The sequence below is a fragment of the Megalobrama amblycephala genome, linkage group LG2 (assembly GCF_018812025.1).
Source record: "Megalobrama amblycephala isolate DHTTF-2021 linkage group LG2, ASM1881202v1, whole genome shotgun sequence".
In the NCBI taxonomy this organism is placed as follows: domain Eukaryota; kingdom Metazoa; phylum Chordata; class Actinopteri; order Cypriniformes; family Xenocyprididae; genus Megalobrama; species Megalobrama amblycephala.
The window spans coordinates 58,611,535-58,683,623 of NC_063045.1; the positions used below are offsets into that span (position 1 = coordinate 58,611,535).

General features: G+C 36.8%; 2 protein-coding genes and 1 long non-coding RNA gene across 8 annotated transcripts; 2 read left to right on the forward strand and 1 right to left on the reverse strand.

Annotated features, from left to right (window-relative positions):
• Window positions 1-5,484: 5,484 nt before the first annotated feature.
• tdgf1 (teratocarcinoma-derived growth factor 1) lies at window positions 5,485-8,220 on the reverse strand. The gene is made up of 6 exons (XM_048181828.1): window positions 7,968-8,220; window positions 7,827-7,876; window positions 7,575-7,730; window positions 6,713-6,827; window positions 6,517-6,626; window positions 5,485-6,267 (listed from the first exon to the last, which is right to left on the reverse strand). Exons 1-6 carry the CDS (start codon window positions 8,012-8,014, stop codon window positions 6,167-6,169), a joined length of 579 nt encoding a protein of 192 aa, XP_048037785.1. The 5' UTR covers window positions 8,015-8,220; the 3' UTR covers window positions 5,485-6,166.
• A 10,096-nt stretch (window positions 8,221-18,316) lies between these two features.
• On the forward strand, window positions 18,317-23,390 carry LOC125262461. Its single transcript, XM_048181242.1, has 3 exons — window positions 18,317-18,399; window positions 18,865-19,027; window positions 20,763-23,390. Exons 2-3 carry the CDS (start codon window positions 18,900-18,902, stop codon window positions 23,290-23,292), a joined length of 2,658 nt encoding a protein of 885 aa, XP_048037199.1. The 5' UTR covers window positions 18,317-18,399; window positions 18,865-18,899; the 3' UTR covers window positions 23,293-23,390.
• A 10,887-nt stretch (window positions 23,391-34,277) lies between these two features.
• LOC125262462 lies at window positions 34,278-49,803 on the forward strand. Of its 6 annotated transcripts, none has more exons than XR_007183567.1 (5): window positions 34,663-34,982; window positions 43,456-43,678; window positions 48,760-48,808; window positions 48,885-49,031; window positions 49,128-49,803. It is a non-coding gene; the product is annotated as an uncharacterized LOC125262462 (long non-coding RNA). The 6 variants fall into 6 exon arrangements; XR_007183568.1 differs by having other exon boundaries at window positions 48,888-49,031; XR_007183570.1 differs by lacking the exons at window positions 34,663-34,982; window positions 43,456-43,678 and adding an exon at window positions 34,278-34,338 and having other exon boundaries at window positions 49,128-49,802.
• The last annotated feature ends 22,286 nt before the right edge of the window (window positions 49,804-72,089 follow it).

Sequence of the window (72,089 nt, forward strand, 5' to 3'; positions counted from 1 at the left end):
CACTGGAGCCACATAAACTAAACTATGTTTGGCCCTGTTTATGCCTGGTATTAAGATGTGTTTTGGTCGATCCGATCACAAGTAGACGAGGGAGAGATATTCCCGTTTACACCTGGTGTTTTAATCCGTCTCTTTTGTCCACTTTCGACCACTTCTGTCCTGATTTCTTCAAGGGAAGGGTTTATGGGTGGGTAAAGGTATGGGTTTTTTCAGACCTTTATCTAATGGATGAAATAAGCTTGTGAAATGAGTACAATTTACATGTGAATTTTGTATTTATTTTTATGTTATTTTCGGAGCTACTGCGGAAAAGGTAAATAGCATACAGAGAGCATCAGCTTTCGGACAGCTGCAGTCCACGCCGAACGCTGTGAGTTGTGTTAGAAATCAGGACTGCTCACTGTTCTGCTGAAATATAGAAGAATATAAATATTGAATTGGGATAAGGGATTATGAATTCATCTCTAAAAGGAGATCAGTCTTCAGGAAGATTTCGATGGCTGTTTTATTTTCCTCTTACTCCGAATAAAGTAGCTAATTATTAGCGCATTTCAGCTTTGTTTACAGCGGTAACCAAGGAAACGCGGTATCACTACTGCTCCATAAGCGCCAAGAGAGTGAATCTGTCTCATTCGTGCTTTTTTGTTTCATGTTTTTTTTGTGTGTGTTTAGATAAAGTCAGACCGTTCTGTTTTTGCTTGAAATTAAATCTAATTCAAATAAAAAACAACTGCTCATGTAACGTGCGTAGCATCTTTGTTTGGATTGTGATTAAAAAGCGTCTTCAAACCAAACTTGGGTCTTCAGCCGACAAAGTTTAAATCCTGTCTGGCTAGAGCTCTTCCCATAATGTTTACGAGTTAGGTCAGTAGGTGGAGAGTAGGCAGTGATTTGTGGCTGTTCGAACACATTCGACCACATGAGCGTTTACACTATGAAAGCAATCTGGTGGAATGCGTTTTTGGAAGTGGTCGAAAGTGGACAAACTCAAAATGTTTTAGACCCTGTTTACACCTTTATTTAGCGTTGTCCGCTGGTGATCCAGGGCCTAAAAGGATCTCAAGGTTCAATGTAGGCAAGACAATCTGACTGTGTGTGCAAAGAGTCACATGATTATTGGAACTCATTTACTTACATTTGATTAAAAACCTAAATTTTCATAGAAATAGTGCACATCTTAATATTTCTTTTTCATTTTATGTCAACACTTTTATTCATTTGAAGAAAAAATAGTTTATTTTTGGGTTTAGATAGATAGATAGATAGATAGATAGATAGATAGATAGATAGATAGATAGATAGATAGATAGATAGATTTTTTTTTGTGTTCCCATGCAGTGCATTTGATATAATTTGCATGGATATGATTATAATATATACATTTTAGAGAAGCAAACTTTAGACATTATTTTGCATAATTTACATGATAAATTACACTTATTTACTGATATTTGATTAAACCTTACATTTTCTTATTAAATTCTTTTTTCTTTTAATGCAAATCTTTTCTTCATTTGAACATTTTCACAACCTTGTTTATTTCCAGGTTTAAATGAAATAAATAAATAAATCCTAGATTTTTTTATGTGGTCCCTTGTGCATTTGAAATATTTGCATGATTACGATTATAATATACCAACAATTTTTTAGAGAAACAAAAACTGTAGAGATGAAATTGCATTATTTAAAAGTCACACCTGAAAAAGAATTTACATCATGCTATGCAAATTTATAAAACCTTATCCAAGATTAAAGTCATTATTCATGGAGTTAAAGATCCAACAGGATCAGAAATGACTCGCTGAGCTGGTTTAGCACCGAGATTGTTTAGTCCTGCTGTTCTCAGTATAGACTCCAAATTTTTTTTTTTAAATATTTTATCCACTTACACCAAAAAGCTGACACCTGAAGAAATAACCTGTTTAAAATGATGCACATGAGATGATCCAATCATAACAGTGATCTATAGAAAATGATCAGATCACATGACTGAGATTCCTCAGAGGTGGCTCTTCCATAGCTTATTTCAAGGTTAAAATAAAATAAAATAAATAAAATAAAAATTATTTATTAAAAGCAGGATAAATGCATATTACTTTTGACAAATGTTTAAAATGATGCACATGATATGAATATCTCAGAGTTTTTAGTTATGTTTCATTTGACTACCAAACTTTGTCTCTGAGAAAGAAATAAAGATGAGTCAGAAAGTCTTTGTTTGCTCTCCATTTAACCTCATGACTGTCTTAGAGAAACCTTACGAACAAAAGTGATCTTTTCTATATTTTGAGAGATTTGTGTGCGTCTCACGAGCTTTTCCTTGAGCTATAAGCTTTAGCTAAGTTTCAGTCTAAGTTCAATAAACTTCTGTCTAAAACTTTAAGAGGGAGCCCGAGCAAACCTTTGGGCTACATTCAATTGGAAAAGAAAATGTTGATTTTGAAGATTTTGATTGGCGCATACTCACACGTTCGGTTTTTCATATGAAACGTTCCGCAGTCAAATATGCGGGTCCGGCACCATGCATTAATAATGCCATCTTTTTATCAATAGTATATGACTCCCGGCCTGGATTGAGCTGATCCATGCATATCCAAGACAATGAACCAATATGAGCATTAAAGTTGAATCAAACGCTTTGAAAAGAAAAAGAGCACCTGCTGAGAGAGGAAGAGTGCCTTTTGAAGTGCCTGGGCTTGCTGTATCTCATCAAATGGATATAACCTTTAAAAAGATGAAGATAAACTCTCTTATGTCTCAGGAACTGAAACCAACCCTTGTTTTTTCCGTAAGTGATGCAATGACTTAAATGTGTACCTGCAATTGCTACAAAAGCATCCCCCGTTCAATCAGCCAACAATCCGAGACAGATTTCCTGCATGTAATCCCATACATTCAGTCTTTTCAGCAAGGAGATTCCTGCGGAGCCCCTTCAGCCCAATTAAACCCGCATGCCAGGCCTCCGTCAAAGGAACGGAGCAGTTTGTGCATATGAAGCGCTATCGTCGAAACAATCGTATTTGTATCAGCGGGGCGCAAGAGGAAGGGAATACTAGTCTCCCAGCAGGGCGAAGGGATGTATTATAGTCAGAGTGAGTTTCTCTTAGGAGTCACTTTCTAAACGCTCCCATTAATCCCCTTTCCGGAATGTCTGAATGTCATGACTCTGGAAAATGTGGGACTTCCTGAAGCTCAAAGAATGGAAACACAGTAAAAAAGTCTCTCTATGTGATGAGCTTTGTCGCTACTGGATTAATCTCTGGAGGTTAGAAGAAAGAGCAGCTTATTTTAAGGGGATCAATGAAACTTAAAGAAAGTCTAATGCCACTTTAGAGTTCGAGGCCTCGGGGCGCCTGAGTCCAACGAATTCAACGGGGATGGTGCGTCGCAAGGGCGTTGAGGAAAAACGCAAGGGGTTTGTGACAGTGACACAAGTTGAGAAAATTTGAACTTTTGCTGAAACACTCTGATGAGGGCGATAAGAAATACAGACTGCAAAATCAAAAGAAAAACATAAGAAATCACATTTTGCATAAAGAAAATGAAGTCCATGGTGTTTACATTAATCACAATTTTAGCGTATTTTCCTACAACAGTTTCTGGGGAGGTTGTATTTTCTCATTATTATCAATAGGGATTACATTTTCTGTAATACAATGCTTTTCTATTTAAATCAATATAAATTAAATGATAAATTGTATATACACTACTGTCCATAGGTTTGGGGTCAGTAAGATTTTTTTTGAAAGAAATTAATACTTTTATTTACACATTAAATTACGGAAGAGGATCAGGGCCAAGAAATAATACAAAAATAAAACCATCTCAAGATTAAAGTCATTATAATGCGAGACTAAACTCTTAAATTTTGAGAAAAAGAGTCAAAATACAACATTGAGAATAAAATCATTACATTTCGAGAATAAAATCGTGTTTCGAGAAAAAAAAAAATTGTTAAATTTCGAAAAAACGTATTCAATTTTGAGAATAAAGTTGTAGTGTTTCGAGAAAATGTTAAATTTCAAGAAAAAAGTAGAAATAAAATGTTGAGAATAAACTCATTAATTTTTGAGAATAAAGTCGTGTTTTGAAAAAAACTTAAAAATTAAAATCAAAAATTAAATTAAGAAATTAAAATTTGAGAAAAAAGTCAATTTCTCAAAAGTTTTCTCTTGAAACACGACGACTTTATTCTCAAAATGTAATGATTTTATTCTCGACATTATATTGTATTGTATTTTTTCTAGAAATTTAACAAGATTAATCTCACATTATAATGACTTTTATCTCAAGATGGTTTTATTTTTTTGTTATTACATATTAAATTGATTAAAGTGACAGTATATACATTTATAATGTTAAAAATGTTAAAAATGCATCACCGTTTCAACAAAAATATGAAGCAGCACAACTGTTTTCAACATTGATAAAATCAGCATATTAGCATATTAGAAATCATCACATTAGAATGATTTCTGAAGGATCATGTGACACTGAAGACTGGAGTAATGATGCTGAAAATTCAGCTTTGATCACAGGAATAAATTACATTTTAAAATATATTCACATAGAAAACAGCTATTTTAAATTGTAATACTATTTCACAATATTACAGTTTTACTGTATTTTTGATCAAATAAATGCAGTCTTGATGAGTATAACAGACTTCTTTCAAAAACATTTTAAAAATCTGACCAAAGACTATAAATATAATAAATAATTTTAGTTAATATGTTGTATTGCCTTTCATTTAAAAAGGATTCTATTACAATAATGAGAATCCCCACTGGGAATATTGAAAATGCATATAATGAAAATATAATTTGTGACTTTCTCCTTACGCAAAAATAAATGTCAAAATTAGTTTAACTGGACTAAACTTTCTAATCCTAAATCCTGAATAGCAGGCTGGGCCATATCCTGCTCATTTATCTCACAAGACACCCCTATAAGCATCCCTTTGACTAACCATTGAACTCATGCGAACCCTTTTTGCATGTAAGAGTACATTCTTCATGCAGAATGAGGCCGTTATCACGCTTGACAATGGAGAAGATGCAGGGCTTAGGATGGTCTGCCCAACCCCACCCAGCTATTAATACCAAAGAGATTCAAGCATTGTAGTGTAAAAGAGGCCCAGGAATCTCTGTTTATTCAGCCTGTTTCTGAGAGCCCAACAGGAAGAGAGCTTTGCAGCTTTCTACATTTAGCTAGAAGAAGGCAGGCAACTGGGGTCTTTAGTAGAAAATGTACTGGAAGTTGAAAAATGAGCTTAAATATTACCACCAGCATAGGAATATAACATTACAATGACCTTTTATTTTCTTCCCCCTAAAAGAACTGAAACTTTCTAGAACACGTTTTGCCCCTGAAAGTCTTGTTTGGATGTCATGGTTATTCATAGCCTCGGTTTGTTGGGATCCAATCTAATTTTCACCATCCGTGATAAATTGCTTAATTGAAGTCAGTAAACAGTCAGCCATCTCGGTTATTGATGCAAGTTTTAATTGGATGAGACAAATTCATTCGCTCAATCATACAGAGTGTTACAGTACATCACCGGCCAACTCAAGAAGGTCAAGAAAGTCATTCCAGCCACTGAGATTGATTGGCCGGACGACTTGTTTATATAAGATAAGAGAAAATAGCCGAAAGGTCAACAATCACAGGCTATCTGAGCATTATCTGACTCGCTCTCTCTCTCAAGCACAGCAAACAAAAGTTGAGCACAAATAAGGACGAGACCATTTGAACAGCGAGAACTTGACTTTAAATCAAGAAGCGTGGCTCATTGTTAAGATGACACGTATATTCGAAAAGTAAAACACGGGTGTATTTGCAGATACAGAATATAAAAAAGCTTTTCTTTCAGCCAGTGCACTCTCTGGTACAATAAATTCACACAGAGACACAGAAAAAGACAGAATCCATTTGGTTCGGCTGCGCACTGACACACACACAATATATTTTCAATATAAATCCTATATACACATGTTCCTTCACTAAACAGTTGCTTTTAACACAGCTAGTTACACTTCCACTGGAAGCAAAATGCATTTCAGTGCCACCAATAAATGCTGCCCAGAAAGAAAACTTAAAATAAACATCTTTTGTTTGTACTTCATCTCTGCTGTGTTATATTCCAATGCCAGTTAAGAAAACTAATTTACAGTAGAAAGGGTAAAATAAAGGCGACAAACATGACAAGTGAAGACGACAGCGTTCTGAGAGAGCTTGAGCGGTACCACTGAACTTCCTGAGAATCGTCTGAAAGAAAAACAAAAAACAAAATGTACATGAAAAAGAAACTCATACAAGAAACAGACGGCCTGAATAATCACTTGCCATCAGTTTGAATCAAGCCCTATCAGGGAAGCGTTGGAGGTGAGAACTTCTGTCTGAGGTCTATTGTTGTTTATCTCTAAGCAACCTGAGGGATATTAAGTGTGCGTCTGGCCTTACTGTAATATAATGAAGCTAGCCACTAAAACAGCCTTTATGCATCTATAAACTCACCACAGTCTTTGCTGAAAACATGCGGGAAGCAGTGCAGAAGTCCATATCCACATCTGCAATAGGAACATCCTTTCTGAACCCATTCTCCATGTGGAATAACACCACAATCCCTGTAAGAGTAAAAACACAAACATTTAAAAACCTTGTGCGATTACAACACTGCTGTACGGCTCAAATCTCGATGTTATTTCGCTACCTGAGGCGTTCGTCGTATTCGCAGCTCCGACCGGTGAAGTACTTCGGACAGGCGCAGAAGCTCCCCAAAATGCACGTTCCACCATTCTTGCAGCAGGTACGACTTTGTTTAGCAACTGAAATGAGAAACGGCAAAATAAAGTTATCAAATACAAGCAAGCAAACACAAAACAGCAGCCCCATCCCGCTAAAATTTATGACGTGTAATCTAAACAGCTGCTACCAACATCTGTTTCCCAACACAACATGAACCATCTCAGACGCTGTGCAGGCCGTTACGCTCGACAACACTGGAATTCTCATTAATAAATGGATAAATCCATTCAACTCCAGCCTAAAAGCTCAAAACAGTTTTCTATTTCAGGCACATTATTTAATCTGGTTCATGTTTGTGTTTTTATAATGGTGTGCAATTAAAGTGCAACAGATACTGTAATTGTAAAGTTTTTTAGACTACACTGAATAAAAAAAAAAAAAAACTGACGTAGAAACAATTTTCACTCAGAAATTGCTAGTAAATTTCACAAACAACTACAAGGAATTGGCATCACATTGAGTTAAAAGAAGTAGGTAACTAAAAATATATATATTCGTATCAATCAAACTCCAATAATCTTATTTACAACAACTTTTACAGTGTTTTCAGGAACATAACCTCACTGTATTTAGTAATTTCTAGAAGTTATCATGACTTAAAGATCTTAATAGAAATAGGGTGAATTCAGGGTGATTCAGGGTCATCTAAATGGCAAAAAGTGTCTCATTCACCCCGAATTCATCCCTTTATACACATAAATACACGACACATCCATCCAAATCCATGCATCCATCCATCCATCCCGTTCTGGTTATAACGAGCTCACCTCCAGTCAGTCCTATGAACGGTAACACGGCCTCTGCGTTGCGGTGTTGACGTTGCGGCGTTTGCGTGTTCATTTCATTGAACTTATTCAAAAATTCCGCCTGTTGTTTTGGCTTTCCAGAAACTCCAGCTTTCCCACATTCTGACCCCTCACAACCTGAGAGAAAAACGCGTAATGCGTGTTAGAAAGAAGCTGTGAATCAATCGGCCGCATACAAAATTAAACATCGTCCGTCAAAGATTCGACTTTTACCTGCTTCAGTCGAAACAGCCTGACACACCACCACAGCAGACAGCAGAAACCTGGAGAGGAGAATAACAAATGTGTGAGGCCTGAGGAGAAATACAAACGGACAGATTATTATCCCAAATGAATCATGAATCATTTGCTCACCTGAACAGTTGATTCGTCATTCCGCTCGCTTGTAAACTCCACAACATCCAGAGCGCGCGTGATCTTCTCAGCACTGATGCAACACCATCAAAACATCCCCAGAGTGACCATCACACCAGACCACCCTCTATCTGTGCCTCTCCGGGGTCTGTTATTTATCTTTAGTGCTTCAGACTCCCTCATGACGCGCCATTAACACCTGTAAACCCCTCCCATAGTCAAACATGAGATCGCGCGCGCACACCCACAAATGCAAATGAGCGTCCATTCACATTAGTTCCGTCAGTCAAACCGGTTTGAAATGAATCGATTCTCTTCAGTATCACAGAGAAGCGATTAGAGGCTCGCGATGGCCGTCAGAGCGCTTTGATGCTCTATAATGCGGGATTTTACCAAGGATCTTTGTTTCTTAAGTGAAAAACAGCCATTTAGATTATTTAGATCATGCACTCATTATTTATTCAGACACATATTTGAATAATAGTAAAGTTCAGCTCTGCTCACACAAAGGTTTTTAAAATCATGGAAATAAAAATTAAGTCAAACTTTTATTTGCTATTGCATATATTTTCCCCTTTACAGCTCTATTAAGTCACCTTTATTTATATAGCGATTTTTACAATGTAGATTGTGTCAAAGCAGCTTTACATTGATAACTGGTACATTATTTTGGCTGCACAGTAATGTATATTTCCATATATTTCCAGTAATGTATATTTACATAGTTTAATTCATCATTCACCTACTTGCACAATCCAGTGCATATCTGCTTTTGCACAAAGCTGCACATTATAGCATATATTTACATTTTTCATTTATTTGTGTGTAGATGTAAGGCATATCTCTTAATCTAAATATCAAATGATATTTGTTTAGAAGTAGTTGGTGTTTTCGAGGCACAATGGTGATTCCTTTCTTATTTGTTTATAACATTTATGCATGAAAATCAAATAAATTCCTTGGTGATTTTGTTCTCACAGGCTGACATTTCCAAAAGAACGGCAGTATATATATAACCTCTGAAAGCTAAAGTAATTAGAGTAAGTTTTCTTTGAGGAATTTCTCGTGTTTGATACGGTTCACTTCTCTAAAGAGGTGCGTAAAGCACAAGCAGACTCTTCCGGCTCTATTTCTGTCCTTATTCTTTGTTATTGGTTTCTAATTAACCGATTTCACTGAGCCTGTGAGCCGGTGAACAACTTTCTAACATTTTATTTTCCATTCAGTCTTTTCAATTATACAACCAGAAACGTCAAAATATACTTCAGTAGCTATATATATGTATGCCCTGGTTTCTCTTTTCACAAACTCTCCCTTCGTAAACCTCAACTCCATTTTAAAGTCTAAATGAATATATTTACACAGAACAAGCATAGCATTATCCAAATGCAAGCTTTAGTGATGGACTTGTCCCATTTTACATTTCACATTAAATATATGTCTGTATTCTGCATAATAAAAAAAAAAAAAAAAAAAAAGTACATTTTATCCGGTGGGAAAAATCATCCTTTTTAAAAAGAAATTACATGCAAATTACATAGCTCAGGTTGATGCATTTTTCATTTCAAAGCACAATGCATCACCGCTGGGAAAGCTTTCCTTGTAGTGCCATTAATGTTTTTTTTGACATTCATGCCAACATTTCCACTAATTGTTGCAGGGAATTGTTTCACATTAGAACACCCGCTCTGTCCGTCTAGAGGAAAGATCTTCAGCGTGAACAAGACCCGTTGCTAAATAAAGTTGGTGGACCATGTGACGCAGGCCAACCCTAAAAGGCTAAAGGTCAGACCGAATGCTTGACATTATAGATGCTGGTATATTACACGACAGGCACCTTTCACCCATGAGCAATACCTAATGACATTTTGGCTTTGTGTTTAATAATATTATTGGAATGATTAAATCAACATTCATGTAAAAGATTTGAGTACTGTATTTATTAGTGTTGTTTGCTACACTCTTTAAAGGGTTAGTTCACCCAAAAATGAAACTTCCCTCATTAATTACTCACCCTCATGTCGTTCCAAAGTCCTTCATTCATCTTCTTAATACAAATTAAGATATTTTTGATGAAATCCAAGAGGTATATGACTCGTTCATAGACAGTCGACTGTTTTAACAATGTCTTTAGTACCTTTCCTGACCCTGAAAGTGTATATATATATATATATATATATATATATATATATATATATATATATATATATATATATATATAATATTGCTGTCTATGGATGAGTCATATATCTCTCAGATTTCATCTAAAAATATCTTAATTTGTGTTTTGAAGAAGAACGAAGGTCTTACAGCTGTGGAACGACATGAGGGTGAGTAATTAATGACAGAAATTTCATTTTTGGGTGAACTAACCCTTTAAAATAAAGGTTCCAAAATGCCATAGAAGAACCTTTTTTTTTGTTCCCCAAAAAACCTTTCAGTGAACAGTTCTTAAAATAACAATTTTCTCTTAGCGTGGTGAACATTTTAATAATCGAAAGAACTTTTTCCACTACAAAGAACCATTTGTCGAAAGGCTCCAAAGATATTAAAGGTTCAGCATGGAAGAACCTTTATGTTTAAAAGTAAAAAAGTAAAGCCCTGGGTGTACTTCGTTTTTTTACGCGTTGAACGCACAGCCTTGCAAAGTAAACTTCACTTGACTCGTACGCACACACAGGCGTTCGACGCATGCGCAGTTTTGAGCATTCTCTCAAATGCTCCCATGAGTTACAACCGTGTAAACATCTTTGTATTTTTTCATGCTAGAGTTGTACAAATGAGGGTACTTTCTCTTCGCATAATCTCTCATCTATGTAAGCCTCGATTGTCACTGTAGCTTGCATGCGTTCCATCCTGTTCTGTTTATGCAGTTTTTCTTCGACTACCTTGTGAATCGATGCCCCCAGGGCATAGTTGTCCACCTTGTGGATAAACTAATTACTGCAAAAAAATTAAATGTGCATGTGTGACCTGCATGCACAAAGTATGCACGGTTACAAAAATCCGCCGTTGCACATACTAGTATACGTGTACTCTTCTGATGACAAAATGTCATGTCTCACACACTTATACGCTGACCCTCGCATACACGTAAAAACTGAAGTATACTTTGGGCTTAAAGGTGCCCTAGAATCACAAATTGAATTTTTCCTTGGCATAGTTGAATAACAAGAGTTCAGTACATGGAAAAGACATACATTGAGTTTCAAACACCATTGCTTCCTCCTTCTTATGTAAATCTCATTTGTTTAAAAGACCTCCAGAAAACAGGCGAATCTCAACATAACACCGACTCTTATGTAACAGTTGGGGTCATTAATATGTACGCCCCAAATATTTGCATATGCCAGCTCATGTTCAAGGCATTAGACAAGGGCAGCCAGTTTTAACGTCTGGATCTGTGCACAGCTGAATCATCAGACTAGGTAAGCAAGCAAGAACAATAGCGAAAAATGGCAGAAGGAGCAATAATAACTGACATGATCCATGATATTTTTAGTGATATTTGTAAATTGTCTTTCTAAATGTTTCGTTAGCATGTTGCTAATGTACTGTTAAATGTGGTTAAAGTTACCATCGTTTCTTACTGTATTCACGGAGACAAGAGAGCCGTCACTATTTTCATTTTTAAACACTTGCAGTCTGTATAATGCACAACTTCATTTTTTATAAATCTCTCCAACAGTGTGTAATGTTAGCTTTAGCCATGGAGCACAGCCTCAAACTCATTCAGAATCAAATGTAAACATCCAAATAAATACTATACTCACATGATCCGACGCATGCACGCAGTATGCATGACTAACATCTTGTAAAGATCCATTTGAGGGTTATATTAGCTGTGTGAACTTTGTTTATGCATTGTATAACTGCACTTATAGTCGAGAACTCGGGAGGGCAGGGAGCGAGAGATTTAAAGGGGCCGCAGCCTGAATCAGCGCATAGTTAATGATGCCCCAAAATAGGCAGTTAAAAAAATTAATAAAAAAAAACATATGGGGTATTTTGAGCTGAAACTTCACAGACACATTCAGGGGACACCTTAGACTTATATTACATTTTTTGAAAAGACGTTCTACGGCACCTTTAAGTCATGCATCACTGTCAGTGTTGTACAATTAAAAATCTTTTTCGGTGATTGAAATAAATACCAAATGTACAGCAATGTCCTTGCAACCAACACAACATAGCAGCAAGTTTTAAACAAATAATCACCAGAAAATAGAGTTTATTTCACATGCAATTTAATTTGGACTTAAGTATTTAATGCAAAGCAGAAATACATGCATTTTGTTTTTGCTAATGAGGTTTAATTAGATAATTCATTCACATAAAGAAAGATTAAATCATGTCCGCTAATGAGCAGCAAGTGAGCAGCCAAGGTCATGATCTTTACGCTGCTCTGCTGTCTTCAGGTTGGATGCGGAGCTATGTGTGCTTTTGTTATAGACACAGAAGAAGTCAAAAGGTGATTTATTCTCCCTGCTCACAGGTGCATTTCTGTCTCTTACGGCTGACAGCCTGTCATGTTGCTGCCAGGGGAATATGTGAGGTAATTAGAGTAGCAGAGGTGGGCAGCGAAACGCAGATTCGAGGGGACAAATCCAGATTAAATGTGTCTGCTTGTATGATTCACTTGTTTTTTAAAATTAGATAACAATTCAAATGAGACATTTTATGAAGAGATTCTAAGTGATGTTTGCCCATGTGATATGACATTGATGCTGGTCCCTCCTTCAGTGTGCTTATGGGATCTTTTTTATGGTAACACTTTAGAATACTGATCCTTTATTAATGAATAACTACACAGGAACGAATGAATAATGCATTATTAACACTCTAGTAACTACTATTAACTAACAATAAACACAGATTAATGAATTAGTAAGTAATATTGCTCACTTGAAGGTAGTAGTTCATTATTAGCTACTCAGTAACTACTGTTTTTTCATACCTCCCAGAAAACTACTAATAACTACAGGTTCATAATTAACATGAATGATGCATAATGTATAATTAATTCTAAAGTAAAGGTCATGGTAACGCATAGTGATGACTGAATTATTAGCAAATCCTTCAGAAGGAATTACTAATATTTGGATCAGTATTCTAAAGTGAAAAACATGATAACTCTCTAGTAACTACTGAAGTCATTGTAAACTTTTGAGGTTTTTGTAGTTTTGTACAGTAATTCCTTCTGATGTATTTGGTAACACTTAAGTAATTCACTTTAGAATACTGATTCAAATAAGTAGTAGTTACTTTAGAGTTATATAGTAACACTTGAGTTATTACTATCCAATACTTTACGAAAACCTCAAAAGTTTTCAATGACTTCAGTAGTTACTAGAGAGTTATCATGTTTCTCTCTTTAGAATACTGATCTAAATAATTAGTAATTCCTTCTGAAGAATTTGGTAATAATTCAGTCATTACTAGTGGGTTACCAAGGCCTTTACTTTAGAATTAATTATACATTATGCATCATTCATGTTAATTATGAACCTGTATATAGTAGCTCTTAATAGTTCTCTGGGAGGAATGAAAAAAATAGTAGTTACCAATTAGCTAATAGTAAACTGCCACCTTCAACTGAGCACTATTACTTACTAATTCATTAATCAGAGTTTCTTGTTAGTTAATAGTGGTTACTAGAGTGTTAATAATACATTATTCATCTGTTCCTGTGTAGTTATTCATTACTGAAGAATCAGTATTCTAAAGTGTTACCTTTCACACTCTCTTAAAAAAAAGGCTCGATGAGATCTTAAATAGAACCCTAGGGTTCTTGACTCAATTTTAAAGAACCCTTTATGCTACAAATGTTCTATATAAGGAGAAATGTCTTAAAGGGGACCTATTATGCAAAATATAATGATAATTGTAATGATATAATGATAAAAATCCACCCACTGCTTTTTTAATCCCATAAAACCTCTCATAGACAAGCCGTTTTCATTTTCTGAGCAATGTTACTTGATGGAAACACACCTAATTCACATTTGTTTGTTTTTGTTTTTTGTGAACTTTGAAAAGATTCACTTCACGTTTGGATGGAAAACCAGCTAGTGTAAAAGCACACCTCTACTCAACAAGATGTGATTTGACTCTAATTTTTACTCCTTTTATGCAGCCATTCATTTTCCACCTGTGCAAAGTAAATGAAAGGATTAAAGTTCCTTCAAACACGAGCAGCAGTGAACTCCAACCATGTAAATACCAGACCTTAAATATTTCACATGTCAGAGCTGATTAAATCCATGGAACTTCATCACTGTATCACATGGGTTTTGATCCCCAGCCAAAGTATGTTCTATAAAAGTGCAATCAGTGCTGTGTGACAAGGAAACGAGACACCGCCGGGTTCATTATGCTGAGTGAAGCTCTCATCTCGCTCAACCCCTGGTGCACTGATTCATATGAGCCCCCTGCTGGCTCATAATTAATTTACCTATCTTTGTGTTTCATTCCCATAATTAACAAGCCTCTGGATAATGCCAATGCAGGCCCATTAGGTGTTTCAGCATGTTTACAGGGTTATAATGACATCAACACCAGTAGAAAAAAGGGATGTTTCTTATATATATATATATATATATATATATATATATATATATATATATATATATATATATATATATATATATATATATATATATATATACAATAGTAGTTCCTATTTGATTCCATACATAGTTGAAATTGGAATAAACTTCCTTATTGTGCAAAAATGAAAACTGTAATTTCATGTTTTTCCAAACCCAAAAGCTGTTATTTTGTGCCAATGGTCTTAAATTTGGACCTTTTTCTCATTAAATAACTTAAGAAGACTTTGAAATATAAGGCACACATCCACTTTCAATGTGATTTTATATTACTTTTATTGTTTTTTTTGTCCTTTATGGAGCTTGACAGACATGGTCACTATGAACTGTCACAGTATGCAAAAGAGTTGTCAAAAAAATAACAGCATACAAGTTTTGAATGACATGAATTTTGGTTTTTAGGTTATTTATTCATTTAAATATTGCTCCAAAACACTTAACACGCTTTCCTTTGGATTGCTGTAATGAAATATGTTAATTAGGATACATTCGACAAGGCATTATTGATTGAATATCCATGTCATTCTTGGCTGTGACAGCAAGTGTAAGTTTCTGCTTCTCATGGGGAACATTTGACAGACCTGATTATTGTGATTTCTATTCTGAAAACTGACACAGTAATGACAGCTGAATCATTATCAGCCATGCAAAGGTTGACGCTCTCTCTCCTAATGAGCTGTCTGCCTTCTGAATGGCACCGCACGGTTTCTTCGCTCTGTTTGAAAGGTTAAGATTCAGGATGTCAGCAACTTCTGTGAGAAACAAGGACAAATGTGGTGCAAAATGAAAAGTTTTCATGCAAGCATTGTAGAGAGACACAGCATTGAGACTAAAAGAGAAAAACAATATTGGTGCAAACTTGATAACAAGAGATATTGAATTGAAAAAGTTGTCACATGTACACCAACAAAAATGCATTATATTTTAACCCATTCTTTCCATATATATATATATAGAAAGAATGGGTTCTAGAATGCCCCTATTATGCTATTTTAAAGGTGCCCTAGATTCAAAAATTGAATTTATCTTGGCATAGTTGAATAACAAGAGTTCAGTACATGGAAATGACATACACTGAGATTCAAACTCCATTGTTTCCTCCTTCTTATATAAATCTCATTTGTTTAAAAGACCTCCGAAGAACAGGCAAATCTCAACATAACACCAGCTGTTACGTAACTGTCGGGGTGTACGCCCCCAATATTTGCATATGCCAGCCCATGATCCCAACATTATGAAAGGCATTAGACAAGGGCAGGACGTCTGGATGTGCACAGCTGAATCATCAGACTAGGTAAGCAAGCAATAACAACAGCGAAAATGGCAGATGGAGCAATAATAACTGACATGATCCATGATATCATGATATTTTTAGTGATATTTGTAAATTGTCTTTCTAAATGTTTCGTTAGCATGTTGCTAATGTAGGCTACTGTTGGTTAAAGTTACCATTGTTTATTACTGTATTCACGGAGACAAGAGGCGTCGCTATTTTCATTTTTAAACACTTGCAGTCTGTATAATGCATAAACACATCTTTTTTCTTTATAAATCTCTCCAACAGTGTGTAATGTTAGCTTTAGCCACGGAGCACTATCAAACTTGTTCAGAATCAAATATAAACATCCAAATAAATACTATACTCACATTACCCCGAAGCATGCATGCAGCATACATGACAAACATCTTGTAAAGATCCATTTGAGGGTTATATTAGCTGTGTGAACTTTGTAAATGCACTGTATTATAGAGTCGCGAGCTCAATGGGCAGGGAGCATGAGATTTAAAGGGCCAGCAGCCCTGAATCAGTGCATAGTTAATGATGCCCCAAAATAGGCAGTTAAAAAAATGTATTTAAAAAAATCTATGGGGTATTTTGAGCTGAAACTTCACAGACACATTCAAGGGACACCTTAGACTTATATTACATCTTGTACAAAAACGTTCGATGGCACCTTTAAAGGTTCCCCTTTTTGTTTTGGATTCTCCTACAATAGGTTTACATGCATCCAAGGTCAAAAACACTTACATTTTCTCATATGTATGTATACAGTGAAGCATCACTGAAAACGAATATTACATTTATTCGAAGATTCAGTCTGCCCAGTCTGTTGTGATTGGTCGACCACTTGCGTGTGTCGGAAACGAAATGGCTCTTTCTTACCATATATGACTTTCAGCTCCGGACCTTCCTCAGCTCTTGATACACAGTGACAGGAACGATGGTATCCGTTTTTCCATATAAATTGGAGCCCGAGTCCTCATACGTTTACACTGCGTGCAAAGTGGATTTGCCAGATAGAAAACAGCGTCAAACAAAACTCTTCCAGGCCTCAGCTGCATCTACAGTGTTTGAGGGTGGGGCAAAGTAGGCTGGTATTATGCAAATTTGTTACATTGAGACTGTAATTACTGATGACTTGTTGCAGCATTTAAGAATCAAGTCTTTCTTAACAAAGGAAATGAGATGGAGTTTTTCGCCCTACCGCGGTACTTCCACCCATGTCAAGCGTGACCTTTTCAACGTGATTATGTAATGAGTGGGCATCGCAGAGCAGTGCAAGATGAGCATTTTTTTTTTTTTTTTTTTTTTTTTTAAATTACCAATCGTTTCTCTAGATAAGACCCTTATTCTTTGTCTGGGATCATGTAGAGCTCTTTGAAGCTGCACTGGAACTGACATTTGGACCTTCAACCCGTTGAACCCCAGTGAAGTCCACTATATGGAGAAAAATCCTGGAATGTTTTCCTCAAAAACCTTCATTTCTTTTTGACTGAAAAAAGAAAGACATAAATATCTTGGGTGACATGGTGGTGAGTAAATTATCAGGACATTTGAATTCTGAAGTGAACTAATACTTTAAGATATTTTTGATGAAATCCGTGAGCTCTGGCCTCCGATAGACAGCAACACAACAACCACTTTCAAGGCCCAGAAGGTAGAAAAGACAGTTAAAATAGTCCTACAGTGGATCAACCTTAGTAATTAATGACATAATTTTAATTTTTGGGTGAACATGCTATGCTGTGCTCATGCAGTCAGAATTACTGTAATTATTAGTTTCCAACTTATAAAAAAACAGCACTGAGAATAAAAAAGCAAAACAATATCGGTGCAAACCTGAAAACAAGATACTGAATTCAAAAGTTTGTCACATGTTCAACAACAACACAATAAAAATGATTTATATGAACATTTGATTATATGCATGCAGTGTATGCAAGAGTCACCCGATGAATGAACGACTTCATGGTTCATGGCTATTTTTACTCAGTACTGTATGTCCAGTCATTTCCATATGGAGACTGTACATTCATAACATATTTCAACCTATAACCGTTGCAAACATCATGTTCCAGTGGCACAGTGGCTATATTGAGCGTAACGCCCTGAAACACTGTACTTGATCCTTCCATCCTAATTCAAAGGAATAAAATATCTTTCTATTAATTATCATCTATCATGTACCATCTAACAGTGGATTAATTAGCAGATCCATCATTTTCAACTCATTTTCATTCTGAAATCTGACACCTCCATCCCTCGACTTTAATCGTTATCCACAAGGATGAGAACATCCTCGTAGCGACTCATGTCCCAGGTTTGCAGGTGAATCTAGTCGAGTACAGTATGCTTTGAAACACAAAGAATATTTTTAAATTAATGCAGACAAACATTTCTCTAACGAGTTACAGACCAACATGGCAACTGGCCCACAGCGTGTTATAAATAGCCAGGTCAAGAGCCCAGTTTAGTTACAGTCGACACTTAAATGAGCTGCTTCTGAAGCCAGATGCTTATTTGACAGAGAACAGTCAGACGGGCAAGTATTTATTTATTTTTATTTCATTTTTGCAGAGAAATACTCTTTTATGTTGACAAGAGAGCAGTACTGGATGCTGTGCACTTTTGAAATTGCAATTAATATTGCTAGCAATAAACACGATTTTATTGCTTTTAAATATAGCATGAAAGAGCAAATCCAGTAATGCTATTTTAGAATTAATCACGGAAGCAATTTCATGTGGTATTGTTTGTGCCTGATAAGTGATGATTCCCTGCTAAATGTATTATATAATATGTGCAAATGTTCCAAATAGTATTCTTTTTTTGTCTGCATTTGTTTTGTGCTGTGCTTATATTTAATTGCCTGTCCTGGTTAAATGAATAGCTTAATCAAATGCACGCTATTAGATGAGCTATTGTAAACAAATGCAGATTTTATGGTTAGTTTATACAAGGGAACATTGCAATCTTGTAAAATCCACTCTCCTTCTTCCACTGACAGCTTCATCTCCGCTTACAGCTAGAGTCTCTACAATAATGGACAAAAACGCAGAAGTGATAGTATGTGGCTCCTTTATGAAGGATGTCTGGGAATGCAGACTGAGGGAGTATCGACAGAAACGACAGCTGGAAGACGAGCGGATACAGAAGAGTGCTCTGGAAAGGTGAGGACCTGCCGAACCTCTCATTTTCCTGCAGTTGTCAATCAGAAAAATTCAATATTTATAAGTGTTTTTGAGGCAGTTTGTTGATGAAAATCTTTTTAACCCATTGCATTCCATTTATTTTTCTAATATTTATACTCTAAAAAATGCTGGGTTAAAAACAACCCAATTTGGGTTATTTGCCAACCCAGCTCTGGGTCAAAATTGGACAAACCCATGCATTGGGTTATTTTATCCAAGATGGTTGGGTTAAATGTTTGACCCAACATGCTGGGTTTTTTTTATTTTTATTTTTTTTATTAAACTCAACTATTGAATTGAAAAATTACTATATATTTCTGTTTTAAAATGAACCCAAAATATGCTGAAAATTAAAATCACACAAAGAATTACTAAACAGCATAGTAATGATTAAAAAGTGAACATTTAATGCACAAAAATATAGACAAGCGTTAAAACAGTGTGTACATGTGAGTGCAAAGTGCAGAAAGAATGTTTTAAAGTTAAATATTTAATAACTTATGTTTGAAAACAAATTTGACCATATTTCGCTTATTTTTACCTCAAATCAACGAACAGACTAAAAACACTATGGTCAAAACTCACTGGAGCCAGTTTTCAAAGTTCTCTCTCCTCTCCGCTTCGATTAGTTTTCTTATTTTCCACATATATTCCTGTCGTAAGTGCAGCGGTGTGTGTTGCAGCGAAATCTGAGCCGCTGATGGGCTGCTGTTCGGCGGGGAAGCTGTGAACCTCAGACCGCTGAACGATATCGTGACAGGCTCCTTATAACCTGCGCATAAACAACCAGTAGAGTTCTGAGAACACATTTTAACATCCAAATGAATAATATTCAGTATTATAACTAATAAAAATCAGTTTATTCAATTTCCATCATGCAAGACGACCTTTGCCAACTGACTTCTCATCCCTGTATATTGCATTGCATTAAATAAAATGATTTACAGAACTGTAATGACTTTATAGATTAAATAAAATGTGTACAAACCTTTATTTTACCGAAGTAATGCACCAATTTGGCAGCCTTGAGATCTACTTTCTCCTGACAAACCCAACAGCTGGGTTGTTGCATTGGAGGGCGGGTGTATTGTTTCAGTTGTCAGTGAGATTGGCCAGCCTCTAACCTAATGGCTGGGCAACACAAAATCTACCCAACCATAGAATAAATAACCCAACAAAATGACCCAACAGCATTTGTGTAAAAAAATAAAATAAACACAACCTAGCATTTTTTAGACTGTATGTTCATGCTATTACTGTGCTGTGCTCATGCCATGCCAAATTACTAACTAAAAAAAACCCCTCACATCTTTCTCGAATTTATAATTGCAAGTTGGAGAAAAGCACAATGATGCATTTTGAGCATTGCTATAAAAAGAATATTTTCTGACAAAGACAAGAAAAGTTCAGAGAAGAATCTCTGAGTCATTTCATAATTACAGTAACTCTGATATGGCATGAATGCAACATTTGTATGTCTGATCCCAACTGCCTCTCTGCCTATTTTGTTTGCAGATAATAAGGCCATTCTGAACAATAATGAGCTTGTGGTCGCTTCAACTTTAATTGCTTTAATTGTGTAAATATTCATTTTTAATAACAACAGCTATCTTTAATTAATCTGTTAAAACAAAAGAAGCAAACTCAGACCACATTTCATAATTAATGAGAAATCATTTTCATTTGTTGTCCGTTCCAATTAAACTTTTTACAGAATTAATCAAGATTGGCAGGCGCGCATGTCCTCCATGAGAAAAACCCCTAAAAGGCTGGAGAGAAAAGCGAAGCTTCCTGAAGAATCAACTCTTGATGCACCCAAGACTAAAAAGACATACCTGGGAAGGCCGCAAGGTTTCCAGAGCAGTCGGATTCAGAGGCAGGTGGACCTGACGAAAACTACAAAATCCAACAAATTGGCCCTGTTACATCACCTCAATGAAAGCTGTCCGGGATTGATGGTGTGGTCAAAGTCTTGGAAGTTCTCGCAGCCTTTGCCACAACCTGTAGAAAGTCCCTGCGCATTCGACTGGGGACAGTCATGGAAGTTTCTCAATCTTCAGCCAAACACTGACGGTAAACCCTGGTTTGATCTTGGGTTTGACACCAACAACAATATGAGCTTCAATGACATGCTTCTGTGGGAGAAGCTGAGCAAAGCATTAAACTCTGAACACATTCAACAAGACCTGGCCAGTACAGAATGGGAGAAGTCTTGGATATTCACTCGGAAAGGAAAAGAGTCTCATGAAGGTACAAATAAAAGTGATAGCAACAAATTTTATAACCTGTGGGGGGAACAGAATCAGGAAAGTGCATCAGAATGGCATGAATCCTGGAAGACAATGAAGCCTGTAAAAGGAGAAAATATCATGCCTGATTCAATTCCGCCCTCAACTAACGAGGAAACACAATCTAAACTACCATGGGATAATTCATGGATGTACTTTAAGAAGCAGCTTCACATGAAGTCAAAAACAGGTAATAACCTAGGATGGAGGGAATCTTGGAAGGTTGCTAAAACCATATCAGAACAGAAGACGAAATCAATCGAAACTCAAGGTATGGTGCCCAAGGAACTGCATCCTGACATCTGCAACGTGATAATGAATGTGTCTAGAGAGATGAAGCACACATTTCAGTTCGGTGGGACGGATGCACCACTGTCTGATTGGGAAAAATCATGGACGACCATAAAAAATCTGTCGGAGTATAAAGAAGAGATAAATAAAGCTGAATGTAGGGAGGTGGAAGTGAAGGTTGAGACACCGAAACCAGACCAATTCAAGCAACAAAGTGAACGTGTGAAATTCAACGTACTTGCTTTGCCAAAAATCCAAAAGCGGCAGGAGATGCTTCAGTTCTCAAAGCAAATGGACTGGAAGGATTCTTGGAAGATGCTGAAACGCCAGCGTAGAGAAGAAAGTGCATTAAGGAACCTGAGATACCCACTTCCACAATTGTCCTCCACACCACAAACTCTCACTGAATGGGCCAATTCTTGGAGGTTCACAAACTTAACACTCAACCAAGACAGCAGTTTATGGCAGCAGGGTTGGTCCACCAATACTCAACCCAGACCTGTTAGAAGAGTGCTAGAAAATGAGAATTTCCCGCATAATGGACCAGCAGGGGTTCGTGTCTGGTCTGAGTCCTGGAGGTCTACGAGACGTCAGCATCTTCTGGAAAGACAAGGGCAAGGTGCATCAACCCAGCCAGTGCGCCAACATACATACGCAAGATCTGTGGCAGACTGGGAACGGTCATGGGAATCATCAACTCATCAGCGCAGTCACGATAGACCCTCCGTGACCGAGTGGGCGGATTCTTGGAGGTTCTCCAGCTTGGAGAATTTCCAACCTGAACATACTTGGTTTGAGAAATCAATGGAAATCAAAGGCAGAAAGGAACTTCGCAATGCGTTTAGCAGATCAGACGATTCTCAGATATTCAAAGAACAACTTCCCTCGAAAGAGTGGAATGACTCATGGAGGGTTAAGAAGAGGTCTGATGGACGTGCACATCTCATACAAAAAGAAGTGCTAGACTGGGATAATTCTTGGATGTTTACTAGCACAGAGTTTTATCGAAGACAAGGTGAATGTTATTTGAATTTCCAGCTAACGTCTGATGTCAGTAGCCTCAAGTCCATCCAGACTGAGAGCAGGTCAGAGTGGGGTCGATCATGGAAGATGTCAAACCCACAACCACCAAAGAACATCGCCTCATGGGTTGATGCAAAGCCAAAAACATTCAGTGCACAAGACATGATCCTTTGGTCAAAACACAAACACATCTATTATTTACCTTGTGCTTTGGTCAAAGACTTGAAGCTGAAAATCTGGAGCAACTCCTGGAGGTTCATGATGATGGAGTCAAAGCACGGGAAAAGCTCTGCTTCGGCTGAGGATGAGTCTGTCATAATGACAAAGACTGCAACAATAAGAAAGCACTTGTACTCAAACATAGATCAGCAGAAACCACAACAGAAGAGATGGAGCGATGCATGTAAAATAGCAAAGACGCAACCACGACCAAAGCGTAATGTTAAATCTGGCAACAAGGAAGATGAAAATGGAAAAGAAATGTTTGCAGAATGGATGGAATCTTGGAAATTCTCAAATAATTTAAAAAGCAATGAGCCCGCAATGGTGTCTGTATCTCTGAGCAACTGGAAAAACTCCTGGAAGTTTCTGCTTGATCCGTATGTGCCAATGAACGGCCCCAAAACAAACAAAAGTCGGTAAGGATTAAAGACTTTGCAGGTCAGATTTCAAGAGTGCATCTTTAGAGAAATCAATTAAAATATATGATGAATTGTTTTTGAAAACTTCTACAGATTCAACCTACAATAAAGTTGTGTAGTGTGTGCGGACAAATACATCATGTCTCATCTTTTGTGTCAAAGTACAACAAACCATAACACATGATTATTTTTTGATGCAGTCACGTTCACAGCTGTGAACTGCGGCTCTAAAGTTTCAGTGCTCATCATTTATTCTTCTTCAAGTCATTGCACAAGTCATCGGAGAGTGCATGTGGTCCTCACTTTCTAACAAAAACACGAATGCAGTTGTTTAGCTAGCTCTAGTACAAGTGTTATTATATTGGACACAGTACAACAGCAGTACTGAAAACTGCAGTTCGGCTGCATTCAAATGACCACACTTGTACTGCAAAGATACTGCATAATCAGATGAAAAATATGAAAAAATAACAGAGAAAATATAACAACAAATATATCATTCAGTTCTGATTTTCTTAAGTATTTATCCAAGCAATAATGAGACCTAAATTACTTAGAACTTTATAGTGAAATTGTTTACTCAAAATGTAAAAATGTCTTATAGAAATAATAAATAAAGATGGTTTACTCCTATTAGTTATGAATGGGCGAAGCTCCAATGTGCAATATGGCGGAATATGTCCCACCTTCCAAGTAAAAGAAACCTGACTTGTGCTTAGGACTGCACACGGTGTTGCCAAGTCCACGGTTTTCCCACGGAATTGGGCTACTTTAACACTGTTGCTGTGGGTTGTTTTTCATGTCCACGGGTTGAAGCGATGCCAAATAACATGATATTTAGCCCCTATAATGCAAATTTTACCAGGGGAACCCCGCCAAAAATGTACTGGAGGACCCCCCGAAATGCAATTGGGCTAGTTTTGGGCAAGTTTTGAGGGTTTTGTTGTGAAAACCTGGCAACCCTGGTTCATCTAGCCTGAAAAATAAGCTTTTTAATGCTATTTGAGCATAAGAAACAACATTTATGGGACATGTCAGATTTTGTTGATGATTTGAAATATGTTATTTAGTTGTGAGTTCGCCAAGCAGTTTTTTTGGTCTTGGATGCCCGAAATAGCTGCCCAGAGGCATTGCAAATATGGCCGCCGAGTGAACAGACTTTCCTTGAAAGGGACTTTGATAGCACTGACACATGTAGGCTGTTTAATTCATTATAAATCACACAACACAGGGTATCCCATACTGCCACCTACAAGCATAACATTAGCATCAACCCTTACTGACAAGCATAGACAGTTGATTTATTTTGTAATTAAGCTGGACTTTAACCCAGGCTGATCATATTGATTGAAATGGCCTCGACATCTTTATTTCCGACAAATTACTTGGCATGTATCGATATTACATTTCCACTATCTCCCTTAATTAACTGATTAGCTAATGATGTGCTCTGGTATCTCTGTTTTTTCCTGTTCAAACAACTAAAAATAAACATGAAAAAGTCAAATATGGTTCATGGCAATTACTTCAAGATAGTAGTTACAGAGTTTAAATCAGCTCATCAATTCGGCCTACTGGTTGACAAACATATATGATTGCATTTTGTTTAGCCCAAACTGATCTTTTTCAGCTTTATACCTGTAACATGTATGTTGGTGACAGACATAGATCATCTTTCAAGAGTGCAGCACAAATATGGATATTTTCATTAAGTAATGAATGAGCATAAGGTGTTTCATGCATGACTATTGTTTACACTGCACAAAATAATGACTAGAATGTGCTGACAGTTGTCTGGTCTCATTTTTTGTTTTGCATGAGATCAAGCAAAGATGGTACACATTGGTTTACCATCTGTCACAGATGTCCCATCTCTGCCCTTTCAGAAACGCTCATTTAAAACCTCTATATGTGCTTCTCTAAATGACGGACAAAATTCAAGGCAGACTCCGTCTCTTTGTGGAGGTATTGTTCAGCTTGTTGCATGCTGTGCCATTCTACCCTTGTAGTTAAAACTAAAATTAAACACATAAAATACAATGTCAGAGTTTAATATGACCCAAAAGAAATAGCAAGAAATAAGGCAATTCCTTGCCATTTTTTTTTTCTTTTTCTTTTGAAGGCCAATTAAAGACTAATGTCTGTTCTTCTGAAAGCCATGAATCTGGACATTCAGTGGAGTCCATAAAAGTAGTGTTTTGACAAACTGGCCAACCATTATAATATTTATTAATATTCTGAATAATCATTTATTTTAATAGTTGAAATTTAAAGGGGTGGTTCATTGCAATTTCACTTTTTTAACATTAGTTAGTGTGTAATGTTGCTGTTTGAGCATAAAAAACATCTCCAAAGTTACGACACTCAAAGTTCAATGCAAAGGGAGAAATTTTCTTTTACAGAAATCTGTTTGAGGACTACAAAAAACGTCTGGTAGGGACTACAACGAGCTTACAACAGTTCCCACATGAGCGATTTATAGATTATCATGACAAAATATGCAATCGATAACTTTAAGTTAACTCCACATCAGCTACATAAATTCATGAACTAAGCATCCTGTTGCCTTCTACATGTTGTCACTTCTTCTTGAGTCTCTCCATCATTGTCCGACTTCAGTTTGAACATGAAAGACAGAACAGTTTCTGACATTTTCAGTGAGTCTGAGGTAATCTGGGGCACGTTCAAGCTCAAACCGGTGCGCAACGTTTTGCTACGTTTTCCGGGTTGAACGACATGTTTCCTGGAAACGGTGTGCAACGAGTTTGAGATGCGTTTTCTCTTGTTTGGTGGGCGTGTCAGAAATGTCAGCCCAATCAGCGGCAAGATGTATATAAACCACGCGGTATTAAAGAGACAGCTCGCACAATGGGTATTAATGTAACATAAAAATACTTTATACATGGGTTTCAAAAACGTCACTTCCGCTATGCCCGCCGTCATATTTGGGACACAGCTGCGCGCCCTGTTTAAGTCTATGGTGACAGCAGCTACAACTAGAGGAAGGCCAACAAAACGCTCTCAGAAGGTTCACAACAAGTTTAAAATATATCTGGGATATGTGGTGCTGTTAGCCGTTTCAACAGTCGTCAGAACTACAAATATATTTGATTTATTTGAAAATATTATGAATTCTAGTTGGTGTGTTTCGGCGTGTTATTACAGGATGAACAAATTCACGACACCAGCTGACTACATTAGTTCAAGTAGTACATGCGTGCATGATTTTGTGCAAATATAAGTTGTAATTTTATGTATATCTTGTATAAATATATATGAATTACCCTATATAGGATGTGTCCCGTTGAGTTAATAACCTTCTAAGCGCTTCAGTTTACGGGTGTTCATTCAGCGCACGCAGCTCAAATAATACTGTTATCAAAATGAATCTGTTATTGTATACAAAAAAATCTGTTATTGTTCATGATCCTTATTATTAATCAAACTATGTGTTGATGAAAATAATACTAGAACAATATAAGAGCTAGTTATTAAAAATAACGCATTCATTTTCTAAAAGAAATATTAAAGTTTTAATATTACTGTGTAGTAACGTTAAACATTTTAATGACTTAATCATTGCTGTTTGAGCTGTTGCTCTGTGGGTTATTTACCTCAACGAAACACATCCTTTATGAGAATAATCAGATATTTATACTTAATAAAATTAATAAGTTTTATCTGTACAAAATGACGCGAATGCACAAGTGAAGTTTGAACAAGTTATGTAATCAATGTTTAACTCAGTCGACGCGCTCTTACCACAACAACACGCTGAAACAACAACACAGAGAATTCACAACATTTTATTACAACAGTGTTCTCGTTATAATGTTACGTAAATGACAGTCCCAGCAGTTATTAATGTTGTGCATTGCTGTTTGGCTGCCAGTGGTGTGGTCCCTTCTGAATGAAGCCAATAATTCTGCCGATCTAACTACTTTGGGATCAAATCAATTTGTAGTTCTGACGACTGTTGAAACGGCTAACAGCACCATATAACCCCAAGATATATTATAAACTTGTTGTGAACCTTCTGAGAGCGTTTCGTTGGCCTTCCTCTGGTACACAAATCCCTTCACTCCATTGGGATGTTCTCTTTTATTCTGGACGGCAAGGGCAGTGACTGTAACATCGAGCGTATTTTGCAGTATTAAACACCTATTTATACCGACTTCATCAGGCTCCGAAAATTACTCAAAAAGAACACAAAGAATGGCCTTCTCAGCTGCCATAGTTGCAACTCTTGCGTCATCAGAACAGGGTGTTCAACGCACCTCCGTTTCCGTTTAAAAAACGTTTTGCAACGTTTTGTCGGGGCTGAACGCAGCCCTGAGCTGCTAACACAAGCTCTTGAAACTCCACCCTCTTCGTAAGGGCAGCAGCTCATTTACATTTAAAGGGACACACACAAAAATGGAGCGTTTTTGCTCACCCTCAAACAGTGACAAATTTAACATACTATAAAAAATGATCTGTGGGGTATTTTGAGCTAAAACTTCACATACACACTCTGGGGACATCAGAGACTTATTTTACACCTTGTAAAAGTGGCATTATATGACCCCTTTAAGTAACGTTGTTAAATGAATTTTACATATTTTTGTTAATTTTTTTAATTAGTTTTACCCTTAACTGTCACTCCCCTTTTTGAGCATAGATTGTAATTCATGAATGCTTTAGAATACAGACCTAAAGTTGGTCTCTTTAAAAGAAGACACTCAGCAGATTATTGCTAAAGTGAAAGCACTTCAAAAAATAAAGGTTATAGAAGTGTACTGTAAAGCAAATGTACTGTACTAAAATGTTTTATTTTATACAAAATAAATATTTTACAAAATAACTTTTACTCTTAAATTGCTATAAAATCAAAGTCATATGTCTAACCATGTTGCGTACCAAATTTGAAGTTGATATCACACAAAGTGAAGTTCGTATGAGATTTTGTTTAGGCATAATACCAAAAATAGCCACTGGGTGTCATCCACATTCCATTGATTTTTCCCCTCTAACAAATTAATACATTTCTGTCACAGTATCACTTTTATCACAATACAGTAGCCAAATATGGTAACCTTTAGTCAGACCTTTCCAACGATATGTTTTGTCAAGATTAGAAAATGTTTTGATTATAAAATTTCCCCACTAGGGGGAGGAGTCCGCTAAAAGGAATTTAATTTATTAATTACTGTTTTCATAGTAATGCAATGTCCAATTTCAAAATGTTTTTAACAGGATGAATTTTGAGTGATAAAAGTCACAATATGTAACATTTGCCACTAGAGGTCGCTTATTCAAAACAAAGGAATAGCTTGATGACGCCTTGATTTTGTGGAATCATGGGAGGTGTTCATGTCTACAGCTAGTGGAAAAGCATCTGACTCGGGCAGAAATCATATTATTGGATGAGCTAATGTATTAAAGATTTATTAACATTGCTGTAGTATGAAGCAGGGTGTGGCTGAAAGCCGCTGGAGTGGAACGAGGCAGCTGGGTCGATTGCTAATGAGCTCAACACACGGCTCAAGAGCAATGGAGCTTTTATTATGCTGCAGATAATGTAAGTACACAAGTACACAAGTCAACAAAATATATAACACTGTTCTAGTGGTTTTTGGATTTTTTTTAATCCAAAAATATTACATTTTCTGCCTTTAAGCTTTGGGATGATACATGATTCATGATGATGATTTATGAAACTAAAACATGTGATAAGATGAAAAAAAAACCCCCCAGCACTAAGTGTCCTGCTAGTTTTGGGCAAGTTTTTCCATCTAATATTTATATTTTATTTCAATAATTAGAAATGATTTGTTATTGATTTAGTTTTAGTTAACAATAACACTGTTGGTAACATCTGTACAGCTAGCCATCCTCTATTTGTCGCTATAAGCAACCTTCTGTTTCCACAAGACTATCTTTATTGGTTGAAGATCATTCTTCAACCACACATGAAGTGACAGTCATTGTTTTCCAGGACAGAAATAAAACAAAAACGCCATCAGATACACATTTACAGGCCTCCCTGTGTGTCTGCTGTATTTTTAAGCAGGTATTTGCTTGGCATGGTTGGGGCTGTTATGGCAGGAAGCACAGGACTGTCTACCCCACACGCATTGCTCCAGAGGCCTTCTGGAATTGCTGCAGTAAAATTAATGAGCGGAGGGCCTGACACCAAATTATAAAGGGTGGGTAGTGTGGATGTCTCAGGCAGCGCACAGACACTTAATTTTCCTGCAAAGAGACATGCCTTCAGCACTGAGTCCTCTCTCTTTCTCTCCACCACCCATACACAGAAACAAACACAATATATCATCAAACTGCTTTTGCTTCAGCAGCATCTCCGAGTTCATCCCACAGGGATGTTTAAGCAGGTAATGTAGAGGAGGTTTATTGTTATCCTGTTTCGCTTCTGAAGCCAACTTATTTTCAGATCGTTTGCAACTTGCCTCCCGAGCAATTCACACAGTAATTTGTGAATATCTATACACTCTTAAAAATAAAGCTTCCGAAGGAGTGATGCCATGAAGGAATCATTTTTGGTTTCCCAGAAAACTTTACGACTTTAACAGTTCTTTTTGTTTAATGATATTATATAGTGGAAGAACCTTCCAATGCAAAGATTCTTGCGGATGTTAAAGATTCTGAACCATTGATAAAGAACTTTTATTTGTTAAGGGGTCCTTGATTATGATTTCACATTTTTAACATTAGTTAGTTTGTAATGTTGCTGTTTGAGCATAAACAACATCCACAACGTTACGACGCTCAAAGTTTAATGCAAAGGGAAATATTTTCTTTTAAAGAATTTGCTTTTTAAGGACTACAAAAAATGGCTGGTTGGGACTACAACGTGCTTCTTCCTGGGTTAGTGACATCACAAACCCTAAAATTTACATAAACCCCGCCCCCGAGAACATGCAACAAAGGGGGTGAGGCCATGTTGGGCTGCTTTAGAGAAGAGGAAGAGTTGTTGTAGTAGAGTGTTGTTGACATGTTGAGCTGTTAAAGCTCCGCCCTCTTCTGGAAAGGGGGCCGGAAGCAGCTCATTTGCATTTAAAGGGACACACACAAAAACGGCGTGTTTTTGCTCACACCCAAATAGGGACAAATTTGACAAGCTATAATAAATGATCTGTGGGGTATTTTGAGCTGAAACTTCACAGACACTTTCTGGAGACACCAGAGACTTATGTTAATTTTGTAAAAGAGGCATAATAAGTCCTCTTTAAGTGCATACTCTCACATCTCAAAGCAAGGGAAATAACATTTATTAAAGAAGCTTATATGTTGGGGAAAGCAGGGCTAGTTGGCATACTGTTTATTCTAGAAAATGTTTCTCATATTTACACACAAACCTTAAAATCTTAACTAGAAGTTGAATATTTCCACCTTATTGCACAAGAAAATTTGATACTGTACATTTTACTTTAACTTTTATAAGGCAATGTTGTCATAATGAGAACATGCTATTAAATGGCCAATTAGAGGGTTTTCTGTAAACATTTTAACAAAAAAACAAACAAAAAATGCAAAAAATGTCAGGAAACCACTTTTTAAGGAAAATTATTTTGCCGTCTAGTTCCAGTCTTCCTCTATTCAAAAGACCAGGATGGAATATATTAAAAAGCATTCAAACGAGACACAAGCAGTGAGATGTCACAGGTCTCTAGAGAAAAAAAATAATCAAAAACATTATAATTCCCCAATCTGCAGTTTTACAATCCTTTATTTATCTCTTAAGGAATCAAGTTTAAGCCTAATCCTGGAAGAGATTTAAAATAATACGCCTTTTAAAGCTCCTGCAGGTGTGTTTGCCAAAGCTTATGGGTACCAATCATTTTTACTCATTTTCATAATGCCACTCACCCAGTGATCAGACTTTTCATTTCTGTTCTCCGTTCACTGCATGAAAGTGAGCTGAAATGGATAAAAATGACACAATATAAAGGCTTCACTATTTTATATTATGAAAAAAATCAAATTTTAATCATTGCTATAAAAACTTAGCTGTTGTCTATAGTCATTTGCTGCTGCTTAGACACTAAAAAATAAACCAGCAAGCAAACAATTAAAAAATGTTAACCGAAAAACACCATTGATTTAATTTGTGCACTTTATCTTGTAAGTGCACTTAATTAACATCAAACTAACTGAAAATTAACTTTTAAATCATTTGTGAAGACTAATTACTCTCATGAGTCCCACAGAAACACACCATAAGTGTTTTTACAACCTGTGTGGGCCAAACCATGTTATTTTAATCATAGTGATATTACTATCGTTTTTTATAAATACTTTGAATTAGTTTTTATTTTTAGATTTTCTCAGCAATGAAAATGTTTCTTTATGGTTTTAGTTTTAGTTATCTATAAACAAACAATTGTTTCTAGTGGCCCTTCTATCAGGTTTCACAGCAGGCTCTCATCAAACTGGTCTTGCTCTGTTTTCATGCTAGCAGGTTCCTGTACAGGAGCATCGGTAATGATGCAGCCACATTTGAGCCGCTTGTCTCCAGCGTACAGAACCTGTCGACCCCCAACCCAGACATATAGCCATTTCTAAGACCCCCCTCTCCAATGTTGGAACCCAAGCTGTGTCCACAAGCCAATTTGGGCTGGTTAATGTCAGCATTCGAGGTGTCCCACGGTTCTTGAACCGAATCAGCAGTGAGATATAGTGGGCTGAAGCTGCTCACATCCATCAATTCTCCCCTCGCTGCCGATTGCGAAATTATCCTTCACTTTATCCTTCAGTACAATCTCATGCTACTCATTGTCTTCGCCCAAACTTTGTCATCATTAGACCACTTAATGCACCTATAACTTATAATGACATCAGCTGCACGTTATTCATTTTAGCTGTGCCATATGCTTCACATTACTAATACGGTTCTACTCCAGACATTCATAACAAAAAATGGCAGAATTATTGTATGCCATAAATGGATGGGTATTTGAAAGGTTTTTGAGGGGTTTCAGGATAGAAAAACAGGAAAGCATGAAATATTGTACTGAATGATCACTATTTGTTTACCTGTGAGAAAATATAACGAGAATGAACTTATCACTTCATCCATCCAGCCAAATATGGCCTACTAAACCTACTGCTACATGGCAACAAATGCCTTCTTGCACAATGAAATTAATTTCTAGTTTCTATTATTTTTACATATATTATCCTAAAAATAAAACTCTTTTAAACTAAAATTGATTACAAATATGGAGACGATGAAACTTTAAATGGGTTGGTTCATCCAAAAATGAAAATCATCCCATGATTTATTCACCCTCAACCCATCCTAGGTGTATATAACTCTTTCACACGAACACAATCGGAGATATATTTAAAAATATCCTTAGTTCTCCAAGGTTTATAATGGTTGTAAGGGGGGCCGCATTTTGAAGCCAAAAATAATGCACCCATCCATAAAAAAAGTAATCCATACGACTCCAGGGGGTTAATAAAGGTCTTCTGAAGTGAAGCGATGCATTTTTGTAAGAAAAATATCCATATTTGAATCTTCATAAAGTAAAATAATGAGCTTCCGGCAGACGTCCGGAAATCGATATGTGGCGAAAAAGTATCCTTTGACCTGACGCACAATGTAATGGCGAATGCGGAGGTGCAGAGGATAGGGCAAAAGAAATCTCCGGTCACAGATTATAAGTTTAAAATGATAATTTTTAAAGAGAAATGTCGGAGGATTTCTATATAATAGAAGAGGAGCTTAAATTTGTTGCACAGCCCTATTTGTTTGAACCGCAAGAGGCGTCTAAGCTTGCGAAACTTTGCCACAAGTCGACTTGCGCATTCTGCGTATGGTCGTCTGCCGGAAGCTATTTGAATTTATAAAGTTTTAAATATTGATATTTTTCTTACAAAAACGCATAGCTTTGCTTCTGAAGGCCTTTATTAACCCCCTGGAGTCGTAGTCATATACACCTACACTGTAAAAAATGACCGTGATTTTAACAGTAAAAGACTGTAAAAATGCTGCGGTGAAAAACTGTTAATTGGTTTACAGAAAGTTTCCGTACTATATACGGTGAATAACTGTAATAGATCTAACGGTACATTTAATGTAATTTTACGGTAAAATACCGTTAAATTCACAGTTTTTGAAAGTGAAAAATAACAATTCATTGTAAAATTTACAGTGAAAAAACGTAAATTGACATTCCCACAATTCCCTGCGTGACACTTCACATTTGATATAATTTTTGTTTTTTCTTCTTAGTTTTTCTCATTTTTTTCTAATCAGTTATGTACATTAGGGTTTTATGTTACATCTAATGTTGTTAAATTAATGTTTATTGCATTTTTAAAATTTCATGCATGTTACCATGATGGTGTTTAGTGTGTGTGTGAATGACACTGTGTGCTCCTTCTATATATTAGTATTGTCCTCCTCAGCTTGTGGAAAAGCTGCTTGTGATGAACTTTGATTCATCATGTGACTCTTATCACCACTGAGTTTGGTGACTGTCAGTGTATTATAAAGATACAAAACAGATATTAGTACTTCATTAGGTTGGTAAATTAACATTATATCAGTTAATGAAATATGTTATTTTACCGTAAATTTTACTGGGATTTTTTTTACAGTGTACTGAAATCCAATGTTAAATATACATATTTAAAATGTAAAATTCACATGTAACTCCGTAAGTATGTTTACGGTTTGATGTCATTTTTACAGTATTGTTCTGGTAACCACAGCTGCCGGTATTTTTCCGTAGAAACAACGGGATTTTTTTTACAGTGTAGGATGGCTTGGGGGTAAGTAAATCATGGGATAATTTTCATTTTTGGATGAACTATCCCTTTAAGAAACATATTTTCATTATATTTGATGGACAGTCTAAATAGCCAATGAGGAGTGGGGGTTGTCAAGTGCTGACCAATCAGGCGCGAGTACAAAAAAACTTCCTTCTCTTTATAACTATTATCCAAAAGCGGTGAAATTGTTACTCGGATTACATTCTTGCCAAAACGGCCACATTTCATCTTGAAAATATCACCAATCCAAACTATGAAATGTCAGGTAAATATGTTTTTCATAACCACAAAGCTTTTCCAATTCTTTTGCAAGCGTTTCTCCAGTCATCCGAGAGACTTGGATAAAGTGCATGATGTGTATGTACGCAGGGAGACCCTTTGTTGAACCCATTTCTGACTGCATAAAACTTGTAATGGTTGTTGGAATTGCCTCCTTGAATGTGTGAATTGGGGTGAAACTCTCGGGGTTAAAATGGCTTTGTAAGGAGCTGACAAACGATCCAAATCTGGCTGTGAATTTATAAACTGCTGAAAACCCGCGCAATTACATTTCCATGGCAACGCGGCAGGTCACATGACCGTACTTCGGCCGAAAAGTCGTCGTACACTGAGTCATTTTGTTTTGTGTTATCGTCGGCGATTTATGCTTTTAATTTATTTATTGGTTGTCAATGATATATGGTTTTATATCGTACTATTAAGTAGGTGCAGCGCTAGAGAGTGCTTCAATAAGGCCAGAATGGGATTTTTTGGCTTGTTTTATCGTCTGCCAGTTGATACTATTACTTAGTAAAGTACTACTCTCCTTAACAAGAAGCATGAATTGAGGAGCCATTCATGTCTGAAGCACAAACACTTCAGGACAAGTTGCATGCAGAAGTTACCTTCAGAAACAAATTCTCGCCTGAGGTAATACAAGCATTTGCATATCCAGACCAGTAGACCTATGGCGGCATTTTAATGCCATTAATGACCAAGCGCACAATTGATGCTTGCGCGCGCAGTAAATCACTTCCGCGAGAGGATAACAGATCTGCACGCGAGGAAACGGGAGCCCGCAAGCTCATTTTAAACCCGCAAGCTCATTTTAAACCCGCGCGCGCGCATGACATCTCCTCTGCGCGCAGATCAAGCCCTCGCGTGCTCGGACAAGATTCGCAGCACGCGCGTCATCATTCCCCACACTCGCGCTCAATCTTCTATTTCGCTCGCGCGAACACTTTTGATTTTTGTCAGTCGTGGGGCGGGACTTTACTTATTTCAGTGTAAGCTCAAATGTCATTGGTCAATTCAGTTTTCCAGAAGTCTGTTTTGATTGGACGCCTGTTGTAAAATGATTAGACATGGCTTGGACCAGATGAAAAAAATACTGTAGTAATTTATAGTAAATACTATAGTGTTTTTGAACCATAGTATAGTATAGTACTTTTATTTGCTGTGGTAATTCTATAGTTGTTGAGGGTAATATAAACAAATTACCCAAATACTATAGTTTTCTACAACTATAGGGTATATTACTACAATATACACTAGAGTTTACTGTAGTAAAAACTAAAGTAGCCTATACAGTATTTATTACAGTTTATCAGTTCATCATAGTTAATACACTGTATACTGAAGCATTCATTAACAAAGTGTTGTAAATAGTATAATGTATACAGTATACTACACTTTAGTATGGTCCAAAACACTATAGTATTTACTAGTATTATGCAAGTGAGTTAAACTTTATTTATTGACTGATTGATTGCATTATTATTATTATATGTCCTTATTAGATACTATATTAACTTGATTTATTATTTTTATGGAGCTGTAGCTGCTGGGGAAAAATGAGAACACATAGTAGTTCACTGCTACATTATCATTATACTTCCACTAAACAGTATCTGTTTACCCATGATAGTATACAAAAACAACAACAAAAAAACGAAATATGTCTTAGATATAAAGATTTCTAAATTGGGTTTCGGGGGGTATGATCATTCATACTGTGTACTGTATCTTAACTTTAACTGCAACCTTTCAACAGAGTGAAATGCTGAAACCATTTTATACTGTATTTAATGGAAAATATATTAACCTGATAATATATTAAACTGACAAAGAATGATAACAAAAAGCTTACACAACAACTCTTGCTGATATGAACAAGTGATGTATCTTTCATCCAAAGCCACATGAAGCAATTCTGGATTTAGAATCATAGTTACAACTATTTAATTGACACTTTTGACATTTCTGTAGTTCTCAGAACTGATATAATTTTGGCTGGGTAAACAGGCCTACTGTTTAGTGGAAGTATAGTGGTAATGTAGCTGTGAACTACAGCAAATATAATATGTGTTCTCTTATTTCCCCAGCAGCTACAGCTCCATAAAAATAATAATAAATCAAGTTAATGTATATGGTAGGCCATATTATAATAATAATGCAATCAATCAGTTAATAAATAAAGTTTAACTCACTTGCATTGGTCCATTGAAGAAGCCATGTCTAATCGTTTTAAACAGACGTCCAATCAAAACAGACTTCTGGAAAAACTGAATTGACCAATGACATTTGAGCTTACACTGATAAGTAAAGTCCCGCCCCACGACTGACAAAAATCAAAAGTGTTCGCGCGAGCGAAATAGAAGATGTGTGGGGAATGATGACGCGCGTGCTGCGAATCTTGTCCGAGCACGCGAGGGCTTGATCTGCGCGCAGAGGAGATGTCATGCGCGCGCGCGGGTTTAAAATGAGCTTGCGGGCTCCCGTTTCCTCGCGTGCAGATCTGTTATCCTCTCGCGGAAGTGATTTACTGCGCGCGCAAGCATCAATTGTGCGCTCGGTCATTAATGGCATTAAAATGCCGCCATATAGACCATGTCATTAATGCTTCTTAAAAAGTACTGTATCACAGCAAAGAAATCTTGTACTACCCCTAACTGCATGGTAGGGCTTCTAAAATGATTTCTCAGGAGGAGCTTGTAGTCTTAGACAGTTTTGAATTCACTCTTCAATTTTAAGAGGGACTCACGGACTGAGCAGTAATTGACCACAGATCTCTGACGTTCCTGTGAAAATGAGCCAAAAAGCCCTTGATTCAGATCTGAGAATATCAGAGCAGAACAAGTCTCGATGGATGTGGGAAACATCAAAACGTACGTTCGGTCGTGTGTTCTGATTTATCTTTTCTGAAGCATTGCCTCTTGATTTTTTTTTTTTCTTATCAAAACTTGTGATATTTTTACATAAAGTTCCCTTTTATACTCAAAAATAGATTTTCGTACTATATATATATATATATATATATATATATATATATATATATATATATATGCAAAGGATAAACTTGGGATAAGCTTGTTTATTGCATGTTCAGCCCAAAAGTACTTCTATGAAACCTGAACACTATTGCACCAGATGAAAAAAAAAATGCAATAACTACGGAGAAAATATTTTCGTGGAAAGCTGAGCTTTTGAATGCATTTCTTTGAGTTGAAATGCCTACATTTTAGTGTGACTTAAAGGTGCTCTAAGTGATGTCACACGTTTTTAGGCCAAAACATTTTTTGTCACATACAGCAAACATCTCCTCACTATCTGCTGGCTGCCTGTACCTTGAACACACTTGTAAAAAAACGTGGTCTCTGTAGTAGCCACAAGTTGCACAAGATTTTAAATGCGCATTCATGACTGTTTCAGGAAGCACAGAGGGGAGGGGGAGGAGAAGGAGGAGGGAGGGTCTAGCTAGCCTCTGTTTTATTTGACAACACTTCGAACGTCAACAGGAAGTTACTCCACCCAGGATCGTTTAGAGCACCTTTAAGACTTTTTGTGGCCAGTGTATAATATACATTCAAACTCTTTAAGTTGATATCTGTTTATTTCCAGAACAGCAAAAGATCTTATTGACACACCAGAACCTGAGAAGGTGATATGAGAAAAGAATCCTTCTGTGTTTTTTAGGCTTAGAGAAAACGGTGTGCATGAGGAGCTCCGTTTTGCATTTGCATCATATTCGCTATGAGGAAGATTGAATTTGTGGAACCCAGTTATTAAAAACTGGTGAAGGAAACGCAATATGACTTTTTATTTTGCATTGTTCATTTTCAATTATTCAAGAACCCCAGCAACTCATTACCTGACAAAGAGAAATAGATTTATAGTGTTCATTTGGAATCACATATCCTCCTTCCTCTTGCACAAAAATACAAGAATTAGAATCTTTTTTTTCCCCAATGCATATTACACTTTTTTTGATTCAGCTGCGTTTGAGAAAGAAAGTATACATCTGAAATGCAAGCATTCTTTGTCATTGCATGAAATGCACAACTAAGTGAAATTCTAGCAGGTTAAGTACATTTAATAGAGCAGAAAGAAAAGTGGGCCAATGGGAGAGATAAAGCATCATATATGCAGGGCTGCTGTCACTTGGCATGTTCCCGTCACTGTTTCAGTAATGCACTCTTTTCCAGAGATGCCACATTTGGTTTTTAAATGCACCATGGGAAATGCCTAGATGGCTGCAGAGGGCGTTTGCAGTACTGCTGACGATAGCATGAAAAGAAACTTCACTAAAGGTTTGATATTAAAGAATAAAAAGTGAGCTGTGTAGGGAAGCTCTTCTCTTTCCTATTCCTGTTTCTCCATTGTGTAACCATTTGTCATTATTTGGATCTGGACTTTCCAATTGAGAAATGCCATTAGGTCAAATGTATAGCTATAATTCCTTTATTGATTTCTGACTAATATGTTTGAGTTTTTATTCTCTATCGCAGTGATGGATGCTTGTAGTTTGTGGGTCACCAATTCTTAAAGCTGAAGTGTGTAATTTTTGTCTCCAAACAGAATTGCAATACCAGTCTGTCATTGGTTTGACAAAAAGATAAGTCCCATCCCAAACCGATCAAAGTTTTGAAAGCGGCAGAGTTATAAACTGCTTCCGAAATCACATACTTTCTTGAGTAGGTACTTATTTTGAATAAGTAGTTACTATGCAACCGCTAAAATAGTATGTTCTAAATAGTATTAAAGGGATAGTTCACCCAAAAATGAAAATTGTCATCATTTGCTCACCCTCAAGTTTATCCAAACCTGTGTACATTTCTTTGTTCTGCTGTACACAAAGGAAGATATTTGGAAGAATGTTTGTAACCAAGCAGATCTCGCCCCCCATTGACTACCATACTGTTTTTTGCCTACTATATAGTAGGGAAGTATGTGATTTCGGATGCAGCCATAAGGCCCGTTCACACCAAGAACGATAACTATAAAGATGACGATAAAGATATAGTTCTAAAAATGGTTCTAAATATAAAAGAATAGTACTGTCCACACCACAGCTATAACGATATAGAGAAACGATATAGTTGGGATCACTTTCAGAACAATTTTTTTTTCAAACACTGACAGCCAATCAGAATCCATTCATTTAACGGCTCACGCATTTAAAATGACAGACGACATTGCGAAGAAGTTAACTGAAGAGGTCCAGAAAAAGCCACCATTGTTTGACAAGTCAAACCCCACTTTCAAGGATACTTTAATGAAAATGGATATTTGGAAAACAATCGGTCATATCCTCGGAATAAATGGTGAGAAGTATTAACAATGAGATCATTATACTAGGCTAGCAAAGAGTGTATCATAAAATGACCTCAGGTATCCAGTGCTAGTTTCAACAACATTGTCTTGCTTCCTTTGAAGTTCTTTTGAAATTGCTGTGACTAGGCATTGTTTTTATACCACTATATTGACTTTGTCAGCTAATTCACTGTTAGATTAGATCGATTACACTAGCTATTCACTCGAAACATAGCATGCTGCGGACATCTGCTGGTTAAAGCCGTGTAAATGCAACAAGAACAGCAAAAACATGTTGTACACGCTTTGAAACCGCAGTGCAAGTGTTTAGAATAAACAGACTGTTATCATTCATTGGTGTGGATGCAATTATAGTTATTGTTAGCCATCATTCTTGGTGTGAACGGGCCTATATTGTTTCACTTTTTGGAGAAATGAACCTATAAATAACTTGCATATATTTGACTCTGCGTATTAAACTGGGACAGAACAGCCTGTTTTAGCAGCCTGAAAATTACACACTTCAGCTTTATGGGTTTATACATTTACCCAAAACGGTAAGCATGCAGGAAAAACTGTCTTCGGGGCTTTTCTCCTTAAGGCAACCCTTAAAAGTAGCACAGAGGTCTTTAGTCTGAATGCATAATTCAGTTTTCTCACTGCAGGCTGTGCTGCCATTAAAAACCTGTAGTTGCCTGCAACATCGCCCTCCAGTGGATGCCCCTCTGAGAAATCATGTTTAAATGGGTGTGTGTATGGGGAGTGTTTCATGTTTTGTTCATTGGACCTTTAAATGAGTTACATGACTTTTCTTTCCAGATAAATAACGGTTATGCATGCACTCATGCTAAATCTAAAGTTGAATGTCATTTGGAGCAGGCATTATGATTTAACTGAAAATCATTATTTACAAATGAAACTGAAGCAGGCATTTTATTATAGTTACAAAAAGCTGCATTAAACTATCCTTGTATGTAATCGCATAAATGGATCATTATGTCGTATTTTGGCCTGTCTAGTTGCTTCTGAGCAGTTAAACCAAGTGTGTTAGATGTGTAGTGTAATTATAGCCCATGCACATTTATGACTTTTGGTTAAAAGAAATAGTTTGGTCTCATTTTAATCCTAGTCATTGTCTAGACTATAATGTCTATATGTTGTTTATATCTAGTTACTGTGTATATTAAAGTAAAAATAATCCTATTTTATGCATGCACACGCAGTGCAATAAGTTTTTGCTGGTGTTGTGTTAACGAGTCTCATTAGCAGTCCTGTTCCTCTGCTTTGATTTTGTGCTAAAATAATTTGACCAGATGACAAGATAAATATATCTCGATGACATTAGTGGTTTGCTAAAGTGGGTGTTAATAATTAATTTTTTCCTTCGTTTAAACATCTTGTAACGCTCTTGTTACCATCGTAGGTTGTAGGGAGACTGATACTGTACAGACTGGCTTAGACCAGCATGGATTCCCTCAGTGGTTTATACTAGTTAGTGCTGGTCTGGTGTAGTTTACAAGACAAACTTGGCTGGTGAAGCTGGTCAACTAGAAGCATCTTTACACAGCTGAGTTAAGGCTGCTCTGTGCCTGCTCAAAATTCTGTGTAAAGACACAATAACAGCCAGACGAATTGTGCCTGCTCTGACCCACCTCAGCCCCTAGTATAACAATATGCAGTTAAAATTGTTGTGTAAATACATTTATGCCACTTCTGAGCAACATTACAGTCTGTGTAAAGACACTAATTGCCACTTCAGAAGCGCTTATGTGCCACCTTTGTAGTGTAAATTTGGCATAGCATGTTCTTTATTAATGGAAGTTTCACTTCAGCTGTTGTCTCTTGATATTGTGCTTGTTGGTCCATGTACATTTGTTGTATGATCTGAACATTCGATTATAAATTATTGCAAATTCAGGCTGACATAGATTAGGTTTTGTCGAATTACACTAATGATTTGTGATGGCCTTGGGAGCGTAAATTCAAATTGGTTGAACATTATAATCTAATAAACAATGTTTTGCACCCCACCCCATGCCATAATTTTTCAGCAAAATGTGGATATTCGTAGCTTTCATTTATAGCCATAGAATTTCCAGTTATTATTCATATGCATATCATATGCACCATGAATACACAATTTTAATAATGACGATGATTATTATTGTTTGTATTATTGGGTTTTTTTTTATTCTTCACATTGTTTTAATGGAAAAATATAATATGCATAGTTCAATGACGTTACGGGTCATTTTTTTGTCCAAAGGCCTTATTAATAATAAAAAACAATATGTCATCCAAAGTATGTAAGGTAGAACAACTAGATCTCTTTTATTGAATCCAAAAGGTTTTAATTATATTTTGCACTTTTAAAAGTCCTTATATTTAAAAGGTATTTTAAAGATTTTGAAGTGTCAAAAGGTCATTTGGTTTTAAAAAGTAATAAATGTATATATATATTTTTTTTATTCTGGCATGATTTTATAACATCATATATCAACATAGTGCAAAATGGTATTAAAATTATGTGTAGAAGTCGTTGCTTTGTTATGAGAAAGAATGTCCGGAAAAATGAATTTAATTGATGTCATTCAGAGTAACCAATATTTGTTCGAAAGGGCTGCGCACCATCGGCGACATCAAACTTGGAGAGCGTTTGGAGAGCAAGTCATGCTTTTGAATCGTCTTGCGGTACTTTGATGTCACCATGTGCGCACGCCGAGCATCTCAAACAAGCCCAATATAAAGGGACCATTTTGGATCAAGTCATGCCGTCAATACCATGTGACAGGATGTGACATCATTCAGACTCCTGCAAAGGACCACATGGTCATGAAGCAAAGTAACTAACTCTCTTTTAACTATTCTGAAAAATTTATGTTTTCACTTGCTCATACACATGTCCCGAAACATCAGGTCATTAACCGCTAAAACAATGTTGTAAATGGAATTGGAATATTTTAAAAAACATGTACTAAATATAAAATGTTTGATTGTGTAAAAAGTGTAATTCGGTAAAACCAAAATTTTGGTTAAACCGAATGACTTTTTGGTGACAAATTTTGTCCATCTTGTAAAAAATGACAAAAGCAGTGTTAATTGATTATAAAAACCACATAATCTCATTGTTAACACTTAATTAAATTTCAAAATGAATTATATCTTCATTATTATACACTTACACATTTACACTTTTAAAAACTATATTCGTCAATGACCTATATATATATATATATATATATATATATATATATATATATATATATATATATTAATTACATATTTTTTGACACTTGTTGCTGCAGATTTTTTTTGATGCAGTCAGTAAAATCTTTATTGTTGATATGTGATTGATCATTCATTGAAATGTATATTCATTCATTTTTTATTTTATCATGAACTGTGATATGTCAGTGTAATATTGATCTTAGAGATTGATGGGCTTCATTTACAGGCGACTCACAAAATCATTAATATTTTATGCATTTAGTGTTTTACTCTAGAATAGTGAACTGTATCTGTGAAAATCATGCTTGAATTCTAATGCTGAATAGCAATATTAACGCTGACATAGCTGGATATGAAATAATCGCTCGGCATCAGTGTTCAGGGCTTTAAAAGGACAGCAATGGGAAAGAGAGCACCGGAGGAGTGATTGCAGATGAAGGTCTCGCAAAGAAAATGAAAAGTGTAGCACTGTTACGCATACAGAGGATGAAAGGCACACTCAGATGAAGGTCTGTGTGTGTTCGACCCATCGAGCTGTTGACCACATTGATTTTCTTTTTTCCCCTCTGATTTTGCCACTTAGAGCAGAGAGAGGCCTGGATTCGTCCCTGGCTCTCGAAGCCTTTCACTGGAGCAAATCCTCCTCAGGATGTACAAGTGATTATGGGTAATTACGTGTGGAGAATGGACACTCAAGGAGAGCCGAGTGTTTAGAGCCTGTCAGTCAAAATGCATCACAGGAAACAGAGAAGAAACGAAAACAAGGGCTTTCATGAAGCTACATACATTCACACTGTTGTGAAGAGGTGATCATTTGTTATTTCCTCTTTGAGTTAAACAGATTTAGACACTGAAGACTAACACTTAACATAGAGGCCTCAAATGCTTTTTACAATAAAAACACAACCCAGAAATGCCATTTGCAACCCATTTTACTTCTCTAATGTAACATGTAGGTTGAAATTTGATCCCATTAGGAATTGATGTAATGCGTGCGTGTTTCAGAAATAATTTCAGCTTAACTGCCTGAGTGATATTGATATTATTTAGCAATAAACTGCCTGCCTTCGACAAAAGTAGGTTTTAGCCAAATCCCAGAACAGGAACCGTGCTGAACAGAACACAGACTAATTCCGTTAAAAATAAAAAAAGCTTCAGTAATCTCTCATGTGATACAGGGCCTCAGGGCCTTCTCCAAAATCTTTTATGGAGAAGTTGCATATTTTGTATCCTAAAGGCTTTGACCTTGGCTACTACTTTGCAGGTCTAATGCCAGACAACATATTGCATACTTTTTGTACTGTTTAACAGAACAGTTGGTAGTACATTAACTTCTCATTCCTTTTTTTTTTTCTTCATGAAAAATGTTCTCTGCTGAGCAAACGCATAATTGGATTTCAGGCCAATCTGGATTGGAAAAATCCTTCTAAAACATGAATAATTTCATTATCAGCCAAGGCATGAAGTTATTATAGATCGGCCTGCAAATCGCTGCACATCATTTGAAAGTCATGCACACTTCTAATTTGAAATGTAATTCTTCATGTTGACCTCGGTGACATACTTTCTTATGAAGTCATTTGTATCACGATAATGATCTCAAATATTAATAATGTAGCTATTTTCCTGCTTTAACGGATTGTTGTACTACATGATGTGAATGTGATACTAAGGATGGATCAGGATGGTCCAATCAAAAATACTATATATATATATAAAAATTCTAAAAAAAAAAAATCAACTCTGCAAAGCTTAGTTTAGTTAAGCTTGCTTAGGGTCATGTCTGCCAGACATCAATCAGATGCATTTCCCACAAGTCCCACTGACATGCCTTGAAACGCAAAGCATTATTCAGTGTGTTTATAATGTCCACTGAAACAGGAAGACAAGGCGGGACATATCGAACAGCTCCTTCCCTTTTTAAAATGGTGTTTAGATTATATCACATCTCGGCCAGAGCCATTGAGCTTGGTAAAGCCTCAGTTTCCTTCTAATCTCTAGCCAACCGATCTTTCAGCCAACCAAGTCAGAACTGAAATTTTAAAAATGTGAGGTTTCGCGTGCTGTTGATTGGATTCGTAAACACCTCTGATTTGCCTTTGTGTTCACATGCTCATCAGATATGTCTGTGATTGGCTACAATGATCAACACTTCAAAAACATAATGTAAATAGAAGTCAATGGCGCTCTTCACCGAGCGCTTGCACAGATACACACGGTAGCGTTTGAATGCAGGTATCTACGAGTGGCCCGGTCTGCTGATAGACGCCTGCTTTCAAACGCTCCCGCTTTTAAAACACTTTCAAACACTACCATGTGTTGATCATTGTAGCCAATCACAGACATATCTGTTGAGCACGTGAGCACAATGGCCAATCAGAGGTGTTTACGAATTTGCTCAACAGCGCTCAAAGCCTCACGTTTTTTAAATTTCAGCACCGACTTGGTACCAAAGTTGGTACGGTCTTTTGACAACAGTCTAGACTGGAGCAGACTGTGTGCGTGCTGCAGCAGTTTGCGCGACATTAACGTGAAACCAGACTTAATTCGCCCCAATGGAAAGCATGTTTACACTGTCTGAATTTTTTATCACCTATATAGTGCACTATGGGCCATTCACCATGTACAAAATAGTAAATGTGTGAACAAGTGACTGATTTTAGCCGCAGATTCAGCGTCTTTTTATAGTGTAGGGGGCGGGACGCTTTAGATTCTAGAGAGCATTTGATTGGAGAAACTGAAGTGCAGCGTGATATCATCAAAATTATCCATATTGGCGGAAGTGAGAAAAAGTTTTTAATGCTTATATCTTCTAAATGCAAATTTTGTCATTGTTTTTGGAGCACACTAGCTTATAGATAACAGCGAGACTAACATATAAAAGCTAAAAAACTTAAATTTTGATTTCATGGGACTTTAAGGGATGTTCACATAAGAACAGTTCTTGCATTTAAAAACAGCTGGATGCATCCCTTTATGAATGCGATAATGCAATTAAATATTATGTATAAATAATTATTTTGCATTTTTAGTACGTTTTTTTCTGCCTAGGAATAATGTTTTCAATGTGAAATATTCAGTTCAGATTTGTTTATAAAGCTCTTTTCCCATAGCATTAAAAAAAATTGTAAATTCAATCTATAAATGTATATATTCTCTGAGAAGCTGTTCAGATATACAACATTTTTTTTTTTTTGTCTTAGATGTGTTTGTTTGATGCATCTTGCATTATTGCATTCATAAAGGGCTCCACTCAGCTGTTTTTGAATGCAAGAGCACGTCTATGAGAACATCCCTTAAGAAATGTGTCTGATCGATGTCTGGCGGACACGACCCTAAACAAGCTTAATTAAACTGAGCATCACAGTTGATTTGAAAAGCGTGTAGTTGTGCACATCTCTAAGTGTGACATCATCGCCCCATCTTGCCACGCTCTCGCGTTCGGTTTGATTGATGAGTGGCATTTGAGAAATTGCTCTGAGACTAATGTCGCATGTCGTTTGCACGGTGCAAATATTTCTGCACGGTCTCCCGTGGCAGTGTGTTTTAATTAGCTTTGGAATCATACAAGACAAGCAACATGACGTTGGTGAATTTGTGCTCATAATGCTCAGTAAGCCCGAGCATTGTGTTTGCTGACCGAGGCTCTGTGTGTTCATTGAGCGAGTATGTCGCTTCGGTATCCTCAGGGTTGCTGGTGAGGCTTGTACTTAATTGCAAATTTGCAGTCTGAAGAAATCCAACTGCCAAGTGGCAAATGACTATTGAATACACTCCAACGACGCTGGTGTCGACTGTTTTTTTTTTTCCATCTGCAGGAGGAATAATGATGTGGGATTTCAATCCCCAATTGTTTTAAAAGAGCAATTAAGCATTGTGTATGCAATGTTCAGCACGAAATCCCTCAATATGGAAAATGTCGAGTGTTGTTTTGGAGCAAATCTGTATGCGTGTCAGTTTTTTCAATCCTCAAATCTGAGCTCTAGATTTGCCCTTTAATGCTTTGAAAATCTTCCCATTTATATCTTAAAGAACAATTAGCGCCTTCGTTTCACGCTCGACTGCGTGATAATACCCGTCTCAACCCGAGGCCTCTGTTGATCTTGTTTCCAATCATCTCGGGCCTTGTCTGTTAATTATGTCCAATTTTCATGGACAGTACAGCAATTATCAAGGACTCATGGCAAGAGTTAGCTCCCTGCTGCTATGCGCTTCATTGACATTATTTAATGTTTAAAATATACTCTGTGATAATACTACAGGGCTCCAGTCCAGACTAATATTTGAGAGCAGTGGCGAGAGCAGGTGCCAATTAATTCCACAGAAGATGGCGCTGTTTATTGTTTTTTTTTTTAAATCATAGAGGTAACCTAATCATATTACCATTGTTTAGCATTAATAAGCGCAGTTACTAATAGTATTACATGTTTATTAATTGGAAATTTGACAGTAAAGAGCTTGAATTGAGATGCAGATCAAATTAAATTATTAACAGTAACGTGCAAAAACACTTTTATAGGGAAAAATGTAAATATTCTACTCTCATCAAATGTAGTACAATACTGAACTGACCGACAGCTTCAGTGATACTAAAAGCAGTGCTCTTTACTTGCTTTGTGTAATTCAGTCACATTTTGAAGAAGTTTTTGTTTTTCATGAGACTTTTCCGACTTTTCCATATATTATGGAGTCAATAAGTGCTCCTCTGCTGCCATATAGTAGTATTTTCATGTCAAAGTTTTGTTTGCCTAGAAGTGTTAGTTTTCCTTTATATTTAACCTTTTAGTTTTACAAATCTTTACATTAAAAATAACATTAAAATTGACTAACATTTAGAGCTTTTAAAGGTGATAGAGAAGATTTTTTTCGTCGACTGAGAATCCAAAGACTGTTACTGAGTTTTTGAAATGAGCGCATGCGTAAGAACAGCCCCCCTCCTTCACTGCTCATTTCAAAGGAACGCCTCCCAAAACGCGTGCACGAGTAGATTGGAACACGAGTGTTTACCACCGGCATTCGCTGTGTCGTGTTTTTTGGATTCGTTATGTCGGACTCACCGCAGGTAACTCATGATCTGCACTTGTTATTCCTGTCTCCTGACAAAAACATTGCATGCGGCGCCTGTAGAGTGTGGAAAGTTACTGGAGCGCGCAGCCGCGCATGTCTCTCACACGGAACGTCATGGCAGTGATTGACAAGCCAGAGGGCCAATCGTTTACGCGATGATCGCGTAAACGATTGGCTGATGTTTTTAAGGCCCTACCTCACGCACAGATGATGTATATTAATATTATTACTTTCAATGCACCTAATAAATAGTCTTTTATCAGTTAGTAAAGACAGTTTCAAGTAATATTGCAAAAATGTATAAAACAAAACATCCTCTTTAGCACCTTTAAGTGCTTTTAAGCACTTTAAAAAGTCCTTGAAAAGTGCTTGAATTTCACTCTCAAATGTTTTCATGAACGCTGAAATTAATAATGTAAAAGCATTTGAGTATTTCTGCCACAATACCATAGTTTCAGTAAGCGTTTCTTGCCATTTCTCTGTAATTGTTTGCAATTTACTGGCAATTTATGAGTGAAAATCGTTACATTTTTCAGTGTATAATAGTTGTAAATAAAAGTACATTTTACAAGAAAATGCAATTTTTCTGCTCCAAAATGTCATGTTTAATTCAATGTGTTACTTGCCATTTCTTTGTAATTGTTTTTATTTTCTAGCAATTTCTGAGTGAAAATAGTTTCCACACCAATTTGTTTTTCAATGTAATATCTATCCGAGCAAATGCCACTAACATCAGCTGCTAAACATTTGTGAGGATCCGAATGCAGTTTTGCTTGCTTCATAAATTGCTACTGACAGAAATCATGATGGTCTCTTTCAGCGCTCTTAAAACCTCCTTGATGCCTGTGTGAGGAAGAAGAAAAGAAGTAGTAAGTGATTGATGAAATGAGATGTTTCCATTTCCAAAGCTTGCAGTAATCTTCAGCGAGTTTACCTGTTCTCCAGCAGAGCCTTGGGATCCTTGCTGCTTCAAGGCTTGTTTGTCTTCCCCCAGTCTGTGTGCTTGTCAGAAGTTGTGGCAGAACCATCACAGATGAGTGCGAGGGAGAAACCGTGGCCACGTCCTCCAGAGAAGAGCAAATATTTCTGTAGGTGCGTGAAGTGTCATTTAAATAGAAGAAGGTAAAGTGCAGGTGTTGAGTAAACCATACATGAGATTTATTGTTAGTGAGCGTGTGTTTTTGGCAGGTGGTTGCAGAAAATATTGGACTAGTGGAAAGAGGGCAAGATAAGGAAAGCACTGACAGGAGATCTATTCACTTTCTAGGCTCTAAAGGGTTGCAGGTAAACAGAGTGTCAATCATCAGGATTAGTTCACACAGAAATGCGCCGCTACTCTTTGTTGCACGCTTGGGGGGAACTTTGCAGCGATGTCATCCACTGTGTCTGTGCCAGATTTCAAAAGCTGCAATATCATGATTGGGAATGTAAACAATTTATTCACCCTGTAAATGTGTGCAAAAAAAAAAAAGAAGCACACTAAATATGCTTGTCTCATAATTACAGAATTAATTCAGCCAAAAACTAAAAATCTGTCATTGTTTATTCACCCTCACGTGATTTCAAAACCTTTTTTTTCATTTTTTCATTTAACAAATTTTTAAGACTGTTCATCTCTACAGTAAGTTAAGTTTCTTTTTGTCTTCCATAGAACTGCTGTTTATGGGTTTGGGATGTGATTAATCAGTGGTCAATCTAATTTAGCAATTCTTGTTTAATCAATTTCAGTTAGTGTAATTATAATCAACTAAAACCATTAAAAAAATGTTACCTGAAATAAAGTATTAAATCTTGAACGTTATTTTTTTCAGTTAGCTGACAAGTAAATGTCTCTTTGTTATTTAGTTTAACTTGATGTACTAAAATAATTAAAACTAAAACTGAAATAATTAAAAAATATATTGACATTAAAAAATGAATAAAAATGACAAACAACAAAATGACTGAAACTTAGTTTTTTTCAGTTGCTAACATACGTTTGTCCAATCTTTAGTCACATTTTCAAAACTCTAAACACATTTAGCAGAACATCCGTCTGTTGTGACCATACCATTAACACAATTCATGTCGTTTTCACACAAAATGCAGTCTAGTTTCTAAAATGCTTACATTTTCTTTTCATATAAGCTTACCTCCATACCAAAATCATGGATCTTTCTCATCTTATTTGCAAATGCTTAAACACAGCAAGTCAGAAATGAAGACCTAATGTTCCAATCTTTAAATATAGGATAAAACCTATACTTTTGCAACAACAGCAGTACTGAAAAGTACTGGAAAAAAATATCAAACAAATACTGAAACAATTGATAAACATTTTTAATTAGCAGATCACTTAAATAGAAATAGCAGATTCCAATCTCAGTTGGAGGAATAGTCAGGTGTTGAACTTCTTTCCATTACATGGACATACACAGTAAAATAGGACTCTTTGAATCGGATTTGTTCAGTGTGTATGAAGAACAACACAGAGGAGCAGAGAGAAAATAATATCTGGGTAAGGGAGAGGAATAGATGAAGGTGGAAAGGAGAAGTTGGATCAGGACAAGGGAGAAGAAGAGGTATAGGAGAGGAGGAAGAATGTGTGCTGGATTGTGCATCTCTATGGTTTTCCCCCTTACACATGTGGAACCTATGAAAGCTTATTTCTGCCATGAATAGAAAAAAAAAAAAAGGTAATTGTGACTTTTTATCTTACAATTCTTACTTTTTTTCTCTCAGTTCCTAGTTTACATCTCACAATTCTGAGAAAAAAAGTCAGAATTGTGAGATGTAAACTCACAATTGCAAAATAAAAAAAATATTTTTGATAAAAAGTCAAAAAATTACCTTTTATGCTTTTTTATTCTGTGGTGGAAAAAAAGCTTCCATAATAACCAAAGACCATGTATGTTGGATTTGTTGTTGATCAATGGCAGCAATTTCAGGTTTTCATTTCAGCAAAAGCTTTATACTACAACAATTCCACTACCACTGTTCTATATTTACAAAATATGTGATCTGCATGCACTAGCTACCAAGGGGACACCATCCCACCCTCTATGGGGGCAACATCAACACCAACACCACACACCCAACCCCAGAAAGAGATTTCAACCAAGGGGCCAACTGAAGTTCTGCATATATGGGGACTCATTTCACCAGTAGCTGCCCTGAGCAATTGTGTTACTTTCTTCTTCTTCTCTTTTTCTACTGCACATTCTATAAAATAATGACTCACTTCTGTTGCCAAGAATGCACACATTCAACACTCAACCAAAAATGGCTTACATGCAATATACTTTTACTGCAGTAAAAGGAAAGTGAATTTTAAAAACTATGAATTTTATATTTTCTGTTGGTTGAACTGAAACATGACAAGTAAATGCATTTTTCATAATGCCAAAAACTGTTAGTCATTGCACTTTGATTGACTTTATGTTCATGTTGGATAGAAAACTAGTGCTATGTTTTGACAGAACGACTCAATTTTGAATCAGGTTTGCCTTGTTTTGATAGAGTTAGTTTGTGTTGAAAAAGGTTTTTAGTATTTTGAAATGTAGAGTTTGTGTTTATTTAACAAAATATTAGGGATGTCCCGATCACGTTTTTTTGCCCTCGAGTCCGAGTCCGAGTCATTTGATTTTGAGTATCTACCGATACCGAGTCCCGATCCGATACTTCTATAATACATAAAAAAGAATAAAGAAGAGCGAAAAAACAGATCCAGGATCCAGGAACAGTGCTTTTCAGGTTTTTCAGGTATCTAACAGTAGTTTTCACGTACAGAAAATGGATAAAGTAATCAAATATAAAATAACACTGCATATTATCTTTACTGTATAAAAATAAATAAAGATTAATCATTATTGAAGTTACAAAAACTATTCAGTCAAGAGCAGTGAGTGATTTCTTTGTTATTTGTTGTTTGATTTAACATTAAAAACAGGCAGCAGGAATAGTTTTTTTCCCTTTAAGACATGCACGATCCAGTACATGTACTGTTACACATGCGCTGTCTTTCTCGACTAATATACGTTCACTTAAGACATAACCGACTATGTTTGCTAGGATACTCGCTAAGACGGGCATGTTGACATCATTTTTGTATGAATTTGTCCGCTGAAGCGCAAGACTTGAACGAGAACTCAGTAGCCTATTTGCGCGCTGACTGAAATAAGCGTGTGCGCGCTTCGGATGAGTGCACACAAATCTTCTCACAGCGCGCGAGTTCTCTTTCGCGTCTTGTTCTTGAAGGTGTAAATCAGCAAGGCTTAAATGAGTTAGTTTAAACACAGATAGCAACGTGTGCTCTTCAGGTCTCACCTGCGCTCGTGCTATCAACGGCGATGACGGCGTAAATGACTGGACATTAGAGCAGATGGCACTCGCAGTTAACAGTTTACAAAGAGTGACTGTTTTGTCCACGCTTTCTGATTATCGTTGTAAAGTTTTGCGCATCCATCGACTGAAACATACATTATCTGAACTCTGTCTGTCTGTTTTCCACGTTGCTATTTTAAGCAAACCATATTAACCAATAGATGCGTCGTCATTCGAGATGGACCGCGGTGCAAGTGCGTACCGAACCGTAAGTGGAGAACCATACGGTTCGATTTTTTACCGAGAACCGTTGCACCCCAATACATATATATCCGAGTCCTGATCGGGAGGTAACGTCCGATTCCGATCGAGTCTGAAACCACGTGATCGGGCCCGATTTCCGATCACGTGATCGGATCTGGACATCCCTACAAAATATGGTTTTGGGCAGAAAATTAACTATTTGGCCACATGTGTGATGTATGTGTGTTGCTGTGTTAAAGGTGCCCTAGAACTTTTTTTTAAAAGATATAATATAAGTCTAAGGTGTCCCCTGAATGTGTCTGTGAAGTTTCAGCTCAAAATACCCCATAGATTTTTTTTAATTAATTTTTTTAACTGCCTATTTTGGGGCATAATTAGAAACGAGCCGATTTCAGGTTGCGGCCCCTTTAAATCGCGTTCTCCGCCCCCTCCCGAGCTCTCGACTCTATCACAGCATAAACAAAGTTTACACAGCTAATATAACCCTCAAAATGGATCTTTACAAAGTGTTCGTCATGCATGCTGAATGCATGCGTCGGATTATGTGAGTATTGTATTTATTTGGATGTTTACATTTGATTCTGAATGAGTTTGAGGCTGTGCTCCGTGGCTAAAGCTAACATTACACACTGTTGGAGAGATTTATAAAGAATGCATAAACACAGACTTCAAGTGTCTTAAAAATGAAAATAACGACGGCTCTTGTCTCCGTGAATACAGTAAGTAAACGATGGTAGCCGTTAGCCACATTTAGGACATTAGCAACATGCTAACGAAACATTCACTCAGAATAAAAAAATATCATGTTAACATGGATCCAGTTATTATTGCTCCATCTGCCATTTTTTGCTGTTTTCCTTGCTTGCTTATCTAGTCTGATTATTCAGCAGTGCACATCCAGACGTTCTGCCCTTGTGTAATGCCTCAATCATGGGCTGGCATATGCAAATATTGGGGGCGTACATATTAATGATCCTGACTGTTACGTAACAGTCGGTTGTAAAGATTCGCATGTTTTCCGGAGGGTTATATTAGCAATGTGTGAAACTCACTTATGTATGTAATGAACTATGCCAATATAAATTCAATTTTTAATTCGAGGGCACCTTTAAGAGTTTAGAATAAGTACTATAAGTATTGGTAAACGCTTGTTAGCAATTGAAAAAAACTGTAATATAAAATGTATAAATAAAGTAAAACTATAAAAATAAAAACTATCAAACTATTAATTAAAACTATTAATTAAATCTCAATGGTACTGAAATTACACTGATTTCAAATCAGGGTATCTTCCGTTAAGTAGTTTTTTGATTTAATATTGAAATCGGAAAATGAAGAAATGGCAGCTTTTTCGTGTTTCATTTTTTTCAAATAAAACAAAAAACAAGAATTCGTCTTGATTTTTCATGTTTTGTTCAGAGGTAGAAAATGAATAAACAACTTGAATATTTTTTTTTAACATGTGGGCGGGAATGAAACGCCTTTTTCCGCTGATTGGTCGTCCAAAAATTAAATGGTGCCATCATCAGTTCTTCCGCAGTTCCGTGCAGCAGAATAATAGTCTTTTGCTGCGATTGATTCTTAACGTGTTTATTGCAACTACATTCAATCTCTTTCTCATCAAACGAATGGATTGACACAAACCATACTGAGGCAGAGCCTAGACAGGGCTTTCTTCTGTATCCATAAATTCAGCAACCTATGCGTGTTTATCTCAGAAATATTATTACTATACTAGTTTATCTCAGAAATAACAATTGACTTCACACCTGCACTCACAACTACCTAATAGCCAACACTTCTGGCCCACTGCCTGTTTTATTATTGCTGACCACCTATCAAAATCTGTGTGGCAATGCTGCACGACTCACGCGACAGCACAGAGATATAGTGAAGCCCAGACCAGTATCAATTTAAGTCACCATACACAGATGTCATAACCGTTTCTACGCCTAATCTCCTCCATATCGCTTAAAAATACAGCATTGTGTAGAATTAAAATGGGTCCAATATGTTTTCTGGTATGCACAGACTCGAGCATATGATCCCCTCTGTGCTATCGTGTCTCTGGACCAGAGCAGACTGTGAAACCAGACTTCAGTGAAAGCATGTTTACACTGTCTGAATTGTTCCCTATCCCCTATATAGTGCACTATGTGCCATTCACCATGTAGAAAATAGTAAATGTGTGAACAAGCGACTGATTTCAGCTGCAGCTTCAGCGTCTATTTATAATATGGGGGGTGTGGGACGCTTTTGATTCTAGAGAGCATCTGATTGGACAGATGATCTGATGAGAAGCTGAAGTGCAGAGTGATGTCATCAAAAAAGTGAGCGACTATAATTTTTTAATGCTTATATCTTTTTAAATGCAAATTTTGTCATTGTTTTCGGAGCACACTAGATTATAGATGTTACAGTGAGGCTAACATATTCATACTTAATTTAATGTTTAATGTTTGCTTTGAGCAACATGCACATTGTATTTGGAGTCTTCCATATGTTTATTGTCATTAGCAATTTTGCTTATGACTGAAAAATTGCCAGATAATATGTGTTGGGACACTAATATTAATTTGCAATAGCAAATGCTGGCCATTCATCCTTTTTCACAGCTATGAAATTTGCTGTATCACAATGTCAGGAATGACACAATGAATGATAATTTAGGTGACTCAGCTTGTTTCTCTCAACACTGCAGTATGTATGCGGTCTTTGAGACGATATCAAATGCTAAAGGTGTTTTATGGTCAGGGGACGTTGTGGACTTTGAAATGGAAACAAACACGCATTGTCTGAATTGATCCTCACCGGCTTTAAGGGCCTGACTTTAGTCTCGGGCTTCTGTATGGTCAGACCACAAGTCTCTTTGTGCATGTCTGACCGGATCCTGTGTGACTTATAGAGGCCTTTCCTTGGACTTTTTCTTTTACTTGCCTGGAGCTACACTGAACCAAGACAGACCACAATCCCCGATATCAAAAATGAAATCTGTTCTTGGTGAATAAAAAATAGTCCAGTACACACTGGAGTTTTCAGTGCACAGACATCCATTTACCTGAACACATTAGAGCTCATCAGACAGGACAGGTTTTATGGGATTCATACGCAGAACTATTTGCACAGGACTTTTTTTCCTTTTTCCTGAGCAGGTTTGGTGAATTTGTGTTTCGATTTGCTATGTAGTTTCAGTCCCTCTGTTTTCTCACACAACCTCTGTAATGCTGCTGAGAAAATGATCTACTTTTGTCCAGATCTGTTATTGCAGATACATGCTTTTCCTTAATTATTTAGAAATTTTTTGCTTCCTGTTGGCATCCCATTAAAAAAAAAAAAAAAAAAAAAAAAAAAAAAAAAAAAAAAAAATATATATATATATATATATATATATATATATATATATATATATATATATAAAACATTGTAATTAATAACATAAATGAATAAGTAAATATAATAACATTTAGATAAAAATGAAACAGAAATAAAAATTAATATAATGCTGGTGCAATAATACAATATCATTTTTTTTAAATATTAAATTAAAAATTAATTTAACTGTTTAGCATTTAAGTTCTATTTTAGTTTAAATTGGACATTTTCAAGTATGTTTTGTTGTCATTCCATTTAATGTAAAAACAAATTAAATAATATATTGTAATAAAAAAATAAATAAATGTACTAATATTTATATAAATATAAAACAATGACATATAATACTGGTACAATATTATATAAAATTAATTAATACAAACATATGATTATGTATTAAATGAAATTTAAATTTAAAAATAAATTAGAAGATAATTTTAGCAATAGCATAACTAGATTTGCTTCAGGACCAGCTTCTGCTTGAAATGATTTTGCATCAGAAATATCATAGAGTCTGATTGGACTATGGTCTTTAATGTCAAAGGGAGAGTGTTTTTTTTTTTCCATTTTAAAAGTCTATTTATTTTCTGTTGTAACTATGCACAATTGTATGGTCAATTTCATTGTATTATTTGCATTTAGCTCCGTTTCGTCCATGCTGTCCGCATCCCATCAGAACAGACCGGAGACCCATTTTGCCTCTCAACTGATTGGACTTAAAAGGATAATGTGTTGGAAACAAATGTCCCACAATGCACTGCCTTTGAAGTTGACAAAAGAACTCTTGGGGGCAAAGAGCAAAATGGAAGCATGCGTTTGATAAAATATAAGCGAGCAAAAGAGATGATGAAAGACACAATTCCCTCGCTGTGAAACCCTCCTCCTCCTTGATGTGAGGTGGCATGGGCACAAGCCAGGAAACATTTCTCCCTTTACTTCCAAAGTTGTGCTGAGTTGAAGCCCTTTTGAGTATCTCATTTAATTGATGTCACAGACCCTTTAGTGATGAAACAATGAGAGCATCATTATGTTTGCAACAGCTGCGCTGCGAGCCACAAACACTTTCCAATTGATCTTCAGCAGGCAAGATCTCTCCTCTCCAATTTACAAGGGCTGAGAATGATAGTGGTTTGTGCTGAACACTATAGTTTGGTCTAAAACAGAGAAACCTGATGACAACAGCATCAGAACCACAGATAAAATGCCTTTAACATTTCAGCTAAAATTTCAGTTACTTCATTGTATGATATGTGACTGTAAGAATTGAAAATATCCAAAGATATTTTAAAATGAACAAAGACATTTGCTTTACTGTTTCACACCCCTCTCTCTTGCCAAGGGCCATTTGGGAGGCACAAAGGTGATAGTGATCAAGGCCTGTAGGCCAAGATGTGTGTACATCGGGGGTCTACAAATGGTCACACCTTTAGTACAGTGGGGGGAGAGAGGAAAAAAAAAAAATTTCTGGGTCCGGTTCCCACACACTGCCGCTCGGTCCTCAGCCTGCCGAGAGGCTTTTCCTCGCGGTGCCACATGCGATGGCACTGGACGCTTGGTGGACGGCCCGATCCTCGACCGCCTCCTGGCGGCCGGCGATGGCTCCTCCGGCTGAGGGCAGCCGGCAGCGAGTCCCCCGTCCCCTGCTCCTCCCCTTAATGGCGGACGGCAGCAGGCTCCGGCCCACGGCGAACGGCGGCGACTCCTCCGCTCCCTCTTGGACGGCAGCCACCCCACCTCGTCCCAGGAGCACGGCATCCGGGTCTCCGTCCCACCTTTCACAAGGCTCCAGTACCACCGCCTCGGGCAGCCTCTCGCGGTCTTCACACTCCCGCGCACGCCCGAACTCCGCAGCACCGCGATCCCCCTCAGCAGCGAGGGCTCTCCGACAGCATGTCCCTCCTTCCTCCCGGGTTTCGGCACCAATGTAACGTGGTTCATAGATGTGGGAAGAAGGAGGCGGGAACCGGCGAACATTCAACCAAACTTTAATATAAAATAAACAAAGAACAAAACGAAAGTAATGCCGGCAGACCCTCGCGGACGTCTGCCGGCCACACAAACATAATAAAACGTCAAATAAAGTCCAGGCCTGGTCCTCTCTCGTCCTTCACTGTAGTCGCTCCTCCTTTTATGCTCCCGGAGCTCCTCCGTGAGGGACTCAAGGCCGGTGCGCCTCCCTGGTGAAGCTCATTAACACTCGCGCCACCGGCCTCGCGCCGTTCCCTCACGGCTCTCGCCCGCCCTGGTCGCCACAGTATACATATAATGTTTTTTAAGTCTTTAAGTCTAGACTGCACTATAACTGTGAATTTCATCCAGTTGTTGTTGTTGTTGTTGTTTTCCTTTGGACTTACTAAATCACTTAGTTATTTGTCTCACCAAATGAAATATTAAAATGTATGTTAGTATTTCTCATTCTTACTTAAGCACACAATTTGTATTATCATTAATGCATTTGAAACAATTCTGAAGCTTATTTCATTTGTTTCTTTGTATTTTGTCCATTTGACTTGTAACAATGTTTTTGGACATTTATTCAATTGAATCTCTGTATTTGGCCCTTGTCAAACTCGCTCAAATCCTCACGCTTGCCCGTTTTTCCTGCTTCTAACACATCAACTTTGAGGACAAAATATTTACTTGCTGTCTAATATATCCACCCACTAACAGGTGTCGTGATGAAGAGTTAATCAGTGTTATTCACTTCACCTGTCAGTGATCATAATGTTATGCCTGATCGGTGTAAATAGAACATACTTTTTTTAACAGTTGGTAAGTAAAATCAAATGTAGTACCTACTCAGACGGTATGCGGTTTCGGATGCACCGACTTATGTAGAACATAAAAAGTAAAATTCTGAAGAATCTGGAAGAATACAGGATCTATAAAGTCTCAACAGAACTGAAAAGAGGCATAAAAACACTAAAGGAGCACGTCGGATCCTAAGTTAAAATTTTTGGAGCACATTAAAAAAAACTTAAGGTGCACAATGAACTATCAACTCTCGACAACATCTTACAATTTAAAGGTGCCATCGAACGTTTTTTAACAAGATGTAATATAAGTCTAAGGTGTCCCTTGAATGTGTCTGTGAAGTTGCAGCTCAAAATACCCCATAGATTTTTTTAAATTAATTTTTTTAACTGCCTATTTTGAGGCATAATTAGAAATGCGCCGATTTAGGCTGCTGTCCCTTTAATTGCGTGCGCTCTCCGCCCCCTCCCGATCTCTCGACTCTATCATTGCATAAACAAAGTTCACACAGCTAATATAACCCTCAAAATGGATCTTTACAAAGTGTTCCTCATGCAGCATGTCTAATCGCGTAAGTATGGTATTTATTTGGATGTTTACATTTGATTCTGAATGAGTTTGATAGTGCTCCGTGGCTAACGGCTAATGCTACACTGTTGGAGAGATTTATAAAGAATGAAGTTGTGTTTATGAATTATACAGACTGCAAGTGTTTAAAAATGAAAATAGCGACGGCTCTTGTCTCCGTGAATACAGTAAGAAACGATAGTAACTTTAACCACAATTAACAGTACATTAGCAACATGCTAACGAAACATTTAGAAAGACAATTTACAAATATCACTAAAAATATCATGTTATCATGGATCATGTCAGTTATTATTGCTCCATCTGCCATTTTTTGCTATTGTACTTGCTTGCTTACCTAGTCTGATGATTCAGCTGTGCACAGATCCAGACGTTAATACTGGCTGTCCTTGTGTAATGCCTTGAACATGGGCTGGCATGTGCAAATATTGGGGGCGTACATATTAATGATCCCGACTGTTACGTAACAGTCGGTGTTATGTTGAGATTCGCCTGTTCTTCGGAGGTTTTTTAAACAAATGAGATTTACACAAGGAGGAGGAAACAATGGTGTTTGAGACTCACTGTATGTCATTTCCATGTACTGAACTCTTGTTATTCAACTATGCCGAGGTAAATTCAATTTTCCATTCTATGGCACCTTTAAAAACCATAATGTAATCTTTGCCATAATTCATCAACAGTAGATCATAAGCAATCTATTGCTGTGTGCAGTATTAATTGTTTGCAAACTGTTCTGAAATTGTCAGTCTGTAAGGCTGTGTGTCCACCAAAGCATTTTTTTCCGAGGCTAGCGTCTTTTTCCAATTGTTTTCAATGGGTGCGCTGCTTTTTTAAAACGGCTGGAGTGTAACGAGGCACTGAGCGTCTATTTCACGCTGAAGCGCTGAACGCTCATCATTTTTTACCGGTTGCGATAGTTGAAGAATATTCAATGCAGGTAAAATGCAGCGCTCATCACGGTCACATTTTACCCAGCCGTCCAATCACAGTCACCACCCGCCACATTCTGCTTGTACAATGTTAATAGATGACAACAAGCATAGTAATGGAACAAAATAAATTGTATCGACATTTTTATAAAGAAACGATACAGAAACAAACTATCTGTGAAATGAGATACTAGTAACACATCCGCGGCTATTCCGTATGATAGCAAACTGAAAAAAACACTGTGCTGCCAAAGCGCTCTCAAACGTGCACAGCTAGGCATTTTTAGCAGAGCGCCTAGTGTTTTCAGCTGGATAAAAACGGTTTGGTGGTAGGGCTGGGACAATACCCCCATCACGATACTTTGTTTTTTGAATCATACACTTATACAGACTGTACATGTTGTATAAGATGTCATATTTACAAAAACAATTCATCACATCATTGAGTTTTATTTCAGAAGCTTCATACATTAGAGTAGTACTACATTCTCTTTTAGTAAATGATTCAATGACACATTTTTTAACAGTCATTTGTCGCCACCTAGTGGTGAAACAATGTAGCCTAATCGAAACAGTCATTATTAAAGGTTTTTGATCGCTACCTTAGACATCAGTGATTATATTTGAACTATAAACGTTTATCTCAGTACTTCTATGATGATTTGAACTATTGTATCGCAGAAATAATGATACTATGAGGTTGAAATAATGACTGCTCTCTCTGGATCAGCGGCAGCGCCAACACAGATTTGAATGTTGCGATATGATTTTGTCAGAGGTTTAATAGACAGATGAATTGTTGTCATTTAGGATCCCGTGGGTGTTTGATTCGAGATCTTGCACCTCTACTGTTTTAAACTCTTGATATCTGAAGCAAAGCATACATGAGTAGCGCAAGGGTTTTCAGTGCATTCATTACTATGTAATATTCATAAAGTCTATTAAAGGATACAGCGCTTCTCCCACACATCCCACCAGAACCATTTTCAGAACAGTTTAAATCTATTTGTGGCAGTTGTGGCATCTTGTCTATAAGCAAGTAATAAAAAAAGCAATTTAATTTAAATTAATATTGATTCTGGGAAAATTCTAAACAAAGAAATCACGATAGTTAGGAGAATCGATTTTTTCTTTTTTTTCTCTCTCCCAGCCCTATTTGGTGGACACATGGCCTAAATGCACAACAGCGCTGTGTTTTGACTTTATTTCATGAAATCATTGCCTTTTGAAGTTTAATAGTCAAATTGTTGTATTGTGATTCCAGTTTTTTCTGTCCCCAAATTTAAGATATCTTAAACGGTATAACATGCGCCTTAATTATCATTTCAAGACTTATATTTTATAAAACTGAATTAAGACGTTAAGGACTTTAAGGATATTTTTAAGTTTCACATGCGAGTGAAATGCTTGCACTGTCGAGCCCTGAAGATAGTAGTCCATATTATCTTACGTTTATGGTGTCTTTGTTATTATTGGAGCTTGACAGTGATTGAAAGGCCAACTCATTTGTGATGGAATTGTTCTGAGAGGCCATGTTTGGAAATGTGAAAATATCTTTTGTGTTTGTGTTTTGATGACACGATCACTTTTGGTTGAACTATTCCTTTAAGAGGTCTTGTAAAAAAAATATGAAAGGCTGCTTTTAAGAATTTTGGTGTGTTTTTTTTGTCCAGCCAAGGGCATCGTGCTCTCTGCTTCTCAAAAGAACAGCAAGTGTCTTTGAAGCCTTTGAAGAGATCAACCCAAAGTTTCAGTGCTGTAAGATCTGCATCTGTGATCACATGAAAACAGCTCAGATCCAGATGCAGCTTGAGTCCTGACAAAGATACAGTACGGATCAGCTGAGTAATTGTGGGTAAACTCAGTGAACGTGGAGGCTGTTGTTAACCTCATAAAGACCACAGCAGAGAGGTAAATGTCATGGAGGAGAATTTGCAATTAAGTTGTACTTTTTGAGATTCAGCAAATTAGATCTCAGCATTGCTCCATTAAATGCTCACAAGGTGGAATTGTAAGATATGATATTGCAAATCTCGTTCATTAAGACTCAACTAATTAGAAAAGGCTGTAGGCGTCACATAAATGACAGCACAATTTTTATTAGACAACTAAAACTGGTGTCAGGTGTGCAAATGGAGCGAATCCCACTTCAGCCTCGAGCAGAATTCATCTATTCCTGTGTATTCTTCTGATTTAAGCAACATTTTCCCAATTTAGCCAAGTAATTATCCCCATTCTTCTCTATGGATGCTGGTGCCCTGTTTGTCTAAAGAAAAGGGCAAACACTCTACCACCTGTTTTCCTTTAAAAGCAGCTTATTAATCATGGGAAAGTTACTTACTCCATTTAAAACTTAGTCTAAAGTTACACAGTTTGTGTGAGTTGCGTAAGCAATGCCATCGATAATGGAAATGGCTGTGCCATTGATAAGCATAATTTATTCAAATGTGCATTCTGGCTAACTGCATAGAATAGGCTTCAATTATGAAAATGATTTCTGTCATTATAGGGTTTTAGCTTCACATGCATATTTATTTGGAAGTAAAAGCCATTTGGATTGTTTGAATGTATTGCTTCTCGAATTGAGGGACAGACTAATTGGAGGTGCCTAGTCAAACATAAAATTAACTTTGCATAATAATACTATCAATAAAACCATAGAAATTCTTAATATTATCAAAGGAGCAATGAATTCCTGAACTCAGGAAAAATAGAGACTTAAGGCGGTTTCTGTATCTCACGCATCAGTCTGCAGTGTTATCCCAAAACAACATTCAAACTTGAAGCTAAAACAATGTGTGTTCCCCCATGACAATGCTATTTTCCACTAGGCATTTTTCTGTTTTAAGTTCAAATAAGTTAGCTCTTTTGTTTGCTTTTGTTACTTCATTATTTATAGTGAGCAGACTTGGAATAGGACATATCTGATATTCCTGTTGGTTTATTGAAAGTTTTTTTGTTCCCAGCTGATGCTGAAAGCCAAACACCCCCAGGTGTTCCAGAACACAAGAACTAACATTTACATTCATGCATTTGGCAGATGCTTTTATGCAAATTGAATTAACTAACTAATGCAGGTGCTCTACTGTATGAGCTACAGGAACGATACATTATGATGCGCTTCCGTGTTAGAAGTTCACTTCAGCTGCCTCTGATGCAACAAATAACTGAAGTGTTTTGCAATTGATGATGGTGTGCACAGGCTTTTATCAGTTTGCTTGTAAGAGAAATCATTTTTAAAGGGTTCCAGGTGGATATTTTTTGTGCTTTTGGGTTTGTCAGGTTAATAATTTTACACATTAAATTGATCAAAAGTGACAGTAAAGACTTTTATAATGTTACAAAAGATTTCCATTTCAAATAAAAGCTGTTCTTTTGAACTTTCTATTCATTAAAGAATCCTGAAAAAATATATATGTTTCCACAAAAATATGAAGCAGCACAAATGTTTTCAACATTGATAATAATCAGAATTGTATGGAAGCTTGTTTCCACCATGAAATAAAAAATAAAAAGGGTAATTGCGACTTTATCTCACAACTCTTGACTTTTTTCCTCAGAATTGTGTGATATAAAGTCAGAATTGCGAGATTATAAAGTCAGAATTGCGAGTTATAAAGTCAGGAATTGTGAGTTATAAAGTCAGAATTGCGAGATATAAAGTCAGAATTGAGTGATATAAAGTCAGAATTGCGAGATTATAAAGTCAGAATTGCGAGATATAAAGTCAGAATTGCGAGATATAAAGTCAGAATTGTGAGTTATAAAGTCAGAATTGCGTGATATAAAGTCAGAATCGCGAGTTATAAAGTCAGAATCGCGAGTTATAAAGTTGGAATCGCGAGTTATAAAGTCAGAATTGAGTGATATAAAGTCAGAATCACGAGTTATAAAGTCGGAATCGCGAGTTATAAAGTCAGAATTGCGTGTTATAAAGTCGGAATCGCGAGTTATAAAGTTGGAATCGTGAGTTATAAAGTCGGAATTGCGAGATATAAAGTCAGAATTGCGTGTTATAAAGTCAGAATTGTGATATATGAAGTCGGAATCGCGAGTTATAAAGTCGGAATCGCGAGTTATAAAGTCGGAATCGCGAGATTATAAAGTCAGAATTGCGAGATATAAAGTCAGAATTGCGAGTTATAAAGTCAGAATTGCGAGATTATAAAGTCGGAATCGCGAGATATAAAGTCAGAATTGTGAGTTATAAAGTCAGAATCGTGAGTTATAAAGTCAGAATCGCGAGTTATAAAGTTGGAATCGCGAGATATAAAGTCAGAATTGCGAGATATAAAGTCAGAATTGCGAGTTATAAAGTCAGAATTGCGAGATATAAAGTCAGAATTGCGAGATATAAAGTCAGAATTGCGAGATATAAAGTCAGAATTGCGAGATATAAAGTCAGAATTGCGAGTTATAAAGTCAGAATTGCGAGATATAAAGTCAGAATCGTGAGATATAAAGTCAGAATCGTGAGTTATAAAGTCAGAATTGCGAGTTATAAAGTCAGAATCGCGAGATATAAAGTCAGAATTGTGAGATTATAAAGTCAGAATCGCGAGATATAAAGTCGGAATTGTGAGTTATAAAGTCAGAATCGTGAGATATAAAGTCAGAATCGCGAGTTATAAAAATTTTTGTTCAACATATCTCTGTCTTTTTTTCTCAGAATTGTGAGATATATAAACTCGCAGTTGCGTGTTATAATGTCCAATTGTGAGGGAGAAAAGACTGACGTTTTTTTCTCAGAATTGTGACTTTATATCTCACAGTTCTGACTTTAAAAGATGCAATTGCGAGTTTATATCATGCAATTCTGAGAAAAAAGTCATAATTGTGAGAATTGTATTTTTAAAAATTTATTTAGTGGCAGAAACAAGCTTCCACAGAAATTTTTCTTAAGGCAGAAAATCAGCAAGGATTTTAGGATGATTTCTGAAGGATCACGTGACACTGAAGACTGGAGTAATGATGCTTTGCATCACAGGAATAAATTACATTTTAAAATATATTCATATAGAAAGTTGTTTTATTATATTACTTTTTGATTCAGTAAATGCAGCCTTGTTGGTGAGCATAAGAGACTTCTTTCAACAGCATGAAAAAATCTTAATTATTCCAAACCTTTGGAAATATATGTCTTGGTTTTTGCTTTCAAATTAATTCAAATTCGAATTTAATCTTCGTGTGATTGTTCAGATGAAGTTCCCAGTTCAAAAGTTGTTGGAGATCTTTCCCACTTCTCAGATATCAGATGAAGACTCTGTATCTGCTCAGATGACACTGTACTCTTGATCTGGTTTTCCAGGGCACCATTAATAACAGTATCCAGTGATGTGAGCGATACTGTTACAACACAGAGCGTCAATGAGACACGGAGCTCGATGGCAGCCCGCCAAACACTAAGAGGTGTAGAAATATGTGCAAATTGAACATTTGCTCCTTTTGCCCTGTTCTCCAGGGACGTCTCGTTGGAAGGGGAGAAACGTGGATCTTATCTCGCTTGCATTATTCTCCGAAACCTCCCGTTAAAATCAAAGAGCCCGTCTGCCTCCAGCTATCCTACACGTCCTATCTGCTATTTGTCCCTAACATGATAACAGCCAGCAATTTGTAAACGCAACCCGAGGACCGAGAGGAGAACAATGACTAGTGTGAAAGGACAAAGAGAACGAGAGTGCTGGAGAATTTGAGGTGACGCTCTAGGTCTTTTAGAGATTAAGAGCATAATTGTGGCTCATGGAGAATATGAATTGCGAAGCTGGATATTAAGTTTTAACACGATCATTGTGTGTTATCTGTAGGTGTTTGGAGAAATGGTCAAATGTAGGGCTATTAGCGACCTGCAGTGCTTATCAATAACGTATCAATAGAACAATATACTTTTTATGTATTATATAATCATATATAATACAATTTAAATATAACTATAAATATATATATATTTTGTGAAGTGTTCAATTATTTTTAATCTCCCTTTTGCCTTTGTGGGGCAACAAATGCATTTTTAAAAGAACTTGCATGGTACACCAAGGTACTTTTTTCATTCAAGGAAAAAAACAAAACAAAAAACATGTTTTTGTCTTCTCTTTTATAATATATATTATAGTTTTAGGGTGTGAAGTTTTAATCATCTTTGATTATAACCTCAAAGCAGATTTATTGAGCTGACACTGTTTACTCTCTGTAGAAATGAGAGGTCATAATTGGTTGGCTCGAATAATCTTATTCATAATGGATCCACACATGCTGTTATCCAGAGGGGCTTACAAAGAATAATTTATGTGGCCTAATGCAAGTAATTAGACGACATGAGAAACCCCGGCACAGATGCTCATTACTAAACACTGTATTGTTTACATAATGTCAGCCAATGCCAAACATACTCATGAAAATATTAAGACTGAGTGTGATGTTATGTTAGTCAGGACAGGAGTCGTGTTCAGAACAGCTCACTGCTTCTGCTGGAAGTAATGTGTAAACTGTGCACAGTGTAGATTTCAGTATGCATGCAGTATGTTATACTTCATTTGCCATAATGTACAGCTGCTAGAGCATGTTGCATGAAATGTTGTGCTCTACAATGCAATGCACAGTGCTTGTAATCCTAGCTTACTGCTTAATTCATACTGTACAGAAGACTAAATGCTACCTGTTTTTTTTTTTTTTTTTCTTGTTCAAAAAGTACATATGCAACATTTGAAACAGTGGCATTTGAATTGCATGTTTAATCGAGTAATGTTACGCAATGCTGGTAGATCAAACACACGTCGAGGAGGAGTAACGTATAATAAGTCTTTACTTGATAATCACTTGAGCAGAACATACACCAACACATCACTAGTACAAACGAGACCCGACAAAGACACACTGACAGAACTGAACTGATATACACACACTAATGAACTCAAAAGACTAACAGCTGTGATGATGATTAGTGTCTATGGTAACAGATTGTGGCGGGAACAAGGAACAGAGGAACACGTGACAAACAAATTGAAAGTCCATGTGAACGTGACAAGTAAGTGATGTCCAGTTGTTTTTGTTTTGTTTTATTTTATTATTTTTTATTATTTTTATTATGTTTTATTACATTTTATTTGTTATATATTTGTTTTATTATATTTTATTTTTATTTTTTATTATATTATATTTTATTTTATTTTTTATTATATGTTATTTTAATTCATTTTTTCTCATTCTCTCAATTATTAACTATTTATTTAAGAGATTAACATCACTTGCTGGATTAAACATGCAATTTAAATGTCACTGTTTTAAATGTTTATTATATTAATTATATTACACTTTATTTTAAGGTGTCCTTGTTACAGTGTAACTATACATGTAAGTACTGAGTAATATTAATTAACGTTCTTACTGTATAATTAGGGTTTGGTTTAGGGTTAGTTGCATGTAATTATGCATAATTTACTGTTATTATTACAGTGAGTACATGTAATGTAACAAGGACACTAAAATAGTGTTGTATTATAATAAATGTTTGACATTTTAATAATCTGTCTTGGCTCATTTGACCATTTTTACTCAAAATTGTATTAGAATGCAAATGAACAATATCTGTTTTAGATAACTGGATGGCAATCACTGAATTAAACACGCAACCTACCGAGACGTGACGACAATGCAGCATTATTAACATTTCAAACATTGCATACTGCATATTCTTTCACATACTATCTTTAAGAATAGTATGTATTATACTGTACAGTCTGCACTGCACAGCTATTACTGTCTTCACTCAGGAAGACATGTGGTTGAAGTGACTGCCAAAAGCTGTCATGAAGGACATATGAAAGACTTAAACATTATTTACTGAATCATAAATCATTTTTACCTTTAAGGACGTATCCCTAAAGAGAGGTTTTGTGAGATTTGCCTCACTTCTGATGCCGTTTTATGTCTCTAAAGTGAAGTGAAGTGAAGTAAGTAAACAAACATACACAAACAGGATGTCTAGTGGTGTTACACGTAAACAGGTCGACGCATATCAGAGATAGTTTAGTGTAATCTGTATTCTGCAGACTGATGGACCCCTTGAAGGTACCTGAGAATTTCACTCAGTCAAAGAGATAAAATAGTTTGAGATAAATACTGAATCTTGTTGCTGTGAAATCAGTCACGCAAAAGTTTGCCAGAACTAACAACTCCATGAATTTAAATGAGATGCTCTTGTAGGTTTTGCTCTCAGTATAAATAGGAACCGTGAAGAACGATCGTGTTTACAGAGAGGCCAAAGGTTCGAGCACCTAAAATGCCATCAGGGGTTATAAATGTAATGTCTTTCTCGTAACGGATCCCATCCTGTCATGAAACATGATCGCACAGGATTTCCTTACAGTTATATTTGAAGGTTTCAGTAGAAGTGTCGTGATACTCTGTGTTTTTAAGCTTTCATCAGCATGTCAGTGCCTGCTGGTTATTATTTAGAGCTTTCTGAATGCACTTGTGTGAAGTTAGTCAAGTTATCTCTCACTACTGAGTTTGTTTGGGATGACACTGAGGATTTTGAGCGTTTCAGTGCCAGGGGCCAACATCTGCATGTCTGTGATTGTTGAAGAGAGTCAAACCTTTGCTTTTAGCAGGATATTACAATTTTTTTTTTTTTTTTAAACATGTGAACCAAATTATTTTTATGTGTTCGATTCTGCTAATGGTTCATGAACATCTGTTGATGTAAATTGAACACATGAAATACTGTAAGGCACCTCAGACTGCACTGAAAAAATGCTGTTGCTTTGGAAAAAAGATGCACACATTTTTTTGTAGCAGAATTTAAGACATTTGAAAACTTTTACTTTTAATTGGGGTCAGTTCCCAATATTAACTAATTGCTTATTAGCATGCATATGACTAGGATATTGGCTGTTTATTAGTACTTATAAAGCACATATTAATGCCTTATTCTGCATGACCATATTCTACATCCCTTAATCCTACCCAATACCTAAATTTAACAATTACCTTACTAACTATTAATTGTCACAGTCATGTTTGATTCCCGCCACTCGTTCACTGGATCTTAAACGTTAAAGAACAACTGAACAAGAATGGATTACTCGACAAAATTTTGTGCAACCTCATGGAATTCACCCAGTGTTTTTGTCGTCTTGCCACCACCTGTCCACCTGACGAAACCCTGAAGTCACTGTTCTGAATCGGGGTGAATTACCATCATCCCATGGACCTCCCAGACACCACTGGGCTAAGCTGGAAAGAAGTGATAATCCGGTGTCTGGAGAACGTCACATCCTGGTCCAGGACACAGCCAGAGCCCAAATCACCTCCTTCAACATGAGTCTGACCAGGGATGTGAACCCACGACATCATCAGTGGACGAGGGAGAATTAACTACGGATGATAAACTTCAACGAGGAAGTATCAACTCCTACCCTATCCTACCCGGTACCTTCATCATCATCGCTGTTTTCCGACAGCACCAATGACATTATGGACCATGATCTCCTCTTCTCATTAACCTGCATGAACTGTTCTATTCTTACTGTTTTTCTGTCATGTCTCAGCCAGTCCTCCAGCCCCGCCACTGCCGGATGTCCACAGCCCTGCGCCATCTCTAGGGAATCCTTATGTCATCGTTCATTCACCTGCTGCACCCATGGTAGAGGATACTGTGGCTCCGCCTCCCGCCTTCAACCTGTCGGCTCCACCTTGGCTACACCTATCTTCAGCTCCACCAGAGATCCTTGGACTTGCGGCTCCACCGGGTTCCCTCATCCTACCAGCTCCCCCTTGGTCAGTCGTCACACCACTTCCGCTACGGACTTGCGGGCCGTCCGCTGCTCTCCATCCCTCCACCCCTGCGGCTGCAGCGGGTTCCTTCTTCCCCTCATCGTGGCCTCTGTCCTCATGCACACTGGCTCCGCCTCAGCCCTTGGGTACTCTGGCTCCACCTCTTACATTCGTTCCGCGGCATCGCCAAGATCTCCACAGCCAGCGATGCCACTTGAGTCCATTGGCTCTCTGTCTGTGCCCATGGATCCATCTGCCAAGTCTCAGTTGGTCGTCCCCCAGATGCCGTCAGTCACCGCCACATCATCTTGGCTCCTCCCCTCCTTGACTCCGCCGTGGGCTCTGGGTCTGTGGCAGCAGACTACCTCCACCATTGCCCCCAGGGGAAAGTCATCGTCCACCTGTCACCATCCAGTCACCTCCTCCTGTCACCATCTCTTCAACACATCCTTGTCCACATCCACCCCCCCCCCCCCCCCAAAAAACCTTCCTCTACTCTTTCTGATATTGTGCGAAGTCACACCTTGCTGGAGGGTGTGTATTGTCATAGTCACATTTGATTCCTGCCACTCATCAGTCACCATAAACACCAACACTAATCATCACAGCTGTTCGTCTTTTAGTTAATCATCGGTGTGTATTTAAGTTCCTGCCTTTGTTCTTTTCATTGTCAGTTATTGTTTGTGTCTCGACACACTGTCTCGCATGTTGGCATTGTATTTGGATTATTCCAAATAAACCCTGTGTGTTATATTCTTCATCTTTGTCTTCACTGGATCTTAAGCATTACATTCTTAAGAAGTAATTAAGAATTATAGGCAAAAGTTATAGTTAATAATTAGTTTATACTGAGAATTGGACCCTAATCTAAAGTGTGACCACTATTTTTACATCACCAGCAGAAATAATAAATAAACAGAAATTAACAATAAATAAATAAATTAAATAAATGCAAAAAAGTATGACTGCAACATGCCATGTCATATATATAAACTGTAAATAAATCAAAATTGTATTTTTTTTTTTTTTTTTTTTTTTTAAACAATGAATGTTAAGACACTGATAAAATACAAATAATAAAATACTGATAAAATACAAACAAATACATACAGCATGAGCGGTCCGAGTGAAGGACTCTTCTGAGCTGGCTCATTTTACTGAATCATTCAAAAAGGCTCATCAGACTCGAATGTTATTCAGTGTAGTTCTCTCAGCTTAGTTTACCGTGTTTCTATCCATTCTGCAGAAGTCCACTCATTTCTTTCCAAATCAGTGCTGGAAATGTGAAAAACGTCTATTCTGTCTGGGCCTGAATATGAGCTTTCATAAAAGAATTCTTAATGGAATCGTTAAGTTGAATCCGAATCGGTGCCAGAATCATTAAATTCTTTATGATTCTTATTGCAAGTTTGGGGTTTAATTTGTTGATTTTTTTTCTTTGTTTATATCTAGCATTTCTTTAACTTGAACATTATGTCAGTTGTACTGTGGTTGTTTGTTTTTGTTTTTGTTTAGAATAAGCAGCTTCATATAGTCACAGAAGTGCATTGTTATCAATAGTCATGTAACAGTTGGCTTTTTTTTTAATTATAGAAGAAATCACTTTAAAATTCTCCACAGGGTTCCAACATTAATTAAATTTTAATTCACAGGCATTCTATGTTCACTTTTAATTACCATAATATTTCCAATTAGGACCAACTGCATGACTACTTAGATCATTACTCACACTTAAAAGAACACGCTTCGTTTTATGTGACGAATAGCTGCATTTCGGGAATATAACGTCGTATCAAGTACAGTGCATTACCTTAAATACGTAAATGTGTGAGATTAATAACTGTCAGATCAAGGGAGTTATGAGGAGCGAGTGATGTGTAAATTCTGTATCGCTCTGAATAATTAACAAGTTCATTATCATTCTGTTAGGCCAAATCTTCCCGAACAACACTTTGAAGGATAATGACAGATAAAGATAGCGTTATTCAACCTTATTCTTCCACTTGTATTGTCCTCCCACTTTCTGTCTCAGAAAGCTGCCGACAAAAGGGCAGTCGAGGACTGAAGAAGAGAAATCATCAAACTTTGCATTCTTTGCTGTAGTCTTATAATGAGAGAGCCGCTGCGATACCAGCGTGCCATGGCTGCCCACTCGATGACCCTGTTC

What these genes read in the sequence shown, in the direction of transcription:
- LOC125262461 (XM_048181242.1), top strand. Translation starts at nt 18,900, where the DNA reads ATGGACAAAAACGCAGAAGTGATAGTATGTGGCTCCTTTATGAAGGAT. An exon ending in CAGAAGAGTGCTCTGGAAAG is followed by an intron (nt 19,028 to 20,762) that starts GTGAGGACCTGC and finishes AACTTTTTACAG; the next exon opens with AATTAATCAAGATTGGCAGG.
- tdgf1 (XM_048181828.1), bottom strand. Translation starts at nt 8,014, where the DNA reads ATGTTGTGGAGTTTACAAGCGAGCGGAATGACGAATCAACTGTTCAG. An exon ending in GTTCATAGGACTGACTGGAG is followed by an intron (nt 6,828 to 7,574) that starts GTGAGCTCGTTA and finishes TTCTCATTTCAG; the next exon opens with TTGCTAAACAAAGTCGTACC. An exon ending in TGTTTTCAGCAAAGACTGTG is followed by an intron (nt 6,268 to 6,516) that starts GTGAGTTTATAG and finishes TTTTTCTTTCAG; the next exon opens with ACGATTCTCAGGAAGTTCAG.